The sequence below is a fragment of the Xiphophorus maculatus genome, chromosome 19, assembly GCF_002775205.1.
Source record: "Xiphophorus maculatus strain JP 163 A chromosome 19, X_maculatus-5.0-male, whole genome shotgun sequence".
Taxonomy (NCBI): Eukaryota; Metazoa; Chordata; class Actinopteri; order Cyprinodontiformes; family Poeciliidae; genus Xiphophorus; species Xiphophorus maculatus.
The window spans coordinates 4,752,265-4,822,652 of record NC_036461.1 but is presented as its reverse complement, the minus strand read 5'-3'; the positions used below and the strand labels follow the sequence as shown (position 1 = coordinate 4,822,652).

Here is a 70,388-nt window from a genome sequence, read left to right as displayed (position 1 = left end):
TACCAGAGTTTAAAAAATATATTTCTAAAAGAATATCAGATCAACTATCAGTTTTCACAGCAGAAGTGGGGGCAGTTATATTAAGCTTACAGTGGGTGGAGGAGGTTCGACCAGACAGGGTGGTGGTATGCACAGATTCCAAAGCAGTTTTCGAAAGTATTCAGGGAGAAGGAAAAAAATAGGAATGATTTAGCATTAGAAATTCAGCACAGTCTATTTAGGTTATATAGGGGTGGCATTGATATTTGGTTTTGTTGGGTACCAGCACACGAAGGTGTAAACGGCAATAAAAAGGCAGATAAATTAGCAAAAAGGGCTTCAGAGGGGGCAATAACGATTACAATTCCATTTGGGAAAGGGAAATAACTTAAGAGTAAAGAAATGGAAAAATGGAAGAAAAAGGTGGAATGAAGAAAGGAAGAAGATCATATAAAATACAAGAGTAGGTACTAATTAGAAATATTAATGAGAGAAACAGAAGGGAAGAAATAATAATGATTAGATTAGAAGTAGGTCATACCTATTTAAATGACCTTCTATATTTAATAGGGAGGAAAAATAATGATAAATGTGAAAGATGTGGAGAGAAAGAAAATGTAGAACACGTATTAATGAATTGTAAGACATATGAACCTGAAAGGAAGAAATTGAGAAGAATGGTTGGAAGGACAGGTCAAGAATGGACTTTTAAATTAATATTGGGAAATGAAGGAAACATAATGGATATTTACAGATTAAGGAAAACATTATTTATTTATCTTCAGAATACAAAATTAAAAATAGAATTTGATACATGTAAAGTAATGCTGCTACACACTCGTGTACAGTAGGTGGCGGTATGCACCTTAAAGTTGCTTGCGATCCGCCATAATGGAAAAAAAAAAATCCCCCGCTCTCAGTTGAACTTTTGTAACTGTAGAAGCAATTTTCACGTCCGTTACTGCGCTTAAGACAGAGCTTAGTCTTCTCTTACTGCACTAACCTAGTTTTCACCTCGGATGAGCGCCGATAAGTTGTCTTTTTAGCCGCTTAACCTCACGGCCAGCTTAGCTAGGTTGGTGACGTCAACTTAACAAGCCTTCTTGTGTTGGCTAACGGTCAACCGTCCCCAGGTCTGCTGGTATTGCTCAGCAACCAGAATTATATGACTTACTTTACTGTCCTTCCTTTTCAAATAGCGACACTTCGCTCTTCTCTAATTAATGGCGTTTTGTTGTTCTGCTTTTGACCAAAAAAGGTCTGCGTTAACTCCCGCTCTCCATAAACTCAACCGACGCTCGGACTTCCGGTTATGAAGGAAAAGCGGAGAGACGGGTTTCTGCCGTGTGTGCCGAATATTACAGTGTTTGCAGTGATTATTCTGTTCACTGTAAGAGAAAACTCATCAGAGATCGTCTGACTGTTGCTGTTGGAGAAATATTCAACATCACCCATTAGGAGAAAAAGGAAAAAAGATCGACCATCAAGCTAAGAAAACCCGAGATCACAGAGGCGTTGGCGGTTGGGAACCGTTGGCTGCTAACGGTCTCACCTTACTGCGAGGAAAAGGACAACTTAGCAGTCAAAATAAGTTGTTTCTGAGTTGGGTGTTTGGACATGGCAATAAGAGACGGCAGGATTCTGGTTTGAAAGCAGTGTCGGATGTTAATTCGGTGATTGTTGCTATAATTGTCAGCGACGAGCGGCTGGGGGGAATTCCGAAAAGAACCAACCGTTAAACGTTGTATGAAAGTGAGGACGCTTTAGAGCGGTTACCCAGACAAAGCAAAAATAAAAGAAACAGTAATTTATTGCATGAGATACAGACGAGACGGAGAGAAGTAAAAAAACCAATAGTTGAGACTGAAAGAGAGAGAAAAACAGGCGGAGTGAAAGAAAAACCCAGGTGGGGAGCCAGTAAAATGGCTTTTTAAAACGTCTCTATTTAAACTGGACTTCAGCCTAGTATGAACAACTTCTGTGAAGCCAAAATATACAGACTTTCACAAACCTTATGCAACTGAGAAGCCATAAAGTTTATTAAACAGCAAACAAACAAAAAAAAAAAACACTTTCAACAGGATACTCTCACTCTGCGGAGTAAACTAGCTTGCAAAGAAAAGATGAGCGAGAAAAGAATAAAAGAAGAAAATAAGTGGAAGACCAAGACACCAGTCACTCCTCAGAACAAGATGCATGAAGCTGAGTGAAGCTGACAACCCACCCACGTCAAAAAAGTCAGCAAATAGTCCGAGTGGTTAGTGCTTCGTTTGTGCCGTTAAAATTTTCGTTTGTGCAGCTTTGGTTTCTGAAATATTAAAAATGATTTTTTAGGTCATCCAGAGTTCACCATCCCCCCCATCTTGCTCAAAAACAAACCAAAGTGGGCTACTTCGTTAGTGCTTCGTTTGTGCCGTTAAAACTGTCGTTCGTGCACTTTTCCCTTATGAGATATTTAAAGTTATAATTTTGGCCGATGATGTCACCATCCCCCAATCTTGCTCCAGAACAAACCAAAGTGGGCTACTTCGTTAGTGCTTCGTTTGTGCCGTTAAAACTGTCGTTTGAGCAGCTTTCCCTTATGAAAATTATAACTAAAGTTATAATTTTGGCTGATGTCACCATCCCCCGATCTTGCTCCAGAACAAGCCAAAGTGGGCTACTGCTCAGTTTGTGCCGCTTTCCCTTATGAGATATTACATCATTTTCTTTCAGACGACAACTGACTTCACCTAAATTGATGACTGTGGCCTGCGCTGGACCTGTGAGCTACATAACCACAAAGTATGTTAATTGGGCAAGTTAAATTCTGCAGATTTTCAGCTGTTGTACAATGTGTACCTTCTTTTGTTTTGAACTTCAATAAAGATTTAGAACAATAAGAAATTTGTCTCATTTCAATAAATGTTTTTAGATAGTAATATTTTCTCACCAATATAACTCTCTCTACAATAATTGAATCCTGTCAATACAGCACATGCGGCCGTAACGTAATGTGTATAAATTATATGACAGTTCAACTGCGCTTTGGTTTCGGACGTGGTTTGAACAATTATATTCACATTGTTGATGGAACTGATGGTGTCCTGTTAAAATAAAACAAATGGATGGGTCTTGTAACTGTTTGAACTACACTGAAATGTTGTGTAGATGTGGCCTCTGTCTCTTCCTCTGCAGGGTGTTCAGGCTAAAAGATTCCCCAGGGGCCTGAGCACCTTATAAAGGTTCCGGAAGAGACCAATGCAGATGGAAGAGGGGAAGTGATAGAACTATGCATTTTAGAAATTTAATGATTGGATTTATATTTATAGAAAGATATTTTTAGAAATGAAATGGCTGCTTAAAAATTAAGAGCATTTGTTAATATCGTGTTGAAGATTTGGTTGTTTTGTCAAGATTGCTTGAGTATATGCATTTTGTCCTACCCCATTTCTTGGTGGGGTTGTTAATTGGAGCAGCCAGGAACTATACAAACCTGCATGTTGGCCACATTGCAGGTTGGTAGGTGTGGTTGCTGCTGAGACCCATGGCCATTGTAAGCAGGATTGTCTAAATGTTAAATGTTGGAGAATAAACACCCGGTTGGTCTGCACCATTTCTCTGCCTCAAGACTCCTCTGTAAACCAGCTTCTAAGGGCCATTCTAACAAACCTCAATTGCATAAAAACACCAAAACCAAGACTTACTGTCATGTTTAGTTCCAGTTTTCTAACCCACATGCAGAACACCACAGGAGAGCAGGAATTAGTTAAGAGGATGTTTATTAATACAATAAGGCAAGAGAGGTCAGGTGAGAATAATCCCTGGGGCAGGTTCAGAAGTCGTCGGTACACTGAAGGACAGTAAAGGGAGATGGTGAGTTTGTGGCTGTTGGAGATGAGAGCAACAAAAAATGTTGAAGACTGATCTTACTTGTAATGATGGAACATTCCTTTGGGGAGAGAGTTGACCGAGGGCTCGGGATTATGAATCCTTTGTGTGGGTCTAGAAGGTGAACCGGGTTCCAGAGAGTGGCTCAATCAGAGAGGTTCCGTGTGGAAATGTAGAGGCTGCGGTGGAGGGCGGACAGGTAAGTTCAGGCGTGGAGGAAGACAGAGGAGCAGTCCGACTGCCAGCTGGAGAGTCCAGGAGCAGTTTGTGATCAAACGGAGGAGGAAAAGGTGGGACTCGGGCAACCAGTGAGTAATAATCCACGGCGTCACGAGGAGGGGAAATCCAGAAAGCCAGAACGAGGTCTTCTCGAGGAGAATACTTGGCATCATGAGGAAAAACCTGAGAACAGGGAAGCATCAAGAGTGATCACAAAGAGTTCTTCTCGGATAAAGCTCAGAGTACACTCAGGCAATGAAGTGCAGACCGTCAGCTCCTCTTAAGGCTCACTATGATTGGATGATGAAACACAGGTGTGCTTGAACCACAGAAAACAGCCTCTGGTGCCATCTGGTGGATGAAGGGAGGAGCCACAGACCAACAGAGAGAACAGAAAAAATCCACAAAAGGGAACAAAAACCCCGGTTCCCAACAGTACCTCCCCAGCCCCCACCCCAACGGTCGCCACCTGGCGGCCGAGACAAACAAGAAGGGAGCGAAGAACGATAATCCTCAATCAGAGAAGCGTCAAGAATAAAAAAACCTGGGACCCATGAGTGATCCTCCGGACCGTGGCCCTCCCAGTCGACGAGATACTGCCAGCCGACAGCAGTCTACGATCCAGCGGACAGTGTAGGCAGGATGCCCATCCACGTCTTGGGCGAACCCAGGACCTTCTTGCTGCAAGGCAACAGTGCTACCAAATGCGCCACTGTCCAGGACATGGGCTGATGAGCAGATGTGAGTGGAGGGAGTGGAAGCAGACTGAGAAGGGATAGAGAAAGTGGCAAAGGAAAGGGGGGAAGATTACACAAGGAGAAATAACAAAAATACAAACACAAAGGAGTAAGTAGACTAAAGGAACCTAATGAGAACAAAGGAAAATAACTAGAAACAAGAAATAAACATAATTAGAAACACCCATGAAGAATGTGGAAAACAAGGCAAAATTACATTGATTTAAACGGAATATCATGGGAGGACAACCAAACCTTCTGGCCAGGAGTGTAGGTGGGAGCCTGGGTCCGTCTCCGGTCAGCGAGGCGCTTGTTCTGGGTGGAGGTGTTATTGAGGGCATCGATGATGGTTTTCCAGATGTTCTTGCAGCGGCAATGTGATGTTGTACAGATGTGACAGCAATGTTGTTCTCATGAGAGGAGAGCAATTGTGGCTGGTAACCTAGAGAGACTTCGAAAGGAGAGAAACCAGTGGCTGCAGAGATATGACTATTGTGAGTGTATTCAACCCATGGGAGGAAACGGCTTCAATCAGAGGGATTGGAGGAGGTAAAACAGTGGAGAACAAAAAAAAGCAAAACAAAGACAAACTGGAGAAACAGGAAGAGCACAAGGATGTCGGCAGCAGAGTAGAAACCTTGGTGGATGCTGGCAGCAGAACGGGAACCAGGAGGCCAATGGGACCCGCAACAAAGCCCTGGAAGTTAGCCCGGAGACCAACGAGACGCACTATGAAGCCTTGGAGGTCAACCGGGAGACCAACGGGACTCGCTATGAAGCCCCGGAGGTAGGCCTGGAGACCGACAAGACTCGCTACAAAGGCCTGGAGGTCAGCCAGGAGACCAACGGAATTGGCTATGAAGCCCTGGAGGCCAGAACAGGAGACCGACAGGACTCAATACGAAGCCCTGGAGGTCAGCCCGGAGACCAACAGGACTCGCTGCGAAGCCCTGGAAGTCAGCCTAGGAGACCAACAAGACTCAATACTAAGCCCTGGAGGTCAGCCCGGAGACCGACAGGACTCTCTACGAAGCCCTTGAGGTCACCTGCAGACCAACGGGACTTGCTATGAAGCCCTGGAGGCCACCGATAATCAACCATGAAGCTTGGAGCCGTCATGACACTTCTTTCTTTAGAAGTACCGTATTTCAATCCAAAACCTGAGAGTGCTTGTTAGGTACATTTTGAGAAGTATATTCCAGGTGCCTCTGATCAGACGTCTGAATACAGTCAGCTGATTCTGTGGCTGGTCTGAAACCAACTGGTTGTCTTTGTGCTTTTCCTGTTCAGATTGCTGCTGGTTCTGCTCTTCCATTCTGTCCCTCAGCCATTTGTTCAGCTGTTCCACTTCAAGCTGCAGGTTACTGTTTTCCTGCTCTAAGGTGGTGTTCTTCTGCTCCAGAGCGCTGTTGCCTTGCCTTCAGAGCGCTGTTCACCTGCTTCAGAGAACTGTTCAGCTGCTTCAGAGCGCTGTTTACCTGTTCCAGAGCGCTGTTGTCCTGCTCCAGGGCGCTGTTGTCCTGCTCCAGAGCGCTGTTTCCCTGCTCTAGGGTGGCATTTTTCAGCTCCAAAGTTTTGTTTTTCTGCTCCAAGAGGGTTATTCTCTGCTCCAGGACGGTGTTTTCCTCTTCCAGAGTGGTTTTTTCGTTGTCCAGTGCGGCCTTTTCATCCTCCAGGGCAGTGTTTTTCACCTCCAGAGTAGTGAGGGCTAGCAGATGGGTGTTTTTTTTCCTGCTCCTGTTGCCTTCTTCTCAAATTCAGGGTGTGATCCAGGTCTCTGTTTTCCTGCTCATGATCAGAGTTTTGCTGTTCCAAACGGTTTATTCTTCACTCCAGGACGCGATTTACCCGCGCTGAATGAGAGAGTCTCTCCCTCTGAGTGTTGTTTCCCTCTCCTAATGCGGATATTATCTGCCTCTGCTCGTTGTTTTCCTGGTCTATAGAGGAAATTATCCGCTCCAGCGTGTTGATTTGAGTGGCGGTTTCCTCCTCCGAGATGGTTTTTTGCTGTTTTAAAATGCCGTTTTCCTGATGTAGTGCGGTGTTTTTCTGCTCCAGTGCAGTGATTTCCCCTTTCAATGTATCTTTTTCCTCTTCCAAGGCAGAGGAAATCACAGCACTCCAGTGCAGTTTTTTCCTGTTTCAATGTGTTATCATCTTTTAAAGTTCTGTTTACATCAAACAGTTTTTTTAATTCCTCGTCTTCCTCAAGTGCAGCTTTTTCTGCATCCATTACTTTGATCTTCAGCTCCTCATTTGCGTTAATCAGCGACTGTTTCTCAATCGACAGCATGTTGTCTTCATCCAAGATGCTATCGAGGTTCTCTGTCTCTCTAGCCACGGTCTGTGGTATTTCTTCATTCGAAGAATCAGAAGATGAAGAATTGTTGAGCTGATTCACCTTTGATCTTCTTTGTCTGAACAAAGTCTGCCCCATGTTTTCCTTTATTTGCTTGTTAATATTTTCCTTTTAATCTTGAAAAGCTTTAGTTTCCAAACTCTTGTTAGGAGACAATCCTATTTGCTTTCTCTCTCTCTTCTGCAATGGTTCTGACTGAAGAACTCAAGAGTGTGATGCTGCACAAGAAGCACTCTAGCTCTTTGTGACATCAATATGGGTGATGTCCCGCCACAATTTAGCTGACCTTAACAAATCTTGTGTTTGAGTTTCGTAATTATTGTTACACTAAATGTTTATATGTGTGTAATAGGCGTTACTGTCAGACATACAGAAATGCGGATCGCGTCCCGTTACGAAAAGGATGACAATCCTACTGTGTTCTTCGCCCATTAAAATTGTAGAAACTATATCAAATACAAGTATATGTACAGTTTGGTAGGTAACTGGTATTTTGGATGATGTTGTGATGACAACAAATTTCTTAATTAATTCATAAATGAAGTCACCTGAACAATACAGTAGCTGAACAGAATGGGGTTGTGGTTATAATTAATGTCGGAAGTGTTCACAGCCCCTCTTTGAAGCATACAAGGCAGCCATATTAGCTTACTACATTAGCGGTAGCATCTCCTGAAAAATTACACTTTACTAAGACTGCCTGTCTCAGTCTCACCTAAGACAACATACAAACAACCCAGAAAGTCGCCACCCATCAGTTCTCTTTAAAGATTCTAGACTTCGCGCAAGTGGTATTTCTTTTTTTAATAAAACAGGGGAAATTGGGTGAGGGGCAGCGGGGACGGGCTGGGGGGGCTAGGAGGTAGCTAGAAGTAATCTGCCAGCACTACATGGTGTAAGATTAACAACGGCCCAAAACCGTGTTTTAAATCAAGATTTAAGATAATGTATCAAACTTCATGCGCAAAATAAAATATACTACAGAAATATGAAAGAATTAAACTCACCGTTGGGTTTGCCTTCGCCTCCATGGTCGCCAGCCTGGGTGATGCTGCTATTTCTTCAATATGACGGTTGCGTCACGTGATTAGCTGGGAGCTGGAATCTGACATCCATTGCTAATGTCTGTGACCTGAAGTAACCAGTGACCTCGCCATTTTTACAGAGAATTTTTAGACGATGAATTTGAGACAGCGAATTTGAGCAAGTTGAATTAGAGGACACTGAAAATATTGCATTTGAATGTTGAAAAGTTGAATATTTTTATATGCCGAATTTTTTAACACTGAAAATTTAAACTGAAAAAAATAGTTTAAACTCGGTGGCAGGACAGTACGCTCATGCATGTGTTCATACGGCTGGTCAGTGTGGGTCGGACGTCCTGGACCTCTGGACGCTCATGCAGAAAGATGGACAAGTGAGTGCAATCTTGGACATAATTAACATGCAGTACATATTTCCACATTGTCTCATTAGAGTCACAAACGATTAATGGTTTATTGGATTAAAATGAGCTGCAATCAATTATCTAATAGCCTCAGCATAGACCTTCTTTTAGTGTTTTAGTTTGGCCGCCACCCAGCAGAGGGCAGCACTGGTCATCCCTAAGAGGAGCCAGTTGATACAGAAACAAAGATGGTGGGGCCATACCACAACCGGAAAGAGAAACAGTCCAAATGAAACCTTTACATGGTTCTGATTTGAAATTGATCTCAAATTTTCTACAAAAAAAATATAGAAACTTTTGAGTTTGAAAAGTTTAACATTTTCTAGAAAAAATCAGAAATTATCTAGAAAAGACGTGGACATTTAAGATGCAATTTTTTCCTATCAAATGTATTTGACTTTTAAATTAGAAATGTCCTAGTTTTTCTTTAGAAAATTTTATATTTAATTAAATATAAATTAGTTTTTCTACAAAAGAAAGAAAAATTAAACATTTCAAACTCAAACATCTAAAAGAAAGTTCCTGAAAATCTATGAGGTTAATCTAAAAATGTCTGAATTCTTTTGGTGAAAAATTACTCTTGTCTACTGTTTGTAATACAAAGTTGTAAAAGTCAATGCTTAACATGTACAATAAAGATATTTTTTCTTACTAAGATGTCATTCATACAAGCCAAAATGCTCAAATGTAGAAAAGAGACTACACACAGTATTTAATGCAAAATGTTTTATTTATTTTTACACACAATAAAATGTTGTACAGCGTTACGATGCGACACAGCAGGTAACTGTAACGAGTCTGCACCAAACAGATGAATGTGCAGAGCTCACATTGGCACCAGTTTATAAAACCAAACTGAGAAGATCTGAGTACAAGCAGCGCTCAGCAGGAAACTCATGAAGGAATGAGAAAAAAGGTTATTTTTACCAACTTAAAGCAAAAACGCCACAAGATCAGTGAAAAACTTGCTGTTTCTGATATACATGTAAAAGGCTCAAATACACAACCTCAGAAAAGCGACTGTGTGCAAAACTTAAATTCTCCAGTGTTTAAAAAGTGCTTTTATTAAAGAACAAACCTCAATAAGACCAACAATATAGCATCCCCCATTCAGAGTGACTGATATGTAACATGATACACTGAAATAACGTGATAAAAGAGGATCTAGCCTAATAATACAAAGAAAAGGTTTGATTTTCTTTGGAGATGTTTAATCGCATCTTTATGCATAAAGATACGTTGGGAAGATTAGGTGAGGGTTTGCAACCAAATGTTAAAAGTATTACCTAAATTTTGTTTAATGCAAAAAAATAACAAATTCACATTTTGTAATATTACAACTACAAACTTTAGTGTATTTTATTGGGATTTTATGTAATCGATAAGTTTTATGAATCTGAAAGGTGTGGCATGCATTTATATTCAGAAACATGCCCAACAGCATTTCACATCGTGGGACAGAACTTTCTGCCTGTTCTTTGGAAAGTAGCTAAAGATCAGTCAGGTGTGACAAAGTTTATTTTAAGGACTTTTTTACTAGACTGCTACATTTTCCATCAACTTGTGTCTTCTTGTTTTTATGTTTGTGTTTTTGTGAAGCACTTTGACTGCAAAAAGAAAATCTTACCAAGTATTTTTAGTCTGGTGAAAACATCTTCATACACTTGAAATCAGACAAAACTGAGTGTGACTTTTCCAGAACATACAGCAGCTTGTTTTAGGTTAACTCTTTCACAATTATCACTGGCTGAACACACATGGATACAACACTTTTTCTATTATTCAAATTATTTTTATAAAACTTCACAATGATGCATCCTTTAGTGTTGGTTTGTCATATAAAAACCCAGTAAAACATATCGAAGCTTGTGGTTTTGATGGGACGAAATGTGTAAAGGTTTAGAGACAGGTTGTCCAAAATCTGGTCCTTAATCTACGGAAAAGGAAAAGGGCCACTGAAAAAACATAAAACCAAACAAAAAGAAGAATTCTGACTTTTGATCTCACAATTCCAACTATTTTAGATTAGCATTCTGATTTCACATATTCTGACTTTTGATCTCTTCACATTAAAGTCAGAATTCCTTTTATTCGCCCAGCGGCCATAATGCTCTTCCGTTTTAATCCCTCAAAATACAGCAGATCTTAAAAAGGCACAGAAAAGGAACCCACAGCTTCAAAGAAGTGGTTCCGTTCAACAAATCTAACCTACATGATTCTATGTGTTTTTTTGAGGTTTTCTAAATCAAGATGGCGGCGGCGCCGTTATTCTCTCAGCACTCTGTCTCCTTACTTTCGAGGCGCTCCTGCCTCTGGAGGCGCCGCCGCTCCTTCGCTGATGGGTTCTGCTCGGTCAGATCCTCGTAGGAGGATTTCATAGCCGACGAGGAGACTCCTGCGGTTGTGAAATCGCGCGGCCGCGCCTCCTCGGCCAGGTGAGAGTCGTTGCTGGTGTCCTCCGGGATGGTGGCCATCCGCAGGTCCGCGGCGCTGCCCTGGCTGGCGGCGCAGCTCGGGCCGGGGCCCTGGGTACTGCTGGCTGCGGCCGGGGCCGGCGGCCGGACCTGGGTCGGCGGCTGTGGGAGCTGGAAGAAGGGGGCGGTCCGGCCGGCGGAGGAGGAGGAGGGAGGCTGATGATGCTTGACGATGCGCACAGACGTTGACTCGAGGTTGCTCAGCATGTCTTGAGTCTGCAGAGTGAAAACAAAAAGGTGAGGATAAAAGTTCACCAGGAGTCTCTGCTGTAGACTGAGGTGGGGTCCATTCCTTGTTTACTCCATTCTGTTCAGATAACTTTCCTGAACTCCAAACTTTATAGCAAATATGAGTTCATGATCATAATCCTTATGTTTTAACCTCATATTAAGGTTGGAACGAGTAAAGCAAACCTTTCTGCTTATGGACATTTTGAGTTGACAAACGTACGATGATGTGGAAAGTATTTGCTCCATGCACATTATTTCTGATTTAACTACTTGTCACACTTAAAATTTTCAATCTATTTTCAATTAAAAATGTATTTCTCTCCCTTCTTAGGGTGTTTTCACCTATGGACTCGGTTCGATTTAGTACAAAAGTTGCAATATTTGTTACATTTTTAGCTGGTGAGCTTTCACACTGAACTGTATCAAATGATCTTAACTAATTAGAAACCTGTTCCCCTCCTCGCCTGGGGGGGCGCTGCACCATGAACTACATAAGGAAACAACTCAAACACCTTCGAAGACCACAATTCCTTCTTGAAATGTAAACAAAGATGAAGTGGCGTCAGATTTTAGCTGTTGTAGGATTTCTCTTTTGTCTTAAAAAAAACGTCACTCCAGCTACTTGTATTTACCCAGAATGCTCTGGGTTGTAGTCCGCTTCCTGCTTTTGGAGCGGTGCCCTTTGAATGCGATTTAACAATCAGGAAAGTTTTGAAACCGCCAAAAAAAAGCATAAACTTAATGCCAAAAACCATCTAGGTGTTTTTAGAAGCAGCTGAGACCCAAATGGAAGATTAAAAACAAACAAAAAGTAGTTTTTATAATAGGTCCCAATTAAAAGCTAATTGAGATGCCATGGCAACAAGCCCATTAAAGCATCCAACATGGTGGAATTAAAAATAATCCTACAAAGACACTCAACCAGATTTTAAGTTCGGTTCAGTTTGGGTTGTACTGCACTTTTCCAACATTAGTAAATACGAAAGAAAATTAAAAACTGAATTTGTCTTATTTTCTCTGTTATTAAATCTGAAACATGTAAGTGTGACAGGAAAGTAAAAGCAGAAGAAATCTACAAGGGAGCAAATACTTTGTGTTGCTGTGGGTTCTATTGGGTATTTAGATCCAGAAAACATCTGAACCAAATAGAGTCACTGTAAACATCATGAACTGATCAAAATGTCAACAAAAAGAAAGGCTACAGAGGAATGTTGCCTCAGTCTTGACACTGATCTAATCAAGCCTAAAATCAGACAACAAATCCATAAAAATAAAGTCTCAAATAAAAAAAACTGTATGTTTTCTTGTAGCTTTAACAGAACCAGATGCAAACTTAAATTGGTGACACACTCCACCTGATAGCACAAAAAGACAACATGTTTCAGTCTTTGCTCTCAGAATACTCCAAAAACCAGTCTTGCTTCCTTGAAGTAATTCCTGATCAGATCAGCCTTTGCCTACGTGTCGGACGAGTGGGGTTCGATCCGTCAGATCAGTGATTACGTCAAAGAGAACGTGAGTCCAGGAGTATCCCGAACCGGGGCCACTGACCATGCACTCAATGGCAACACATGGCAACACCAGGCAGTGGCACAGAGTCACTCACCTGCAGCAGGAGCTTTATTACAAACCTCCACCATCTGCTGCAGCGGCGGGGCAGAGAGTGATGGACAGGTCATTCAGAAAGCCCGGCATTATCTGACCCAGGTTCCAACTACCTCAGTCACTCTCTTTTTAGACAGCGGGGGGGGGGTTATTTCCAACATTTTGACACTTTAAATGAGCAATAACAAAATAAAAATTTATATTTTTTAATTATCTAAGCTGTTAACCAGTTCTAAGGCGGTTAGTTTGGATTTGTAGTGACAAAAAACAACTTTATTAAGTGTTTAGGCTGACTTTACACCAAATTAAAACCCTCTTTTTTGTTTTTATTTATTTTTCTGTCATTTTCTCTTTTTGGTACCAGTATATAAATTTTTTTCTTATACAGTAGTCTGTTACATAAATTTTATACTCTTGTGTATGATTTCTGTACGTTCTACTTTGCAAAAACGTAATAAACATATATTTTAAAAAAAGTTGAATTATAGAAATGAGATCTAATTCATTTAAATGCTCCTATAATTCTTTATTTAAGTCTTTTTCAGTCAGAGGAACACTGGAACATGTGGGAGGTTTCTGTTAATCTACCATCAGTTTCAGCCTTGCTGTGAATAATTTTATCAACAATCCCCAGCATGCAGACTTGTCCATGCAGGTTTTCTTTACAGCTAAACACACTATCCTGCACTATCATTTTAATTTGTTAACATGCGCAACTGTTAATCATTTCTTATAATTTGTTTTAAATGATATGTCATGTGTATCAACCTGCCCAGGAAGTAAAGATAAAAGTTAACCTTTGAGGCTAAATCTGGCATATTTACCTTGTTGTTTTAATGTATTCATGTTTATTAATATGCACTGTCCCTTTAAATATATTCAAATTCAGAATGAATATACTTCTCAATCATAATAAAAAACCACAATAATCTGCCTACATGCAAGAATTGTACAAAAACATTGCCAAAAACCTGGGAAGAGCGTCGTAATTTGGTGTTAATCTGGTGTGAAAGGGGCCCAACTATTAAAAGCTCACAAAATCCACTCATATTTTTTAGCTTCTTCAAATAAACAAATTAAAAGCAAAACTTTAAAGAACTGATTTCTCAACAGGCGCATGCACTCTTTCCTTGCTTAGTAAAGAAGTCGGGGTTTGAAAAGGCATTTTTGACTTTGATTAGTTTAGTTAGTGTGGCAACAAGGCGAGTGCACAAGAATGCAAACAATCATTAAAAAGATAAGGAGCTTACGCTGGGAGCAAAGTAAATCTTTGCGCTTTCTTCAAACTGCTGATCAAGCCGTTTGTCCTTCAGAGAGAAACAAAAAACAAGGTGAGACAAACGGTGATTTCAATGGCTGGAACAAAGGATTCACATTTAATTCAGATTAAAAGTTTCTTACCACACAGTGAACCAGGATGCTGAGAGGAATCCAGAAAACGAGGGAAAACACGATGACTGACCCCACGATGTTATCAGCCAAGAACTTCCCTGATTGTATGGATAAAAACAAAAGGATAGTTAAAATACTCAACGACGTAAAACTTGATTAACTCGCTAGTGGAAATATTGTCATTGTGATCTTATGACCGGCTTACCAAACGTGTTGATGTCCAGCTTGTCAATGAAATCCCACAATCTCTCTATTACATCCTGCACCTGCTTCATGCATTTGCCCTGATTGATCAAAGAACGAAATCAGTTAAATAAAGATAAAGCTAATCTGATATTAAAATAATTTTTCCTTTAGGACATGTTGGAAAAACAAAAACAAAGAAGATGAAGAGATTTTCAACAAAATCAGTAGGACTAAAACGATTAATCAGATTAATCATGATTAATCATGACAGCTGTATGGACATGATTAATCACAATCACACACAATTAAGCATGATTAATCACAATTAATCAATTATAGAAATAATGTGTCAACTAATTTAGTAATAATTTAATTACGCTTAACCGCGATTAATCATGATTAATCACGATAAAATGATTACTAAATCAGTTGATGAATATTTCAGTAATTGATTAATTGTGCCTGATTATGCAAAAATGATTAATCACAATTAATCATGTATATTTCAATAATGATTAATCAATTATTGAAAAAATCATCAACTAATTTAGTAATAGCTTAATCAAAATAAAACGTGATTAGTCACAATTACTCGTGTGATTATGCAAAAACAATTAATTAAATTATTTTTTGCTTCAGGATATGATAGAAAAACTAAACAAAAAAGTTAATTGATTAATCAATTATTGAAGTAATCGTCAACTAATTTAGTAATGGTTTAATCGCTAACTGGAGCATACAGACTATAAAAAAATCTATTAGCTGAAAGAACAACATAGCCAGAGCAGTACTTAAACCAAAACTGCACAAAAATATATACGTTTCAAATTTAAGATTTAAAAAAATATATTTATCTGTAAATATATTGTATCCAGAAGTCCTTAAGCAGCAGTTTCAGCTTCACCTGGTTCAAATTCTGTAGAAAAAATCTCCTAAGCGCCTTTTGCTATTCAATTATTAAATGTTTAACTCAAAAAACAATCAATAGATCAGCACTATACAGCTGTTAGAAGTATATTTTATTTTTTTGCTGCACATAAATCTTTGCTGAAAACGATCATGAAATGCAACATTATTGCATATTGTGTAAAACAATTTTATTTTCTTATTTAAAAAGGAATTTCATTATTTGTTTATTTGCTTTTTTCTAATATTGTATAAAAATATTGGCAGCTAATAATCTATTTTATCTGATTAATTGTAAGAATAATCAGTAAATTAATTTATTACTAAAACAAAAGTTAGTTGCAGCCCTACAGATGAGCATAAGACTTGTCCAAGCAGCTAGCTAACATGCAGATTTTCCCACTCACGTTCCCGTCACAGAATCCCACAGTGCAGGGTTTGCCTTTGCGAAGGAAAAGGAAAGTGCCATTCTGCTGCGTGAACGGCGAGCAGATCCCGTCTTTCTTGCAGCACACCTTGCAGGAATCACTCGTCTCTGCAAGAGAAAAACATCCAAAAAAGATCATTTAAACTTTCTCAGCACAACAAACACAACAAAAACAATCACAGTGAAGAGTTTAGCCTCATCAAAGCTTAAAAACTACAGAGGAGCGACAAATAATTAATATAAATAAGTAAACAAATGGATTGTCCATAACGAACACCATGTTCAAGCATAAGGGTGTCCATATGTGCACTTGGCACCAGGACACCCTAGGCCGCAGTTCGATGATCGACTTTGTCATCGTTTCATCGGATCTGCGGCCGTATGTCTTGGACACTCGGGTGAAGAGAGGTGCGGAGCTGTCCACTGACCACTACCTGGTGGTGAGTTGGCTCCGGTGGTGGGGGCGTAAGCCGGTCAGACCTGGCAGGCCCAAACGTGTTGTGAGGGTCTGCTGGGAACGTCTGGCGGAATCCCCTGTGAGACGGAGCTTTAACTCCCATCTCCGGCAAAACTTCGAACACGTCCCGGGGGAGGTGGGGGACATGGAGTCTGAGTGGACCGTGTTCCGTGCCTCCATTGTCGAGGCGGCCGATCGGAGCTGTGGCCGCAAGGTTGTCGGTGCCTGTCGCGGCGGCAACCCTCGAACCCGCTGGTGGACACCTTCGGTGAGGGATGCCGTCAGGCTGAAGAAGGAGTCCTATCGGGCCTTTTTGGCCTGTGGGACTCCGGAAGCAGCTGATGGGTACCGGCGGGCGAAGCGGCATGCGGCTCGGGCGGTTGCTGAGGCAAAAACTCGGGCGTGGGAGGAGTTTGGAGAGGCCATGGAGAAAGACTTCCGTACGGCTTCGAGGCGATTCTGGTCCACCATCCGGCGTCTCAGGGGGGGGAAGCGGTGCAGCACCAACACTGTTTATAGTGGGGATGGTGTGCTGCTGACCTCTACTCGGGACGTTGTGGGCCGGTGGGCAGAGTACTTCGAAGACCTCCTCAATCCCACCAACATGCCTTCCACTGAGGAAGCAGAGCCTGGGGACTCTGGGTTGGGCTCTCCAATCTCTGGGGACGAGGTCACCGAGGTGGTTAAAAAGCTCCTCGGTGGCAGGGCCCCGGGGGTGGATGAGATCCGCCCGGAGTTCCTTAAGGCTCTGGATGTTGTGGGGTTGTGTTGGTTGACGCGACTCTGCAATGTCGCATGGACATCGGGGGCAGTTCCCCTGGATTGGCAGACTGGGGTGGTGGTCCCCCTGTTCAAAAAGGGGGACCGGAGGGTGTGCTCCAATTATAGAGGGGTCACACTCTTAAGCCTCCCTGGCAAGGTCTATTCAGGGGTCCTGGAGAGGAGGGTCCGTCGGATAGTCGAACCTCGGATTCAGGAAGAGCAGTGTGGTTTTCGCCCTGGTCGTGGAACACTGGACCAGCTCTACACCCTCGGCAGGGTCCTGGAGGGTGCATGGGAGTTCGCCCAACCAGTCTACATGTGTTTTGTGGACTTGGAGAAGGCGTTCGACCGTGTCCCTCGGGGAGCCCTGTGGGGGGTTCTCCGGGAGTATGGGGTACCGGGCCCTTTGATACGGGCTGTCAGGTCCCTGTATGACCGGTGTCAGAGTCTGGTCCGCATTGCCGGCAGTAAGTCGGACTCGTTTCCGGTGAGAGTTGGACTCCGCCAGGGCTGCCCTTTGTCACCGATTCTGTTCATCACTTTCATGGACAGAATTTCTAGGCGCAGCCAAGGTGTTGAGGGGATCCGATTTGGTGGCCTTAGGATCTCATCTCTGCTTTTCGCAGACGATGTGGTCCTTTTGGCTTCATCAGATCGTGATCTGCAGCTCTCGCTGGAGCGGTTCGCAGCCGAGTGTGAAGCGGCCGGGATGGGGATCAGTGCCTCCAAATCCGAGGCCATGGTCTTGAGCCGGAAAAGGGTAGAGTGCCTTCTCCGGGTCAGGGGGGGTGTCCTGCCCCAAGTGGAGGAGTTTAAGTATCTCGGGATCTTGTTCACGAATGGGGGAAGAAGGGAGCGGGAGATCGACAGGCGGATTGGCGCAGCGTCTGCTGCCAAGCGGGCGCTGTACCGGTCCGTCGTGGTGAAGAGAGAACTGAGCCAAAAAGCGAAGCTCTCGATTTACCGGTCGATCTACGTTCCCACCCTCATCTATGGTCATGAGCTTTGGGTCATGACCGAAAGAACGAGATCGCGGATACAAGCGGCCGAAATGGGTTTTCTCCGTAGGGTGGCTGGGCTCTCCCTTAGAGATAGGGTGAGAAGCTCAGTCATCCGGGAGGGACTCAGAGTAGAGCCGCTGCTCCTTCACATCGAGAGGAGCCAGTTGAGGTGGCTCGGGCATCTGGTCAGGATGCCTCCTGGACGCCTCCCTGGTGAGGTGTTCCGGGCACGTCCCACCGGGAGGAGGCCCCGGGGAAGACCCAGGACACGCTGGAGGGACTATGTCTCTCGGCTGGCCTGGGAACGCCTCGGGATTCCCCCGGAGGAGCTAGAAGAAGTGGCTGGGGAGAGGGAAGTCTGGGCCTCCCTTCTGAAGCTGCTACCCCCGCGACCCGACCTCGGATAAGCGGAAGAAGATGGATGGATGGATGGATGGAAGTAAACAAATAAACAAGCAAGCAGATGCAAATATGTTAATCTAAATATAACCTCTAAATGAGAGCAGAGAAAATTTGATTTAAGTTACTCAGACTTGGGTATAATGACTATTAATGAAGAATTAATTATTAATAATAATGGTACAGTAACATTTAACTCACATTTTTAGCCACCGTGTTTTTACTGAACTCAAATCAAACATTTACCGTTGCAGGCGCATGACTGTAGTTTCTGCTCCGCCTCGCAAAACGGGTTGCACTCTCCGTTGCGACAGCGGCCTTTGTCCACACACACCGTGTTGTCAGGAGCATTTTCAGGCGGCGGACAATCGCTGCTGTTACCTGTGAAAAGAAGGAAATGGTTAATAAACATAATTTTACACAAAATATTGTACCACAGCTGGGATGTGAATGCTGCAGTTCCACGGTGAGACCAGCAGGAGGCGATCACCTGTGCAGAAAGACATCCCTTTACAGGTGGCACTGATGGGCTCCTGGCACTTTGTTCTTGCTGCCTCATACCGGCATTTCCTGCAGCAGGGGCTGTTTCTGTCGCTGTGGAGACACAAAGTTTATCCCACTGCCACAGGCTCTTCTGAAGATTAAACTTTTATGATAACTTACCTGCAAATAGCACCAGGTTTGAACTTGCAATCTGGAGTGCAACAGCTGTCATTGATGAGATGTAGGAGCCCAGGATCACAGTCTTCTCCTTCCTCCACTCTGGAGTTCCCACAAACTTTACTGTTCCTCTCCTTGAAGCATTTCGAAGCCTTCAGGCTCAACGTCTTTGCCACCGAGTCTCTGCTGCATCTGGAGAAACGCTTAGGGGAAGGAAGAGACAACAAGTCAAATTTAGAGCTACAATTTAATGTATTATTTGTGCAAATATAGTAAAGCGGTTATTAAATTGACAAAAACAATTTATGTTTAAACAATTTTCTGACATTCCCCTGTAATTTTGCTACATTTCCTGTTGATGTTTATGCTCAGGGACTGATTTAAAAAACATTAGGTCTAAACTTAAAGCTGCAGTATGTAACTTTTACAAAAATATGTTTTTTCATATTTATTAAAACTGTCACCATGTTGTGACAGGCTGGAATGAGACAGATAATCTGTGAAAAGAATTACAAATAAATCGAGCTCCTCCACCTCTTCCTGGTGCTACTATTGCAGTCTGGGAAAATGCACAGCTCCCGGTCAAAAACAACCAACCAGAGCCAGGAGGCGGGGCTTAGCGCTCTCAATCAACATTCTGTACTCTTTGTGAACTAATGATTAAAATTTGTTAAATCAAATTGATTTTTGTTGCTCTCTATTAGTATTTTTTTAATTACTGATGTTAATTATGGAGTGGCTCAGATTGTCAAATGCCACAAACTCAACTTATAGAATAATTCTTATCTCCACCCATGGCTTGAACTCTGCTTTGGGTTTGTTTCAAAAAGAGGCAGGCCCCACAAAAGAGAGAAGCCGCTCTTAAACTAACAAAAATAGAGAAGGTTGCTCTCGTTCTTCATCATTATGCCACTTTCACCAAAAATCAGCCCATACGTTTAATTAAAACCTTTGAAAAATGTGCCACCCTGCTAAAACGTTTGATAATTTCTACCACTGTTTCCATCCGTCCATTAACGTCTCTGCAACAGTTCAGGCACGTCCTGACTTGAAACTGATACATCAGAGTCTCCACAGGCTAATCCAGTCTTTCGTCTTTCTTGAAACGTTTCAGGAAAAAACACTGAAGAATTCGAAGTCGATACCAAAACCCTCAGCTTGTGCAGGGTTATCAGATAGCAGGCGACCGTAAGGAAACGTGATTCTGCCTGCAAAGTGCTGTGGAGGCCAATAGTGGAGGAGGCTGTTAACATTTCTATGTGTCATATTTCACAGGAACAAACACGACTCAGCAGTCTAGCTTTTTGAAACGTTTTGAAAGAAATTTAAACCAGTGAAATGGACTCGGACACGCAGTGGCTAGCAGAAGTGTTTATACTCCTACAACTTTTTCACAACACAATAGGATTTAAAATAAAAGTGGAGCCCATTTATGAGGATACAGATGTATTCAGTCTCTGAGTTGATAGCTTGTGGGATTACAGAGCTGTGATGTACCTTGTTGTTGTCATGATCTCCGCTGACAGCTATGGGGTACATGACAAACTTGCCGCCTTTCTCGTCGCTGGGAGCGCAGTCGTTGTTGTCGGGGTCGTGTTCTGCTCCGAAGTTATGGCCCAGCTCATGAGTGGTCACCAGGTCCGCTTCCTGCAGAGCAATCAGGCCATCAGTGGAGGAAAACATGTGGTTAAAAATGAAATAAATGAAAATGCGGCTTCTTTTTGTTAATTAGAAAATTTACACTGAAAAAACACATTATTTTACCAAGTATTTTCTTTAGCTTTAGTGCAAATATATTAGTACACTTGAAATAAGAGAAAACTAACTTAGAAGTAACATTTTAGCAATAGAAGAGTTTGTTTTAAATAAATAATTCTTTAATTCGGATGAAAAAATTATAGTTTTCCTGGTAGATTATTTAACTTATTACACTACATTTTTTCGATGTTATAAGTAAAACAATCTACCAGTGGAATAAGTACTTTTTCCGTCAATGTTAAGGAATTACTGACTGAAAACAAGCTCTTATATTTTGCTGAAGTTACTTGTGGGTTAGTTTTGCCTTATTTCAGGTGTACGTAGATATTTGCACTAGAACCTAGACGAAAACAAAAAAAACTTTCCGCAGCCCCAAAAAATTTTAAATTTCAAATGATAGAAGTTTAAAACAAACAAAAAAAAAGTCAGCAGAAAAGCATAACAGACCTTTGTGAGAATAGTTTTGCCATAGTTCTTGGTGCTGGTCAGGCCTGTGTTGAGGTAACTGGGCTTCTTGGCGGTGTGAGACGGGTAGTAAGCTAAAAGCGTAACAAAAACCAAAGAAATGTCTCAGGATCAACACCAACTTTGTCACTCAAGATGTAAATGTGAAACAGAACCGACTTGCCTTCTGAGCAGATGCCACCGAGGGGATGAGCTCTGGGAGGGGCGACGTAGGCCAGGCCCAGCGTCCCCTTGTCGAAATCCTGGTAGGTGAACAGGTGAGCCAGACACACTTTGGAGGCGGCATCGGCGATATCTGAGCTGAATTGCTGTTGGACGCAAAGATAGTGAATCATAAGAGGAAGACATTCCAGTTTTATAATCATTTTTTGAAATGTCCCTCCATAGTCAATTGTTTTCTATCAATTATAGCAATAATCAGTTAACTGGATAAATAAAAATGGCCACATTCTGCAGACTTTTCATTTAGCTACAGCTTATTTCATACAATATTAGAAATACACAAAAAAATGCAAATAAATGATTGAATTTCTTTTTAAAAAATAATAAAATAGGCATTTTGTTGCTTTGCATTTCTTTAGTGTTAGCTTGATCATTTGTAGCAAAAGATGCATCTGCTGCTAAAAAATGCTTCCAACTAAAAATCAACGTGAAAATGTAAGCTCTTTCTGCTCAATTTATCAATACAGCGAATGGCTAATGTGCAGATAATTTTTTTTGATTTACAAAAAATTTACAAAAAATTTGATTTCCTATCTTAAAATGATTTTTTTTGTACCATTTTGGATTAATTACTGCTCCGACTTTGTTGTTCTTTCAGCAAATAATCTTTTTTGAGTCTGTTTAGTTCAGTTAATGATTAATCACCTACTAAATTAGTTGACAATTATTTCAATAATCGATTAATCTGATTAATTCAATAATCACAATTAAAGTTTTTTAGATTTCACATTTTAAATGCGATCCAAAGTTATCGATATATGTCGATGGAGCGCGTTTGGTTCCCACCTCCAGAAGCTTCTTCACGTCCCAGACATCCTGGTCCTTCACAGGGCTGTTCTTCATGTTATAATGGACCCATCCAGAACCGGCGTTGTGGGGCGGCTGCGTTGGATCTTTATTAATGATGATCTGGCAACACAAACCAAACAAGTAAGAACAACTTAGAAAATGTAGCGCACAGTTATATTCAGGTAATCTTATTGGAGTTTGTTTAAGTCACCATTATTTAGATGAATTACACACAGTGTTTGCTTTTATTTCTGTTAATTTGGATGATTTTCTTCTTTCAGCAGATGAAAAAAATACATTTACCATTAGAATATTACATCAGATGCCAAAATAAAAACTGTTCTACATTTATAAATTAATTAATTAAAAATAACTAATTGGCTATAAGGTCTACTGTAATTGAACATTTTTAAATGTAAAATATAACTGGCTGACAAACATTATTTTTGTTACACATTAAATTTCTTTTATCAGGCTTTCGATAGTTAAATTCTCAATTATATTCCTGTTTGTTTTGACTAAGTGTAATTAATTTTGATTGGTGCTAAATAACATCCTGGCTGCATTAAATGTGTAATGAAACTTTAATAAGGAGAAAATTATTTGTGAATCAGAACAATCTTTAAAAGATTAGACTTTTTATGAGGACAGATGCAGTCATAGCTAACAAACACATAATTCAGGATTACTAATCAGAACCGATGCCATAAATCCTTCTCTCTAAAATGTTTCTTCCATCACATCATCCAGTGGATTCCCAGAAATAACCTACCAGAGAACTATGGCAACACAGAAAACAAGATTAAAACGGACAAAGAATCCATTCATTCAGTGACATATTCTGGGTTAGACTGCGGTTCTTCACATCTACGAGTCAGAATACAAAAAAGACAATTCTACTATGAGAACGCGCCAGACTTACAGTAACAAAACAGAGTTTCTATTCATTCACAGAGCAAATTAATCTGCCCCTCAGGGGTGCATTAAAAGCTCAGAGCTCCTCCTGAAATTGCTGTTCACACACTAAACAGCCTTTTAATTCTGAGCCGGGTTTCCGGGAGTGATGCTGCATAAAACGAAGATATTATGCAGCTGAGACAACAAGTGTTTAAAGCGACAGTGCTGCACGGTGGAAAAAAAAAACAACTGAGCTGCATACCTGCTGGATCTGGACTCCGTAGCCTGTAAACTCCTTATTCCAGGTTGTGTTTCTATAAATGTCATCAACTCGATCCATCAGCTCAATCTGGGACACAAAAATAACAAAACGCACTGATCAGGACATAAATCATTCCCTCCAGGATGTTGAAACATGTTTTTTTTTTTGGGGGGGGGGGAGATTGTTGCCACCTAAAATTACAGATTTTTCAAAAATCTTACAAAAAAGTCAAAATTGCTGCACATATTGTTCCCCCCAAAAGAAGATATTTCATGTAGAAATTAGTGCCATCAATTGACTAAAAAAGGTAAATCAGATTAATCACGATTAATGCCTAACTTTGTTAGCTTGAAATATAAAAATGCACGAGGTTGTGCAGGTTCTTTCCTTGAGCAACTCCGTCCTTCTGCTGCACTCCAACCAATGAAAATGCAAGCAATTATCAGATTTTCTTTTTTGTAGCAGAAAGCAGGTAATTAGAATAACTGAGGGAAATATAATCCACTAGACATGCTTACAAATAGAAGCAAATTTGTTCAGGATACAACTACCATAAAAATCTATATTTTATTTTCTAGTTCTTGGCTGCTCCGCCCCTTTCTGATGTCGCCCTGGGCAACAGTCCACATCAAAAACCGCCACTATACAATGCACGCCTTCGAAAAATGGCTTACTCTCTCAAACCAAACACGTTGGAAGATGACCAGTTTTCCAGGAAGCCATTTTGTTTTTAAACGTTAATTTAAGTTAATAAAGATACAAATTACAAAAAAAAGAAAAGAAAATTGAGATTGTAGCTTCCTGGAGGGACTGATAAATACCAAATATAATGTTTTCCTGCAGATTAGGGGAAATAAAAAGCAGAATAATTGAGGATGTCCCACCAGGTAGTTGACGGTGGTGCTTTCTTGGCCGCGGCCCATGTGTTCGAAGAAGCGGTAATCTGCTACCAGCAGCAGCGGGCAGGTGTTCTTCCTGTGGTCGTGATCTTCTCGTTTCACTCTGTGCTGGTGCTCTGCAAGAAAAAGCAGGGAGGACAGTCAGAAGCTTCCATCAGAGTGGCTGTGATACAGACTGCTACAGTCAAAAGCCATCCGCATATACAACAAAGAAGAAGAAAAACTCTGATGGACTGTAATAAATTAGGTATTTTTACTGCAAAACCACAAAATATTACCAAATATTTTCAGTCTAGTTTCTAGTGCAGATATTTTAGTCCACTTGAAATAAGACAAAAATAACTTTAAAAAGAACTGTTGAGCAAATTTAAAGCCTTGTTGTAAGTAATTAATTTCTCAGTATCGATAAAAAAGAAGATAAAGTCACTTATAACATAAGAAAAATGTCTTGTTATAAATGAAATTGAACAAATTCTAATTAAATTCAAAAATAATTTATTAATCCCAAAAAAAATTAAACAAGTAGGTCTTTATCAACATTAGCGAATTATTTACTTAAATCAAGCCTCTATATCTTGCTAAAAAGTTATTTGTAAGTTAATTTTATTTTATTTCAAGTGCACTAAGATATTTTCACTAGAAACTAGACCAAAATTAGGTAGTAAGATACTGTGTTTTTACAGTGTATGAATTGAATAAATAGGCTCACATAACAATAAAATGACTTTAAATATGTGAAAATAGTGTTACACAAGAAAAACACTTCTTGTGTTTCATGCTCATAAACACAAACCGTCACATTATCATCAAGTAATGTGACAACCAACAGATTTATTAAAATCATCAGATAAAATAACAACTTGGTCACATTTAGCCAACCTTATTCTGCATTGAAGCTTTTGTTTTAAATAGAAAAATGCTTTGAGGCGCAACGAAAGCTCCTCGAACAGCAGAGGAACAAAAGGACTCCATTCTGAGCGTTACATCACACACCTGCCTCCACATTATTCAGACGAGTGGGAGCGACCAGCTCCGGCCTCCGCAGCCAGCGAGCTGTGGGAGACCAGAGCTAACTCACTCTGCGGCGTCCTTATGAATCTTAATGCTTCCTCCACACGAACCCTCACCTCAGCTCAGCTCCTCTGTGGGCGATTTTCTACCAGATTACAGTGGATTGGTTTACATCTCCTCTGATACATAAACACACTGTCATGTGATCCTTACATAATAACTACTCCTCTGAAGCAGAAGCGTACCACTTCTTACTGGAACCTTTAAACAAAACGTGAATATTTTGTTGGACCGCCTTTAGCTTTGATTACAGCATTCCTTTCAATCAGCTTCTGCAATGTAACAAGATTTATTTCCATCGTCTGTTGCATTAAGTTTTCACAAAGATCTTTTGTGATGATGGTGACTTATATCAAGACATTTTTCCATGCTATAAGTGGCACTTTTTTATTTATATTTAAGAATTATTGACTTAAAACAAGCTGCAGAATAAGAAATCTTGCAAGACTATAAGCTACAGTGATAAATTATAATATTGTTGCTTTGAGACTATTTTCAAGTAATACATTGGTAATGAAAGAATAATGCAAGAAAACATTCTCAAAGATCAATAAACTTTAAATTAGGGATGCACTGATTTACTTTTTCACTTCCAATACCAACACCGATAATAAGATTTATTATCGGCCGATACGATCCAATACAGAAAAACATTGCTGAATTGACTTAAAACACTTTTTTTGTAAACACAGACATAAATGTACTGAATTACAAATTTATCTGACAACTCTGCACCAGGACGTCACGCTTAAATCCACCAATAACTTCACAAGCTTGATCAAACATGTAAAAACAGCTTTAATTTGTTGAGTCAGTGCGATTAGGAGTAAAACAGCCAATGAAAAACAAATAATGAAGAAACTGAAACTGACAAACATGTAAAATAAACTGCAACTTCTTTCAAATGGTTCAGAAAGTGTAATTATGAATTTTAAACATAATGTAAAATAAATAATGAAGGACTCAGAAAACAACGTATAGAATTAGACTGAGTAGATCTGCCTTTATGGATTAGGCACGTTGTCACTGATACCCGATCTAGAATTTTGATCAATATCGGGACCGATACAGATATTAATATTGGATCTCTATGTTAAATCCTAATAAACATTTAACACATAAACTGGAAGGAACTTAAATATGTAAAATAAATAAACAGAAACAAATACAATTTGTTAAAAATAGAAAAGAAATAAAATGAATTACAAAGTCTCTGCAAATAAATTTGTTCTTAAAAAGGGTTTAATTGAGACCAAAGCGCCAGAGAAAAGAGAGAAATGATAAATCATGCAAATGGAAATTATTGATCTCATTTTATTTGATCATGTAATTAATTTATTTGTTGCGTATTGTGACAGGCCTAATCTTGATGAAAGAAATTACCTGTAAGTTACACTTGAAACAAGGCTAAACTAAGATATTTGCACAATAAACTAGTCAAAAATACTTGGTAAGATTTGGTGTTTTTTGCAGTGAACTGTCATAATTCTTCAATTTGATTTTACCAAAACTCTAGATGATTCCTGAAGACGATGGTTCCCTAGTTTCAATCAAAGTTTTTCATAACTGGTTGGACAATTCTTAAAAGTTGATTTTATTTATTTATTTGAAATGTTTTTATTCGTAAGATGTCATCTTCCAGAAATAGAAGAACTTTTTAGAGAATTAGTAAATAGACAGTTTAATACATTTAATTTTAATAATTAAACTCTGAATTCCTAATCGCATAGTACGTTAGACTGCTGCTAAATGAATCTTAATCTGATAAATATACAGTAATCTACTTCCACTTAAAGCTGAAATTAAATCATTTCGTCCTTTAGAAAGATTTTAAACAGATTATTAGGCTGATTTATTTATGGATGTTCTCATAGTTTACCGCATTTCATCTCTTTTCACGGATTACTCGCTAACATGAGCAGCTTTAATCCATAATCTGATCAAACTGGACAGCAGAACTCACCGTTTTCGAGAACCAGACGTTTGTGTTCTCCCTGTCTCCTGGCAGAATGAGGTAAAAGGTCGTCAGCCTCTGCATGGATGTAGCCACAAACTTCAGGAGAAGCAATCCGGCTCAGGTTCTTGATGTCCTGCGACCGGTAGACCAGTAATCTGCCGTCAACTGGGGAATTTGTGAACCTCCAAAGGGGCTGCAAAGGACAAAAAAGGAAAATAAATGAATTAGAGATGTTCTCACTGCTAAAAGAAAAAGTAAATATACCAAATTCTCATCTTGTGTCTTCAAATAAATGTCAACAAATGACTGCAGACTTGAAATAATCAACATATTTATCTAAAAATGTCATTTAAAGCTACTAAGACTATAATGCACCACATTTATAAAATGTAAGGCTATTGTTCAGGCTTATTGCCTTATAGACTTTAAATAAATGTATCTTTAATAATCTCACTGAAAACATATATTTAAAAATCCACTGCTTCTGCAGTTAATGTTTGTAACCAATTTTTAGAAATAGCACAAGCCTTTGTTTCTTCATTTCATTTCATAAGGTTGGACCAGACAGAGAAAAGTCTCGAGACCAACATTAAGGTTTCAAATGAAAATTTTTGAATTAACAAATATTTTAAATATTTGTTTTCATGGGTGTGACTTGCTATTTTGTTCTACTATTAATCATTTCCTGTAATTTGCTGTAAATTATATGTTGTTACTTATTTTTCTTTATTTTTTTACCATCAACCTGGCTAGTAGGTTGATGGTGACTACAGATGAAAATTAATTAATAAAAGTTGAAACATTTCATACCTCTACGTTGTATTCTGCTTCATCCATCAGGATATGAGCAGAAAACTCGTCTCCGTCAATGTGTGCCTGCACATGTGAGTTTTCCTCTCCTGGAAAGCAAATCGTGAATCTGAAATACCTCATGGACTATTTTAGTTTTAAATTAACTGTCGGGAATTAATCTGGGCAATTCTGCACGCAGGGAAAGTACGTTTTAATTAACAGCATCTCCATCAACTCACCAACAACATGCCCAGTGAAATAGTTCTGAAGCGAGACGTTGTATTTCTGCTCCTCCCCGTTTTTATCAACGAACACGGCTTTAAAGTCGTCAGTAAAGAGGTCAGTGTTTGTGGTCAAGTAAAGCTTGAAATTTCTGAAGATAATAATGAAAAAGACAAAAAAGACTGTAGTAAGTTTAGTGTATGTGAGATTAAAGATACAGTCTCAAAATACTGTCCTTAAAACTTAAAAACCTGAAGAGTTTTTCTCTTGCCATTGCCATAGTGAAAGAGAAATAGAACAAAATAAATATATGAGGCCTCAAATGTTTATTCAAATGCACCATGACTTATATGACATGTTAACTGTTGTTAAGTTTCCCCTCAAATCTACATAACTTCCTTTAGAAACTGACAAAGTTTCTTCAGGTGGATGAAAAGACACAAAGAAAGTAATCAGAATTCAGTACGGTTTTATATAAAGAAAAAAACTATTTTTCTTTGCTTTGCAAAACAAATTTAGCAGTTGCAAAAATCCCAGGCAGTCAGAATCAGAAAAGGAGTGCCACCCACCACTTCCACTAAAACTGTAACTTTAAAATTAAATATTTAAAAGGACATTTAATAGTGAATAACTATAACTATTCATTATAGTTGATTAAACTATAATTATTTTTGTGCAACTTTGATGGCACAGGCCATTTCCTAAAAGAACAACACATTCAGAGCAGTAATTAAGCCAAAACTGCACAAAATATAAAAATATTTTTGCATTTAAGATAAAAAAAACACACATTTGTCTGTAAATATGTTCAACCCCAAACCCCTCAAGTTGCAGATTTACCTTTACATAGTTCAAAACCTGATTTAAAAAATCTTTTATTAAGCAGCTATTAATCCAAAAAATAATCAACAGATTATAAAATAGTATTGGTTTTTGCTGCAGATGCATCCTGTGCTACAAATAATCAAGCGTTCACTAAAGTAATGTTGTTATTGCATTTTAGGCAATATAATGTTTAGTAAGTGGTTAAATGAAAAAGCTACAGAATGTGCTAATCTTTTTTTATCCGAATGATGTCAGAATAACTAATTACTAAAATAACCTTTAGCTGCAAACCTAATTCAAACTGAGGAACTTAACTCACCCACAATTTCCCACTTTTTAAACCATTTACTACAGATGCATCCTTTGCTACAAATAATCAAACGTTTCAGGTACTTTCTACCAGCAGAAATGAGTTTGGGTTTATTTAGAAATCATTTTAATGCTACTTCATGTGGAATAGTTAGACCCTTCAAAACTAAAGGCACCGACTACAAATAAGCGCGGAACATTTCTGCTGATCTGACAGAGGACAGGTGTTGGTGTGAGGGAGTCCATCCTGTACCTCTGCAGGGCTCTGAAGCTAACCAGGCGCTCCAGGTTGGACTGGGTGTGGACATCCCTCTTTCTCACAGAGTGCAGCTGGAAGCCTGACACAGACAGCACCTCGTAGTCCGACAGCATGGAGTCCAGAGTTTCTGGAATGTGTTAACAGAAAACAGCTGCTATGAAATAAATAGCGAGAGTATCACAGAGCTCCCGGGTCTGACCACAGAAAGATTGATTTAATATCTAAAACACATCTCAGAACTCGGCATTAAAGATAGTAAAATTATGTTTTACCTGTGTTTGATAACTGACAAACACAGATACCATTAAAATACCATTAAAACCGTGGTTTGAAATTAGCTAACGGTAGCTAAAGCCACTGCTATATTTACCAAACTCCCGCTCATTTTCGTGATTATCCTCCGAGGTAATCCTTGATGTTACTACACCGTTCACCCAAAAACAAGCAAAAGAGACTACTAACACAACGTTCATCATATTGAAGCAGCTATGTCACATTTACGAGTCGAAACTGGTTCTGTTTGAGTGTGAGGATAGCAGAGGAGCTATCCGGAAGTGCTCTCAGTGGAAAACATCCGCCCGAAAGAAATGGGATCGCTCGTTCACGGTTCGCCGGACAGTGAAGCGGCGGGAGATCACGCGCAGCGGCAGGGAGGAGTTTGGTCACGGAAATAAGATTGACGATTGAGATTGATGGCTAATGAAAACTAAAAAAGAGAGAGAGAATAAACTCTTGTATCATGTTATATAATTAGGTTTTCTATGAAATTTCTTTTTTAAACTGAGCTACTTTGAATAACGTCTAAACAATATCCATATTTATGGAGATACACCTGATATGAACTCAAATCGTCTTTAAATAGTTCTAAATCCAAAATAATATTAAAAACATTCAGACACTCATGGATAACGGCTTTTGGATACCTAACACTGAAACATCAACAGCCACTAAAGCAAGTATAGATATTTTTCTGTCTTTATTTTTTACAATTTTTATTTTTATTTTTTAAACAAAATACAGGAACCTTTCCTTGGGCTGCCATCTTATCGTGGTGGAGGGGTTTGAGTCCCCCAATGATCCTAGGAGCTATGCTGTCTGGGGCTTTATGCCCCTGGTACGGTCACCCAAGGCAGACAGGTCCTAGGTGAGGGACCAGACAAAGCGCAGCCTGAAGACCCTGATGATGAGAAACAACTTTGGACTTCGTGTTCCCTCCACCAAACGTGGGTCACCGGGGCCCCACTCTGGAGCCAGGCCTGGAGAGGGGGCACGATGGCGAGCGCCTGGTGGCCGGGCTTTTACCATGGAGCCTGGCCGGGCTCAGCCCGAAAAGGAAACATGGGTCCCCCCTCCCATGGGCCCACCACCTGTGAAAGGGGCCAAAGGGGTCGGGTGCATTGTGAGATGGGTGGCGGCCAAGGGAGGGGGCTCTGGCGGTCCGATCCTCATTTGCAGAAGCTGGCTCTTGGGACGTGAAATGTCACCTCTCTGGTGGGGAAGGAGCCAGAGCTAGTGTGTGAGGTTGAGAGGTTCTGGCTAGAAATAGTCGGTCTTACCTCGACGCACGGCTCTGGTTCTGGAACCAGCCTCCTTGAGAGGGGCTGGACATACTTCCACTCTGGAATTGCCCACCGTGAGAGGCATCAGGCAGGAGTGGGCATACTTGTTGCTCCCCATCTCGGCGCCAGGTAGCCTCCCTCCGCCTACGGGAGGGGGGACGGGTCCTGACTGTCGTTTGTGCTTACGGGCCGAACGACAGTTCAGATTACCCACCCTTAGGATCTCATCTCTGCTTTTTGTGGATGATGTGGTTCTATTGGCTTCATCAGGCCGTGATCTGCAGCTCTCGCTGGAGCGGTTCGCAGCCGAGTGTGAAGCGGCCGGGATGAGGATCAGTACCTCCAAATCCGAGGCCATGGTCTTGAGCCGGAAAAGGGTAGAGTAGCCTACCTTCTCCGGGTCAGAGGGGGTGTCCTGCCCCAAGTGGAGGAGTTCAAGTATCTTGGGATCTTGTTCATGAATGAGGGAAGAAGGGAGCGGGAGATCGACAGGCGGATTGGTGCAGCGTCTGCCGTCAAGCGGGCGCTGTACCGGTCCGTCGTGGTGAAGAGAGAGCTGAGCCAAAAAGCAAAGCTCTCGATTTACCGGCCGATCTACGTTCCCACCCTCATCTATGGTCATGAGCTTTGGGTCATGACCGAAAGAACGAGATCGCGGATACAAGCGGCCGAAATGGGTTTTCTCCGTAGGGTGGCTGGGCTCTCCCTTAGAGATAGGGTGAGAAGCTCAGTCATCCGGGAGGGACTCAGAGTAGAGCCGCTGCTCCTTCACGTCGAGAGGAGCCAGTTGAGGCTCGGGCATCTGGTCAGGATGCCTCCTGGACGCCTCCCTGGGGAGGTGTTCCGGGCACGTCCCACCGGGAGGAGGCCCCGGGGAAGACCCAGGACACGCTGGAGGGACTATGTCTCTCAGCTTGCCTGGGAACGCCTCGGGATTCCCCCGGAGGAGCTGGAACACCCCGACCCTGGATAAAACGGAAGAAAATGGATGGATGGATGGAAAATACAGAAATGATGGCTCCTTCAACCGCCTCTTAAATGTCAGTCTGACTGGATGGTTAGAAAGCTGCAGAGACACCGGAGTCAGGGATTTGATCCTTTCCCCATTATGATTAATGGAAGAAATGGTTTGAATTTCCTCCCTTATTTCTACTCTGTGGTTCAGCTCTGCAGCCATGAAGCATATTTTTCCAACTCCTTGTTGCCATGGTGACACATCATGACAACCATCCAAAAAAACAAAAGAAAGAGCAAAAATACTTTCAGCTGCACAGCATCTGAAACCAAATGGTAATATTCGACAAAAAAACCAATGTCTTAACTAAAATATATGAGCAAGTCTACAAAAGCTTGTTTTTTAATATATATGTATATAAAATAAAATAATTAAAAGTGTAGCCCGAATATTCTGTCTCTGCAGTTTATTTAGGACATAAAACCAAAATGAATTCCATCTTAAAAGTCCTTTAATGCTGCAATAAAATATGTAAATAAAAAAAAATAAAGCAGTGATGTTTTGTGCTTTTAAATAAAAGACAAATCCTAAATCCAAAAGTATAAATGAAGAACGAACATTGACGTGGCTTATAAAATGTTTTATTCATGTTAACATAGTGGATGCATCAGGATTCAACAGTTCCATGAGGCGTTCAAGGACTACCAACTGAATTCATTAGAAAACAAAAAAGTGGTCCAAATCTCAACAGAAAAAACCCCGAAACAAAACAAAACATGGTACATCACCAAACAGACCAACAAATCTCACTTCTGTAGAGTGGCTAAAAATAAATTTGACCCATTACAGTGTAAAATTTCAAGAGAAGTGAAGGAATGGCTTCTCTCCACTGACAAACTAATCGGCATCAATAAGTTCACCCTAAACAGACGACAGTGAACGCATCACTGGGATCAGAGCTGGCAGGGAGTGAACGTTCAAACCACTGGGCAGTACTTGGCTGTGTTCGAACATCTTCAGCCAGCAAGTGAAAGTGCACCGGCTTTTCCCTGAAGAATAAAAAATTACATTTAGTTCAAATTAAACCCAGAGCAAAAGTAACAGTACCACGTAATCTGGTAGAAAAACTGCAAAACGATGCAATGAGATGATCAGGTTTTCAACTTTCCAGGGGTCGGGGTCTCGTAAATCAGATTCCTATTTACTTTTTCTACAGCTGAACCTGCACAAGATGGGAAGAAGGCCGAGAGAAAAACTACAGGAATGGAAGGAAGTCTCCAAATCTGATCTGTTGAAAGACTTTATTCTGGTTGTTTAAGATTATTTTTCAGCAATGGAATGTAGCAGTGGAGTGTTATGGAGCATATAATGAGGAAAGTTGATTTATTCATAAACTTTTTTTTAAAATCATTTCTGTCGTTTTCCCAACAGATGGGGCATGCATGCTCTAGTTCTCCGTCTCGCCGGCTTCTCCTTCTCCAGCGTTGCCCTCCTCCGGAGCGTTATCAGATGTCCATAGCTGTGGAGATGCAAAGAATATCTGATCAAAAAACTAAACAGAACAGAAAGTGTTTCATTTTTGAATTTTCAAATGCAATCGTGTGTTTTCAGGATTTTAGGGGTTGTTGAACTGCAAAAACACAAAATCTTACCAGGTATATTAGGTCTAGTTTCTTAGTACACTTGAAATGAGAAAATTAACTTATTTGAAATAGGAAAACTAATTTATAAGTAACTTTTCAGCTTTATAAGAGCTTGTTTAAAGCTAATAATTTCTTAATGTTGATGTAAAAGTACAAATTCCACTGGGAAAACAAGTAAAATTGTTAAAATTAAACAAATCTGCCAGTTGAACTATTACTTTAAAAAAAAAATCAATATTAAGGAATTATTGACTTAAAACAAGCTCATATATTTTGCTAAAAAGTTACCTGTTGGTAACAAAAGTTAGTTTTGTTGAAATAAGTCGAGTTTTGTCTTAGTATGTAGAGGAAATATAACTGCAGTAGAAACTAGACCAAACATACTTGGTAAGATTTGGTGGTACTGCAGTGTGTTGTTATAGACAACCCACCAAAGGTCTTCCAGTAAACAGTTTTCTAACCAGTGTTGACTGACAAATAACAGTGAATTGAAGCACAGGGAAATAAAAAGATGGAAGTGAAACCGGAAGGAAAACTTCACATGTGACTTTAATACAAAGCCGATACTGCTGTATGTTACTTATTTAACCAATAAGTCCCAAATAACTGAAAATAAACTGGAATATCATTAAAAAGTTAATGTCAGTCCATTCAAAAGGTGAAACTCCTAATTTAGATTCTCTACTCATTAAAGCGTTATCTTTATTAATTTTTATAATGATGGCCACAAAATGGTAATTGTTAAATACATTTCTGTATCCAATCATATTGATGGAAGGTTTAGTGGAAGGAAAAAAAATCTAGCACACAGACATATCCAGGATATAATACAACTCTATGCCTTGAGCTGAGTATTATTATAATTTTTTAAATCAATGTCCCAAAGTTTGGGAAGGCTCATAACCCAAGTTACTTCAGGTGCAGTGTGAAGTTTTCACAATCAGAAAAAAAAAAGTTTGAAATGTTTATTTATTTATTTTTTCAGTGGAATAATCCTCTTCCGTAGGGTTATCTTGGGATGTCTCCAAATTAACAGATAAAACACTTGGAACATGGCTTTCTAAAATATTATTTTCCATTTTTACTGGAATTATTTATTGAGATGCACCTGGTTAAGACACCTGTGTCGGCATATTAGGGTCACTGCACATAGTCAAATTTGGCTTTTCAAAAACACAGAAACTTCTGTTTTTTTCTAGAATTTTTTTAGATTAATCTCAAAATTTCTAAGTTTCAACAAGCAAATTTTCAACTTTTCAAACTGAGAAATTTCTGCATTTTTCTAGAATTTCTTTTTAAAATTAATCTCAAGATTCCTTTGTTTCTACCAGCAAAAGTTCGACTCTCCAAACTCAGAAATTTTCATGTTTTTTCTAGAAAGTGTTTTGAGATTAATCTCAAAATTACTAAGTTTCCACAAGCCCAATTTCCTACTTTTCAAACTCAGAAATTTTCTTTTCTTTTTCTAAAAATTCTCTACAATTAATCTCAGAATTACTACATTTCCACAAGCAAATTTTCAACTTTTCAAACTCAGAATTTTCCTTGTTTTTTCAAAAAATTTCTGAGATTAATCTCTAAATTTCCATATTTTTTGGCCGTTCTAGACACCTCATTGTAATTAAACTGTAGGACAGCAGTTCATTTGAAAGCAGAGCTTACTGTCAGGTTGTCTCTGAGCAGCTGCATGATGAGGGTGCTGTCCTTGTAGGACTCTTCATGAAGCTGGTCCAGCTCTGCAATAGCATCATCAAACGCCTGCAAAAGAAAAGATGGTTGTTCAAGAGTTTCCATTTGACGTAGCGGAGAGACGGCGGCGTTCGGGAAGCGTGCCGACCTTCTTGGCCAGCTCGCAGGCCTTATCTGGGGAGTTCAGGATCTCGTAGAAGAAGACGGAGAAGTTGAGGGCCAGTCCCAGGCGGATGGGGTGTGTGGGCTCCATCTCAGTCTTGCTGATGTCAAACGCAGACTGGTACGCTTGCTGTGAGTTTTCAATAGTTTCTAAAACAAACCAAAAAGATTAAAAACATTAACTGTTTTGTAACTTTGCAAATAACATTTTAGAAGCAGATTAAAATAAAATGGATTACTGAAATTAAAGAAATTTTGTGGTCTTACTCGATTTGTTGTCTCCAGAGGCAACTTCTGCCAGGTATCTGTAGTAGTCTCCCTTCATCTTTAGGTAGAAGACTTTGCTCTCTGGGTTTTTGGAGTTGGTGATTAAATAATTATCCAGCAGTTTCTGCAAGAAAGATAGAAATATTTTAATATCAAATTGTACAGCAGTAATACTGGGAGCCAACTAATTTTAATAAAATTATACAAACGCTATAGATTAGCATCACTTAATCGTGCTATTTTTGCACATCGTCACTAAAATAGATGACAAAAACGAAGTTATGATGTGGAACAAAGCTTTGCAGTAAAGATTAAACCGCTGGCTTGAGCAGACTTATACGATTTATATTCTTTAGAAAACAAAAGGAGGGGAAAAAGGCAAGAAAAATAAAAATTGTTTTACTGATTTAAACCTAGAAAATGCTCAAATTCAATAATATTTCAGACTGTGTAGGAATACAGAGCAAGTTTTAGAAAACTGTCAAATTGAAAGTATTTGTAGGAATATTTTATTCCATTTTTACCTGCTTAACAATAAATTAACACATAATATTTCAACAAATCAAGCAATCTGTAAATAATTATTGATGCAAAACATAAAAAGGGTTTTGCAGGTTTGAAATTTAAAAATAAAAAACTGAATAAATAAAATGCCCTAAATGTTGATCAACTTTGTCTAGATTTGGTTTCATTTGCATTTTCAGCAACAAGACCAGGATTTGGTTAATTTCTTATTTATTTAGCTTAACATACAGTTGAACCCAACTGTGTTTTTCAGTAAAGGTCCTATTTAACATTCAATTCAAATAAAAGCAACTTTATGGCACATTTTAGGAAGACTCTGATTTGGCTTTATCGTGTTTTTAAATTGCATCATGTTACATCTTTTTGTGTGTGAATCTCATCTGTCAAATCAAATTCATGTCTATGTTGAATTGTGAAACTCAAACTCTAAACTTGCCAGGGAAATCCGACGATTGGGTACTACAGAAAAAATGCAGAATCTGCAAAAATAAAAACTGTACTGCAGCTTTAAGAGACGCCTCGACAGCAGCTAATGTAAATCTAAAGGCTTTAAATAGCAAAATATGCTGTTTTGGTACAAAATCGCAAATCACATGAGGAGTAAATCACTTCCTGAAATTACATCATTTATGCAAGCGTTTCCTTGAACATGCAGAATCAGCTAATCAGTGAAACTGTATCTAACACAGAGGTTAAATAACTTCAACAAAAGAGAAAAATCAGTCGAGTTGGGCAGATCAAACAGCTGAGATACAAAATATAACAGAGTAAATTTTATCCTTTTTTTTTGCAGTTTTAGAAGTGTGAAATTGTCTAAAAATGAATTTTCAAGCATTGATGAGAACAAAGAGGTAGAGTTTATATAAATCAAGAACATTTCAGTTTAACTGTGCAGTTACTAAAAACCTTTTCAACACCAACTTAACAGTAGATTTGTTATTAGGACAGCTGCAGCATGGCGTGAGCGCGACATGCAACCCTACACATATAACTCATGTTAATGTCCTGGTATGTTTGGCATGCAGCTGTGCATGTGAAGAAAGCGAGGCTGCATTGCGGAGCAGTTTGATGCTGTTGCTTCACAGCAGGAAGGTTTTTGGTTCAAATCCAAGTCAGAGCGTTTCTGGGAGTTTAGATGTCACGACCAATCAAGCGTAGGGACTCTCCAGGTTTCACAATAATCCAAATTCCCCTCAAACTTTGTTAATTGGCCACTGTGTTGTTTCTATTTATGACTCTACACAGTTCCACCCTGAACATTTGGTCCCTTTATTGGTATGGTTCAATTTTAGAAAGGTTAGGGTCAAATAATACAAAAATAAAAACGCAACATGCTGGTTTTTTATAATATAGTGTGAACATAATTGCCGGTTTCTTGCTTTTGAATGTACAAAACTAAATAGTGCTGCCAAGAAATGAATATAAAGGCCATGCATTTAAATTTTGATGAACTGAAGACTTTTTAAGGATGATTGGATTTATCACGCAATCATAAATCTTAATTTTTGTAAGCATCTTTAACTGAATTAAGGAATTTTAAACAGAAGATTTTTACATAAAAACAGAATTACTGTCACTCACCTTTATTTTCTCACTCTCCTTGTGTATCAAAATACTAAATAAATCACTTAGAAAATACAACTGTAATAATCAATAGGCTGCATTATGTTAGCAGGAAAAATTTAGTTTTGTTGTGCATTTCTTCTGGATCCAGGTGACTTTACAATGACTAGGTTTGAATGTTTACGCTTTATAATAGCACTAATTTACTCATAAAAAATTTAATAGAAATTAAGTTTGAAGCAGTGGTGGGAAGTAACTTAAGTACAATTTTCGTGTATCTGTACTTTACTTAAGTAGATTTAATAATGGATACTTTCTACTTTTACTCCACTACATTTAACAGTAAGTATCTGTACTTTCTACTTCACTACATTTCTATATAGCGTTTCGTTACTCGTTACATCCAAGACGCATTTCAGTTTTTTGATTTGTTCGTTAGTTTGAAAGTATCCAATGGCGAGAGCAGAATCAGTCCGCTGAACCAATCCAAAGCGGGAAATAACCATTAGGCCCTCCCTCAAGAAGAGCAGCACAGTATGCAGGACCTGCAGAATCATTAACTCCCAGAATGGAGTCCAAGGATAGTCATCCTCCAGAAGACCTGCCCCACCCATGGCCTTATTTAAAACATTTCTTTGAAATAACTGGGTCAAAAAACGCTTCCTGGAGATTCCAATGCCGCCTTTGCCTTCCCCGAAAGCATGAAATTCTATCTTTCAAAAATTCACCATCAAATTTGAAAAAACATATTGAGGTAAGTTAAGTTGCTAAACGCTATCGATGTTAAATTAATTTGTGTTAGTGAAGTTTTATGTAATCTTAGCAAGCTTTTTGTTGAACTCGACTGCAGTAAATAAATACGATTACTGTATATTGTTATAAGCTAGCATGAACTTGCAAGTAACAGCATTGCTCATTAAAATGGTACATTACTGATTTATTAAAACTAAATACGATAGGTACACTTAATGACATTATATAAGCCGTTAGGTATTATGGTCGGCAAGTACTTTTACTTTTAATACTTAAGTAGTTTTAAAAGCTTGTACTTTCTTACTTTTACTTAAGTAAAATAATAATGTGGTACTTTGACTTTTACTTGAGTAAATTTTTGTCTGTGTATTTGTACTTTTACTTAAGTACATTGTATGAGTACTTTCTCCACCACTGGTTTGAAGCTGATGCAGATAATTCCATAATTAGAGATCAAGTTATAGTTACCTAAAACTAATGAAAACTGAAACAGAGAAAACATTTCTGTTTAATAACTGGAACTATTTTGTGAGTTTGTAAAATTAACGAAAACATTGAGAAAGTTGGGAGAAAACACCAGTCAGTTGGTTGGTTTCGAAAACAGTATTACCAAATCGACACATGTATAATCAAAATACTGTGACATTTTTGAATTATCCACCTAAAAATGAAACAAAAAAACCCTAAAACTACTGCTACAACCAATAAAAACTAAACAATACTAAACAAACAAATAAAAACTAGCAAACACACTCTGAAAACTAAATCTAACTGAATTAGTTACAAAAGAAGTCAATAAAACTACATTATAATGAAAAATGAAATGATCATAACCCTGATAGAGACCAAAGCACCTCTGCAACATCTGGCAGCAGGAAATCAACACAGACGGGGGAGAACCAGCAGTTTCTCCAACATATCCTCTTCTTCTAAACACACACACACACACACACACACACACACACACACACACACACACACACACACACACACACACACACACACACACACACACACACACACACACACACACACACACAGGATGAGCTGAGTCACAGGCAGCATTCAACATTTTCAGGTGTTGCTTGACGATGGCTGGACCAAACAGCTTTTCTTTGTTTTCCCAAAATCCAGATTATCCTCATCATACAGATACGTTTCCGCGCAGATTTACTCAGACTGAGACTCGGCAGGCAGAGGTGAGTAAAGTACTCAAAAATTGTACTCAAGTAAGAGTAGCACTACTTCAACATATTTTTACTCAGGTAAAAGTAAAAAGTAGCCATCCAAGAAATTACTCAAAGGGAAAAAAGGTATTTGGTAAAAAGTCTAATCATGTGCTGAGTAACTGATCAAATTATCAATCATTTCATATTTAAAAATTATATAATCAGACAGACCAAAATATAAACTTAGATGGACATTTTGGTATTTTAAGGATCAAGCGTTTAAGTAACAAAATCAGGCGAAAGAAAATGTCTCCAAATCAGTTTTCAATGGAAAATTTATAAAACTTTAACCAAAATTGCAGGTGTGTGTCTGGTGAATTTTTCAGTTAAAACATGTTTATTTTTCATTCAGTGGGAAGAAAATCCTGAAATTTTACTCAAGTAAAAGTAAAAAGTAACCAATAAATTACTCAAAGAAAGAGTAAAAAAGTATTTTGTAAAAAGTCTAATCAAGCACTGAGTAACTGATCAAATTATCAATCATTTCATATTTATAAATTACCTAATCAGATTAACCAAAATATAACGTTAAGTGGAAATTTTGGCATTTTAAGGACCAAAATGATAATTCATACAAGTAACAAATGAGAATAAAAAATTCTTTCAAACAATTTTTATGAAATTTAACAAAAACTGCAGGTGTGTGTCTGGTGAATTTGTAGTTAAAACATGTTTGTTTTTCATCCAGTGGGTAGAAACCCCACAAATTTCAGTCAAGTAAGAGTAGAAATACTTTTACTCAAATAAAAGTAAAAAGTACAGCGTAGCAAAAATACTCCTAAAAGTTTTTTCCCCCCCAAAAAAGTTACTTACTAGAGTAACCCAACTCTGACAGCAGGAATAATATAAAGTTTTAAAATCCAGCCAGAAGTGAAAATGCATCATCTGGTGATCCATTAAAGCTAAATCTTGAAATGAAGGTTTCGGGAGGGCGTTGCATTGGTGCGACGTATGAAACTGCTCTGACTCATTTCTAGATGCGAATTCTTGCAATGGGGCAACCACAGGAGGCTTCTGTCTGCCAGATGGGGCCCCGAGTGTCTTACACTTCCTGTGTGTGTGTGTGTGTGTGTGTGTGTGTGTGTGTGTGTGTGTGTGTGTGTGTGTGTGTGTGTGTGTGTGTGTGTGTGTGTGTGTGTGTGTGCTCAATTCACTCTCAGTCTATTCAGACACACCTTGCTGACTCGGTTCCACAACCTATTGTCAGTTCACACCCAAAAAAAAAAAAAAAAAAAAAAAAGAGGTTCATTGTTCTAAATCCAGATTCCCAACAGGCAGGAACGGGAGAGGGGAGGACTCTGTAGTGCTTCCTTATCCGGCCCGGATTCACACACTTTATTTATACAACAGGGGAAAGGTCACAGGAAACACACTCCATACTATTTAACTTTAAAAACAGGACTGCATTACTCAGATGGTAATTGTTTATGGTTTTCAGAAGGACACAAAAAATGAGCTACAGGTTAATCGATATAGGTTGTATGTTTAGCCCAACAAAAATAAAGAAATTACAAGATTATGTTTTAAAGCAAATGCTTTTCTAGAGCTGAGTGTAGCTCTGTACTTTCATTGAGATTTTTTTCTTTTTCAAAACTTTCTGGGGGCAAAACTGCTATTTGTTTTTGGACAACTGTGATTTTTGGCAATATTTTTCATACTTTCATACATTTTTATGATGCGTAACTATAGCAACACAGTGGTTTACAACAGGGAGCAGCTGATTAAAACTGGAGAATTGATTTCATTTTACCTTGGAATAAATACAAGTATTTTTTGAATTTGAACCTTTAAAAGATTTTAATAAAAATTCACCAAAAAACAGTGGGTTAGCTTTGGTTACTGCCTCTTTAAACTGAAAACTTTGGGAGTATTTAGCAATTAGTCCGATTTCGGCCAATATTTTTACATCTTATGATACAAAGAAGAGTCATATTTTACTGTGAGAATAAGGGAAGTAGATAAACCGGCCTTTTCTGATTCATCTTCATCTGATGAACTTCTGTTCTAAATACGTATAATATTACATATCTGATGACTCTTATAGCGCTCACATGCTTAGTGTACTGATTAAGTTCAGCATTTGTTCAGTAGAGATTAGCATTTCTAAAGTATATTCTTCTCCTCTTTACCATTTTATTCTAATTTATATGCAATCATGTACTCAGGGGTATCTATAATAAACTGTATGTATAAAGTACAAGTTGATCTCCGTTGATTTTAATATAATCAATAGGTTATTTACAAAATTCAAAGAACATTAACTCTGATATACATATATATTTTATGTTTCAAGTCTATTTATGCTGATTTAGTCTGATGAAAACCCAAAATACAATTTCTAAAAGTTTTGTATATTGTCTAGATCTAGATTTATAGAAGCTACAGATGTCTGCTCTCTTCTCCATGCTGGCGCAAACAATATCATTCAATTCAAATTCAAAACTAGTTTATTGATCTCAAAGGAAAATTGGGTGGTGTAAGTTATTTTATTCTAGATTTTTCAAAAAAATTGGTGATGCTGACAGCTGTATTCAAGAAGGATCTCCTGTAGCAGTCAGTATTACAGTTAATCTGAAGAAGCCTCTGACTTTAGAAACTCTGTTGTTGCCCAGAAAATAATATGGAGAACCACATTTCTTTGTCCATTAGACTTATTTAAATTTTCTGATATACTTAAAGCTGAAGAATGTAACTTTTACTTAATTTTTTTTTTACATATTTATTAAAACTGTCACCATTTTGTGACGGTTTGAGACAGATAATCTGTGAAAAGATACATCTCCTCCACCTCATTCCTGCACTGCTAATGCCGTCTAGAGAAATGCACCACTCCCAATCAAAAACAACCAATCACAGCCAGGAGGAGGGTCTTAGCGCTGTCAATCAACTTTAGTGTACTAGCTGTTCAATATACTATGTTTAAAGTTTTGAATATATCTCTATGTTTAATGAAACTCTTTTCTGCTATCATTGGTGGCCATGCTAACTAGCCTAGCATTCACAGCAGGCTCTCCTTTCAGGAAGAAATGAGCCAGTGCACATGAGGTTGATTGACAGCGCTAAGACCCGCCTCCTAGCTCTGACAGGTTTGTTTCTAGTGAGCACTTAGGAGCGCTGGGAGAAAGCAGAGGAGCTTGATTTTTTCACAGATCATCTGTCACATACCAGACTGTCAAGACATAGTGACAGTTTCTATAAATATGCAAAAAAAAAAACAATATATATATATATATATATATATATTTTTTTTTTTTAAGTTATACTGTAGCTTTAAGGTTAGACTTCCATTAGCGGAAACTGTAAAATATAAAGGTTTTAGACCTAACTGTGTTTAAAGAAAATACAGATTTTATTCCCCTTACTAAATTACTAATATAAATGTACGTTTGAAATCTAGCAAGACCCTATATAAAGGACTTTCAAGACAGGTGGGTAAGCAGCACATACCAAAACATTGTTGCAAATGTCTTCCAGCTCCTTCTCCACCTTTTCCCGGTACTCCTTGACCATCTGCTGCTTCTTCTCGCTGCCATCGGTCTTCAGGCCGATGCTGGACATCACCCTCCAGGCGGACCGCCGCGCCCCGACCACGTTTTTGTAGGCGACAGAGAGCAGGTTCCTTTCCTCGTTTGACAGCTCCCCTCCCATCTCCGTCACCTCCCTCATGCAGTCTGCCATGTCGTCATAGCGCTCAGCCTGCTCCGCCAGCTTGGCCTTCTGGATCAGATCCGTCCTGTCCATTATTTTATGTTCCGTTGGGTTCTCTGCGATGAAGAAATCCCGGTGTCGCTGACAGTCAGTGGCGGTGGACGAGGGATTATTCTACACAAGCTGTAAATGAAATTTAATCATCTTAAAGAGTGATCTTTTTTTTTTTTTTTTTAAAAAAGAATGATGTTATGTAAAATTAAAACGCATATCTATTATGTAAAGGGCATAAATCAATGATAAATAAACAAATCCATTTGGTTTAGCTTCACTTTAATCATAATCACCGCAATAAAATATTAGATTATTCATCTGTATATAAAGAAGGTGCCTGCTGACAGCATCAGATCTATAAGCAGCAGCTAAATCTGTCTGCGGCGGCGGCGGCTAACGTTAGCTCCATCAGCCACTCCTTTCCTTTTTCAATTTCATGTCAGCTGCTCGTTAATTAAATCTCTGAACAGACCAATACTTTATTAGCTCCACGGTAAGTTAATAAATGTGAATAAAACATATAAAACGCGTTGTTTCTCACCGAATCGAGTCCAAATTCGCTCCCCGAACTGATCCGAGCTGAGGGATTGGTCAAACAAGCACAAAACCGTAGTAGCCGAAAAAAACCCCAGCCCCGGACTGATTGTGCTAAAAAAGAAGGAGGCTCATCTGGATTCTGATCCTCCAATCAGAAAGCGGGGTTTGGTTCGATTGACAGAGGCAGTTGTTGATTTGAGCCAATCGTGCTTTAGCGCGGGGGAAGTAGGCGGGTCTTGGTTTGTAGGCGGAATCATGACCAGAGCATAGATATTGAAGACCAGACAGTGCTTTGGCTTCGTTGCGCCGTAGGAAGCGTCCGCCATGTTGTGAGTGGTAAAGTTCTCAACGCAAACCTTCAAGTCTTCCTGGGAATTTTGGGATACAGTAAACAATGAACTTACTTACCTTTCCGCTAGAGACATGTGGCATGTTTTTGGAGTTTTTTTAGGGGGGGGGGGGGGGGGGGTTGCGCTTTAAACATTGATATCTTCATAAAGAAAGTGCAGCAGTGCTTGATAACGGCCAGATGCTGAAAGTTTCATTGATAAAAGCAGTGGGCCATTCACTTTTTGCACTTCTTTTGAAATTAAACCGTTTGTTTATTTGTTGGTCCTGGATACGGTTTGATATGGACCAAACATTAAAAGAAATTCAAGTTGTCTGCATTATATATTTCTGTCATTAGGGTTCCGTGTGGTTTTTTAGAATTGCAAGATATTAAAGAGCACACAAACATGAGCTACATGTCCCTTTAAATCATTTTTAATAAACTCAAAACAGTAGACATGGTGTACATGGTGTTGGTTTAAACTGAAAATAGTGGGAATTCTTAGCGATACAAACCAGTCAAGGGAAAATTAGCTCAGTTCCAGTCTCTGGCCAATATTTATACATCTTATGATCTCAAGAAGAGCCATATTTAATTTTACATAGAGAACACTGGAGGTCCATAAACTTTTCCTGGCTAATCCCCTGATGCTTTTTTGAGTGTAAAAAATGTTTAATGTTATATACCTGATTACTCTTATTGTAGGAACAAGCTTAGTATGCTGATTAAGTGCAGGACATGTTATTTACCGGTAAAGATTGGGCTTTATGAAGCAAATTGTGCTCCTCCGTACCATTTGGTCCATCTATGAAGGTGACGGCCTGAGACAAATTGAATATCTGCAAATAATAAGACTTCAAACACAAAACCGTGTGTTTAGAGTGAATTTAAATGACCTTTAAAAACATTTAAACACTTAATTCAGTTACAGTTGGTAATTTGTCAAGGTAAGTAAAATAAAATATAATAACAATAAAAATATCAGCGAATTAGACCATGACTTCTGATGGGAATTGCTTATTAGATCAAAGCTACTTTTTGAAAACAACCTTTATAACTACAAGTTTTTTATTAGTCTTATGTAATATTCTAATTTTACATGTATTTTATTAACTGTAAGCACAAAAATAATAATAATTTGGAAATATCAGCATGTATAAAATGAATGCATAGAAAGTGTTTAAGTAGTGAATTGCATTACTGTAATAAATTAACGTTGCAAGCAATGTTCTTTCTAATATAGGGAATATGGCTCCATACTGACGGTCATGCGACGTCCCGTACTGCGGCGTCTATTTTCCAAATGTCTATGAACCTCAATTCTGCAGAAAACGAGGACCGCGGGGTTTCTTCCAATCAGAGCGACGTATGGAGACGTCATCGTATTGCCATGGTGAGTCTGTCTATGGCAAGCCGTAAATTTAACATAATTGAACATAAATTCGGTTTATCCGTAATTATCCGTAATTACAGTCTTGATACCTAAAGATGCATTTTGACTAGACAAAACGACATTTTGACTGTCCGGAATGGTAATGTAAGATATCTGCGCTTATATTCTGACTAGTAAGAACAATAATTCGAGATATCTTCAATAACATTTTGACGAGTCAAAATTCCTTTCAAGATATCTCAAATGACGTCACCGGATTCGTCATTGGAAGGGTCACACATCCGTAATTACAATTTAAGATATCTTGAACGTAATTATGACTAGTCAAAATTACATTTTTAGATATCTGAATAAACAATTGCGTGGAAGCCCCTTTGTGCTGTCCAAACAGTTGTCTGCAGAATTTTATATTTCCTGCACAAAATTGACAGTAAATGCCACAATGTAGAAAGAGGTCGGCAATGTTTGGAGAACGCAAAACTTCATGGACTTTAAAACTGCTTCAGTAATCTGTAAAGAATTTCCTGTTTATTCATTTCCGACAAACCGAATGCACTGAAAAACAGCTCTGAACAGCTAAAATTGCTTTTGTCAAACCATTTTCAACATGAAAGTGGCGCATTTTCAAACATCTTTTTTCTAGTTTTCCTTGTTTTATTAAACTTTCAAATTGCCACGTAAGTCAGGGACGTTTTGACTATACAGAATACATATTCAAGATATGTCATTCTGACTAGTCAGAATGCTAATTTAAGATATCTTAAAAGAAAAAAAGCTTAAAAGAAATTTTAACTAGTCAAAATTACAATTCAAGATATCTTTAATTTAGTTTTGTCTAGTCATTATTTGCTTTTAACATATCTATAATTTAGATTTCACTAGTCAAAACTACATATCTCCTATTCAAAAATACATTCAAGATATTTTGAATTATGGAGTCATTAGAGACATTTTATTAGAATTGTGACTAGTCAAAACTAAAATCGAGATATCTTGAATTTGCTTCATGACTAGTCATAATTTAATTGTAGATATCTGAAATGTGTATTTCAGATATTGACTAATTCATTGTAGATATTTTGAATTGAAGTCTCCAACTCAATGGTAAATCTGACGTAATTTCGACTAGTCAGAATGTAATTAGATATATCTCAAATAGGTATTTTGTCTAGTCAAAATATAATTAGAGATATCTTAAATCAGTAAAATGTCTAGTCATAAAACAATTCGAGATATCTGGAATGTGGGCGGTAAAACCGAATTTATGTTAAATCGGCTTGCCATACTCTTCCCTGCTCAACCACGCTGTAAAAAATGACACGTCAACGCCTCCTCCATATTAAGAGTGGAGCGTTGAGAAACCTGTGCCAGAAATAAAGGCTTCCCGCATAAAAGAAACACTGAAGTAACGTACAAAACATTTCAAGTAGCTTAGATGTTTGTTTGTTTTTTACTAACACACACAAAAATGTTTATAACGCAACTGTACTTAAAATGATCGCTGCAGATGTCTCTGGATCTTCCAGTGGTACTGGTAGCTTTGGCTAAACATGATGAACAACCAACTGTTTTTAAAAAAAGATATTTTTACAAATAGTTTAGCTATTCCACAGTAAAATGGCATGACAAGTACCAGTAATACTTGTTGACATCTATTTTTCTTGTAATTATGTTCAAAAATATTATTTTTCTACATAATGTCCCACTTATTGAAGTAAAACACATCGACCCCTTTTGGCTAAAGAGAAATGGAAATATTATGGTGCTTCAGTTGAAAATAACACATTTCCTAATACTATAGGTGATATTTTAAATATATGATATACGTTGTCTTTTTTTTAAAATGTCAAATTAATTTTTATTTAGCTGAACTAAGAACAAAAATGGCTCATTTGACTATAAAGGTTGCAGACCCCTGAGTTAGAACTAGATAGAATAAAACTACAATTTCATTGAAACACATACGTAACTATAAAAAGTAAAACCAGAGAAAGTCTTAACCAGTGAACATCCTCCTCCAGTATTGGATGTTTTGTTTTGTCAGCATATCTGCCAACTCTGAGTGTCTTGTTGTCAGACATTAAATTTGTATAAATATGTGTACAGTATGACATGAATACGTAACACAGTACAGCAGAAGTTTTCCCACTTTGTTATTTTGTTCTTTATCTTCTCCTCTTATGCAATGTGATGTAACAGTATGATGTACAATTCTATATTCTTTGGTTGGTAAAACTAATAAAACTGTTTTAAAAAAATCAGAGAAACTGATATTTGGTCTATATGAAAATATTGCTGTTTGTTGGTAACAAACCTATAAGTTCTTGTGTTTACACTGGAACACATCACCTCTGAAGGCAACTGGTTGAACTCTGTTTTGTCTTGGGGTTGTCAGAGTAAATGGGCTTAATTCAAAACCACACCACACTTTTCAGATCTTAATTTGTAAAAAAAAAAAATTTTTTGGAAAGCCAAGCGTTTGCAACGGGAACGACCTGATGCCTCTCTGCCTCCCTCTTGTGGCGTTCCTGTGTAACGCGCCTGTCCTACGTATTGAACGAGCCTCTCTGACGTCACTTCCCTCGCGCGGGATTATGCTAAAACTGCTGCTATCCAGCTGACAGGCGAGAACAATCCCGAACCCCAAAACAGCTTTTCGGTGCCAGCAGGGAACCCGGAGCTGTTCGGGAGTTTCTGATCGATCTTCTCGATGAAGCTCGGCTCCATTGCTCCTCGATGAAGGAGGCAGCTACCTGTTGACATCGCAGCAGATCGGATGTTTGTTGTTAGCAGAGTCCGCGGCTAGACTTTTACTGCTTTTTGTTTATTTTATTATTTTTTTTCGGGGGTTTTTTTTGGCGGAGGTTTTCCTCTGGTATGCGCCTAACCCTCCATGCTCGGCCCGCCCTCTGCCTTCAGGAGCCATGAAGCTGCAGTGCGATGTGGAGGTGGTGAACCGGATGCTCCCGTCATTCGGGATGAAAAGTAGGGGAAAGGGCGTGAGAGCGGTGGTCTCCATCGGGAAGCATTTGGACAAGTCGAGTCAGCGCAGTAACATCTACATGATGATCTGCACGGCCAAAGACAGAACTGGGTCAAAATATAAGGTCAGTGAGTTGTTCCTTTCGCAGGGTACAGAGTGTTCTGACTGTCCTCTGATTCCAACTGCTAAAACTTTCCAGCATTTTTGTATCCCATCACGGAAAATTTCAAATATTCTTCAGTTGGAATCAGGTTGTGTTTATCACAATCTGACATGAAATGACAAAACATTTCCTGTTTTAAGTCGGTCAGTAAAAAAATAAATGAATCTGTATGTACGTGTTTGCATTTACCGTATCGTTTTATTATCGTGATACATTTCTTATAAGGATTGTGATTTATTATTGTCAGGATAAATTCCAATTGAGGTTCAAGATTCCCCAAAGCTGTCTGTGTTGTCCAGATTATTACATTTACTGTTTTCTCCACTGTTTGTGCAATGAGAGTATCAATAAATATCAATAAATGTGCAGTTACTGTTTTAAAGTCACACTTCTTTTTGCCAAAGTCTGCCAATTACTTTAACTTTAAAGCTTTTTGTATCCATTGGAAGGTTGTTTTCTTTCCTAATGGAAAAATGTTGCATATTCTGCAATTGAAATCAAATATTTGCATATCTTGCATTTTAAAAAAAGAGTTTATTCACCACAATCTGACGTTAAACACAACAAAACTTCCTGTTTTAAGTCAGATAAGACTATCAAACCTATTTGTATATAGTTGTGGGCAGTTGTGGTTTATTACTGTTATCTGTTTTGTTGGACACATTTTTACTGTTCTTGACGTGTGCAGATCAAAATCATTTCAAGGTCCACTAATTGTCCCTGAGCCACACATTTTACAACCTTGATTAATTATCAATATTCCAAATTCTATAACTAGGATTTAAATGTTATAATCTTTATCTATGGCTTCATAAACCCCCGGGCTGATGATTGAAATGGGCGAAACATGTCTTAATTTGTTTGTTGACGTAAGTTCAACACCTGACTGGTCTTGTTCAAGGAGTGATTCACTGTTGATGTAATTATGACGCTTTGCTCTGTTGTCTGTCATACGAATGTTTTGCAATTTCTCTTTCAGCTGAGAGACAACATAGAGAAGTTCTTCACTTGGTTTGTGGAGGAGGGCAAAGCAACTGTGAGGCTAAAGGAACCAGCTGTTGATGTTTGTCTGAGTAAGGTATGACACTAACAGTTTGAGGAAGAAAGTGTTTCTTGTGGCAATCTTTTTTTTTTTTTACCCTGGAATAAGGCTTTTCTATTTTCTATGCATCATAACGACTGTCCAAAAGTAAAAAAAGAAAGGGCAAAACTTCTTTCTATGTGCAGAGCATCCAAAAGTAGAGGGAATAAGTGTCCAAACAGTGTCCAGCATAAAAAGTCTTCAAAAAGAACAAATCAGATAAATAATCAGTATTAAAAATTGGCTTCCGGTGAGAGAAAGATGCACCAATCATGGGCCAGAGGAGTGGACCTCCTTTCCCCTAATCGACTCTCAAGCTAAAATGTCTCACTTTTATTCAAACCATTAAAAGTATCAAAGTAAAATTTGCTGCCATTTTCGGTCTGTAAACACATCAACCAACAGCATTTCATCCAAACCTTGTTTTTGAGTTTAGCAAATGGGGATTAATCCTTAATGTTCTGCTAAATTCAGAACTCTTGCAAGGAACCTGATGGACGGACATTTTTCTTTTTGTATGGATAATAGTCCTGGTAAAGAATAAACTCCAATCGAGGTTAGGCCTCAGAGAAAAATGGAAAACTAACCTGTAATATCCAGACCATAGTGCAGTTTTTCCTTCATGTATTTTTGGAGGCTTCTGTGCTTAATTACTTTACTATGACAGTGTAATGGGGCCATTTACAGTAGATAGAAAAAAAGGATTGCACCTCTGCTAGAAAATCTCTGAAATTTTCTGGAAAAACAAAAGCATTTCTGAGTTTAAAAAGTCAAACATTTGTGAGAAAAAAACTCTAAATATTCTAGATTATCTCAAATTTTCTAGAAAATTTGTAGAAAAACGTGAAAATTCCAGAGTTTCAAAAGTTACAAAAGATTAATCTTACAATTTTAGTTTTTTCTCACAAAATATAAAGGTTACTTTTCAAACTCAGAAATTTCCTTGTTTTTTTTTCCCCCAAAACATTTTTGAGATTAATCTAAAAATATCTGAGCTTTTTGGTGAAAATTTAGTCTTTTTTTTTCCTATCTACAATCGCCATCATACTTTACTCAGTAAAAATGTTAAGACTGATCTTCTGCTATATGTTCCCTACTTTATTCCCAGCAGTATGGAGCTAATACGGTTCATTTTAAAAGAATTGTGTCAGGATATTACTGTCCAACAAAATCAGGCCACTTACTTTAAGGAATTCGGTCAAACACAACCAACATCACAAGAATACATCCGTCTGCTTTATGCGTCATCTGGCCCATATCCTGACACACCTGTATCTCGTTCATATTTTATTTCAGGCCGATGCAAACAGTTTGAAGAACTTCCTGTCAGCAGCGCGTTTGGCCGACCGAGGGAGCGACACGAGCAGCCTTCCTCTGTCCACGCTCACTCCGGTTCGAGCCAGAGATGTGGAGCAGCCGAAGAAGAAGCTCTCAGTCATGTCCAAGAAGGATTACCCGCTCACCTCCAACTTCCCATATTCTCTGGAGCAGCTGCAGGTGTCCTACTGCAAACTGTCCCGGGTGGACATGCGCATGCTGTCCCTCAAAGGTGCATCTGTCATTTGTTACTTGAAGCTCATTTTTGTTTGAAATCATTTTCATTGCAGCCCACACCAAGATCACAAATACCCACTAACTTACTGGTTTTGGACAAACTTCTTAATTAAAAGATTTAAGATTTCTCTGTATTCAGTGATACCGTCTTAAAATTAAAAGATATTCAACATCTTTTCAGATGGATGTTCGATATTATACAAATACCTAAATGCGTAAATTCGGAAAGTATTATTTATAGTTGAAACCAGGATTTAAAGATAATAAAAAGACATCAATATTTTTTTTCTCACTATCTGAAGTTAGAATTACTAAAATTTATACTATTTGTTAAATGACAGAAAACTTTGCAAGATCATCTTTTATTTAATTTTTTGAATATCTGTTTACCCGAATGGCAAAATAACTTATTGATCTGTGTATTGAAATGAAGGTTAATTTACTTTGAATTTTAATGAAATAATTATTTTTTGTTAAATTAGTGTTTTGTTCTCACACCGGTCATCTGTATAGTGTGAGAGAAATTTTTCAACACATAAAATTTTGTTATATTTAATTTTTCTTGCTGTTGAATGTAGAATACTATCACAAGATGTGACCAATAACACTAATAAATGATGCTGTATAATAGCAAATTGAAGTTGTAATTTTTTAGTACTTTTGTATCTTTTTTTTTTATCTTCAAGCAATGGTGTTGGAAAAATTACTGTGAAAATGCTTGAAAAGAGCATGAACTTTACTGTATGGTCTTAATGAAACGCATATTAAATACCTGCTTAAATGTTGTTTTCAAAAAGTACTTTTAATCTGACAAACAGGCTTCATCTGAACCCATATTCTAATTTACTGAATATGACTTTAGCTCTCCGCAGGCTGGATCTGAGCAACAACCACATCAAGAAGCTCCCGGCCACCATCGGCGACCTCGGCTGCCTCTCTGAACTCATCCTACACAACAACCACCTGGAGGCCTTTAGCGAAGCCCTGTGCTTGTCCACGCTGCAGCAGACCCTCCAGGTGCTGGACCTCAGCCAGAACCGGCTGCAGTCCCTCCCCTCCCGGTTCTGCCAGCTCAGAGAACTGATGAACCTCAAGCTGGACGACAATAAACTCGCGGGTTTGCCGCTCCAAATCGGCCGACTCTCGAAGCTGAGGTTCCTGTCCGCTGCTCACAACCAGCTGACGGTTCTGCCCGCAGACTTCTTTAAGCTGAGTCTGGAGAACTTGGATCTGTTTGGGAATCCGTTTGTCCAGCCCAACCCTTTGGACCACACCATGCAACTCGCCTTCCCCCTTCCACTACAGGAGATCGCGTCCAGAGCTGTAGCTGATCTCAGGTTAGGTTATAACTCTGTTACTTTGATAGATCTTCCATCTCTGTTGTTCCTAAGTTGTTGGACCTAAGTGCAGCATTTAACACTGTTGACCATGATATACCATGGTGTTCATTCATCCTTAAAAAATCTTAAATTCATGTATCCAAACTTAATGGGGATCTATTATACAAAATTCACATTTTTATACTTCCGCTTGGGTCTCATCTGCTTCTAAAAAACCCCCCCCAAAAAAACACCTTGCTGTTATTTTGGCAATAAGTTTGTTTTTTAGTGTCTAGTAAATTAGCTGTTTCCAAAAAAAGGAATTTAATGTCACAAATGAGCATCACTGCCCATCAGCTAGCAACCCCGGCAGAGCCCGGCCCGTTACCTAGCAACCCAAACGGAACTCCAACACAATTAGTCTTCTGGTTTTACCGCCGTTTGCGCTCATTACAGGAGCTACGTACTTCTCAGTGCAATTCTGGTAAAAACGCTGTTAAAGGGTTAACAGAGGAGCCATGTTGTGATGGCTTCATGAAGGTGAAGTTTTAGAAAGAGCAGGAGTTTTTAAAGAGACAGAGTTCCAATTTCAAGACATAAAATTTCTTTTAAGTCACATTTTACATTTATAGCATTTTTAAACTAACTGAAGGCAGGGGTGGAAATTAGCACCCGCCACTGGCCAAATGTATGAAGTGGCCTGTAAATTGGAGCAACGCACTCGCTATTATGGCGGGTTGACAATTTGAACAGAAAAAAAAAAGCTGCATTCAGTTTCAACTTCTGTCCAGGGAAGGAGTTGGTGACTGGACTACAGACTGATGCACATACTGTATATGGGACGGATCTAGACTGTCATAATTTAACAAAAAATATACAGTATATCAAATCTAATTTTTACTGACCGCGGCAGCCCATTGATTGATTTCACTGACGGACATTGGGCTTATCCAATGAAATCCCTCAGTCCTCTTTGACCCTCCTTGCTGTTAGTAATTACTACAAGTGAACTTATTGCACTACACCTTTGTTAAGGTGTCCATGCTTTATGTTAAATTAGTTTGTGTACATACATATGTATGGTAAACTTATTGTCAGTAAATTGATTTTCATAGAGTTAAGAATAAATTATGTATTTTATGTCATTTGCTTGTACTGGTGGGATTTGTAATTGAAAGAAAGAGAAACAGTGGCTGGTGAAATTTTTTCTCCACAAGCCACAGTAGAGGTCCAAACTATTTGTTTTCCACTTGGACCCGCTTCCAGCTGGCACTCACCGAGAGCATCTGTAATCAGAACTGTGAATATAATAATAATAATAATAATAATAATAGAGGAAGTGGGTTGCGGTCTAAGAGAGAACTTCAAATGGTAATGTAGTTACTTTATTTCACTTTAAAATGATACTATGCGGCTGGAAAACACATAATACCATCCCTTAAAATCATGGCTCATCATTATTGTATTATTTTTTTATGGTGTAAAGCACTTTAAACTGCCTTATTGCTGAGATTTGCTATACAAACAAACTTGACTCGACCCGCTCTTTGATTCCTCTCCCAGAATCCCGTACGGTCCTCACCTCATCCCGGCCCACTTGTGTGGAGAACTCGAAGCGGCCAAGATGTGCGAGTGCAGGCGCATCTGCGTCAGCTTCCACATCAAGACGGCAGTGAGCATGAACCTGCACCAAGTGTCTCACACGGTCGTGTTGGTGGACGACATGGGCGGCACGGACGCGCCGGTGCAGCAGCACTTCTGCTCCCTCTCCTGCTACTCCGAGTTTTTAGACGGCTGTCTTCAGCGAGGCCTGAGATGAGAAACGACACCTTAAGTGGTCAAAAACATTACAAAACGCTGCAAAAGACCTTGTTACATTGTTTTAGAGAATATATGGAGGCAGCTGGGCTAGTTAGAACCTAGAATCTTCCTGACGATTTCTTTAGATTACTTTTTTTGTTTGTTTTAACAGCGCTTTATTCAGCTGGTTTTACACCTACATGCTCGGTTTTATTAGAGTCGTGTTGACTATTAAAAACAATGCATTTCTACTGCACTGCTGTGAAAATCTGAAACTTCATCCTTTTCTCCTTCTCATATATCAGACTTCAGGTTCCTCTACTGACCTACATCTACGAGACGGGGGAATAAAGAAATAAGCACAGCACATCAGGGTCCAACAAGGAGGCCATTATTAAAGCTGCATTCGTCAGGCTTTTCCTGATTGATTTTTTTAAACATTTTTTAGGTCAATTAGACATAAAGGAGGAAAACAAATGTTCTGCAGTTTTTTTTTTTTTACCTTTTACTGGTTTTTACCAAACCCAAAAAGTGCCTCAAACTTCATGCTGTTGGTTTATGTTGTGAAGACTGAAAAATGGTTGAATTTGTTCGCTTTGATCCATTTAATAATTAGATGAAAGTTTCATATTTTTCCATATTTGACCTGGCCAACAAGGGGAAATTGGTCACTTCCAGTATTTGGATGATTTGTTGGTGCATCTCTAGTGATTCAGCTTTTAAAGTCCGTGAGTTTTTATAAGTGCATAAATAATAAAAGTATTCATTGTTTAAAGTGTGTGCCTTATTCTATAACATGTTAATTATGTGGGAATAGAAATGTAAAGTTTTATGATAGATAAACCATTAAGTCACTCAGTGGTTTCTAAAGTTTGTCCCATAAAGTTGCATTATATAAATTATTTTCAGCTTTTTATGCTTTTCTCCTGCACTTTTTGTCTAATAGTAGAAGATGAATACATTGGCTAAAAATATATTCACTCTCTTGGATAATTTTCTATTTTATTAATTTTATAAATCATTCATGATCAACAAAATCTGGGTTTTAGGTCTCTTTTTTTTACTGCAAAAATTAATAAATATCCAAACATTTAAGAAATAGACATTTAAATATACATTTATAACAAGATAATATTTTTTTACGTATCCTCTCCAACAGAATTGTTTGAGTGTCAAGGTGCGGTCCAAAAGCATTACAGCTTTTCCCATGATGCTCCACTTGATGCATATGAAACTTTATTAGAAATTGCTTTTGGTTTATTTCAAATGTAATAAACACAGATGGACAAAGAAGAATAGATGTTAGGAAAAAAATTGAAAAAAGCATAGAACACAAATCCACACCCTGGAAGACTGAATCTGCACCTGCAGAAAGAGAAAAATCCCAAGAAACCAAAACTAACAATCTACATGTATAACAATTAAGACGTCACTAAAACGTTGCATCTAGTGGTAACTGCATCCCAACTTAGAGTGTATCTGAAAAACATCTGTATCTAAACATCAGTGTGTTTATCTGGTTTATCTTTTTCTTGGGGCAACTTCTGGAACATCTGGAGATTATTGTGTGGCAAACGAATCCTCATAAAATCAGGGACATTGCAGACAACCCTGCGCATCTTCTTCGTGAGACTAACACCAAAGTCAGAAGCTCCTTCAGAACCGCTGAAATACTGACCTCTACAGGAGATCCTGTGTAAAAAAAAAAAAATTCTTAACATAATTTACATTTAATTTGCCTCTCTCATTCAAAAAGTATTTTTTATTTAAATTAAATATCTAATTTTGATCAAGGATCCTTTCAGGTCTAATTTGATCAGGATCAGCTGTTAGGACAGATACAAACAGGAATATGACGTGATGTAAAGTTTTTAAATAACTGTCACTTTATCTGCATGGTAGCAGTGACTTGTTCCAAGCTTGAACTTCTTTGGTGAATAAGAAATAATTTTGTACAGAAAAAATGTGCAAGTTAGGATTTTTGATACTGTATGTTCCAGTTGTTTTTATGATTGTGTAATTATTATTCACAGAATAACAACATTTAGAATTGACATATTCAGACACAGTTTTCTTATGAATATTTATTATTAAATTGGTATTAGTTTATTAACTTTGGGAGAAAACTATTAAAATCTCACAGTACAATTGCATATCTTTGAAAACATCTACAGTATAATAGGAAATAAAAAACAACGTTAAACATCATCATTCTTTTTAAAAACACAGCTTACACAGCTTTAACACAGCTTTACGAGATGGACTTATCAGTCCAGCTCGTAAATAAGTTTGTTGTGGAAATTGAAACCTGCAGTCGTGGAGTGATCAGTGATCAGCGTCTCTTTTCCATCAGCACCGATCTCCCTCAGTGGCCAGGCTGCTGCGTCTGCTGCTGGCTTGTTGTTTTGCTCCAATGTTTGGAGAACGTGATGTGCTGGCAGGTCATCTTCATCTGTTTCTCTTCCTTTCTCTGCTGCGTCTGTGGCAAACACCTGGCAGGACTCCATTTTCTCCCCTGAAATAATGACTCTGCTCTGGCTTTGAGCGGTTGGTGGAACTTCAGGAGAAATCTGGGGCTCCTCAATGGGTGGAAGTTGCTGGAGTGAAGCCTCTTCTCCAGTCTGATGCATAAAAAAGAAGAGGAGAAACAAAGTTGACGTTACTTTTTGTTGCTCCTACTTGACTTTACATAAATGGAGTCCTGATATAATTTTGTAAATATGTCTTTTTTTGAGTTCTTTTGAGTGTGTAAACTTTATAGACTCTCTTGCAAATTAATTGCCCCAAATTATTTAAATTTTATTCAAATAGTGCCAGGTTGTAGCGGATTTCCCTCTTAATAAAGGAAATCGTTATTTGAAAACTACACTTTGTATATTTGATGATCAAAAACAATCTGCAAGAGTGCAAGTACATTTTTCACAGTACTACATATGTTTAGTGGCCTGGTTAATTGCTAGCTAATAACAATGTATATTTCTGAATTTTGTAAAAGTGATGAGATAATAATAGCTGCCTGACATGCCTGCACTGTTTTTGTTGCAGTAGTTTTCCTATGCCAGGTGGCCATATTGGTTTTTAAAGACAGAATTGGTGACACTTATTCATGTTTTCCAACTTTATTTAACTTACTTTTTCCAACTTAAACTTCATACTTCAACCAAAAACGCAGCATCTACTACAAACCAACGGAAAACTTTCTGACAGTGCTTTAAAATGCCAGTGTGGCACAACGTTTGAGAATTGTTGACCAAAGATGGTTCCTACCTGCATATTTTCCTGTGCATTTTTTGCCTCCTGGAGTTCTGAAGTTGCTGTTTTAGACGTAGACTCTAGACTTGAGGTCAGTTTAGCTTCTTTTTCCTCTTCTGAGGAGCTAATCTGTTCATCAGACATTAAAGCATCCGGGTTTTCCGTTACAGGAGAGGCAGCTGAAGTTTCTCGTGAATAAACTTCTGGATTGTCTCCTTTCTGATAGTAATATTTATCCAGAGATGATCCTTCCTCAGAATCTTGGTTCTGGTTTTCATTCATCGTCATTAGTCCACCTTCCTCATCATTCTCTTCCTTGCTCATTTGTAATCTTTGTTGCTGTTTGTCCAAATCCCAGTTTGGGAGCTCTGTTTCTGGCTTCTCTTCCTCTTTTTCATGCTTTCTTTTTATTTCCTGACACTTTTCCTCTTCTCCTCCACTCTTCTGTTCTTCAACACCATTTTCGATCTGATTTCTTTCTTTCTGTTCATCTCTATGAACCTCTTGCTCGGTCTTTTCACAAATCCCTTTCTCTTCTTCAACCTCATCTTCTCCTTGAAGATCGCTCACCAAAGGACAAGATCCAACAGATTGATGAAGAGATTCATCAGGTGGACGGACCGGCAGGGTGATGGTGAGCTGTCCTGTGTATTTGTTGAACTTGGCTTCTCCTTGGTCTTCATCCACAGGGTAGGCTAAAGGCAGACGTAGCCTGTAGGCAGGTTGTTTGGACTCAAGCATCAGAGTTTTCTCCATTACTTCAAGGTTTGTGTCTCTAGCTGACTTCAGAAGAGGCAGGTCAATAGTAATCACAATTTCCTTAGGCCTGGGGCTCTGGACGGAGTCTCTAGAACATCTGAAGTCCTGTAAATCAACCTTAGATCGATATTTTACAGTGTATTCTGGCTTTTCTGGCTCCTGGTTGTTCTGTGATTGGATTTGTTGCTGAACATCTCTGCTGTTTGTTAATGTAAGTGACTCTTCAGACTTCGTCCGTGGCTCAGGAACCTCTAACAATGGCAGGGGAGAGTTGAGATTCTCGGCACTGAATCCAGGTATGGGTCTTCGGATGATACATGTCTGAGGGGTACCTTTGTATTTCGTCTTCATTTCTCTCACGCTGTTTTTGTCTAGCTTGACTTTATATGCTTTTTGAACTCCATCAATTGCTGTGTCATTCACCATATCCATGAATGGTTTGTTTTTAGAGGCCATGTGCAGCGTGTCAGGATGGAAAATCACATCATATATCATGAATGTGTTGCCTTTAGGGTCTTTCTCTGTCCTCCCAGGATAAAGACTGTAAGGCAGAGTCCAATACTGCCCCCTGCGGCCATCATCTGACACTCCAATCTTTACTTCAGGTTTTTGGATTTTATCATTGGTACATATGTTGATGAAGCATTTCTGTTTTCCAGCTCCGCTCGTTCTGATCACCCTGAACGGTGTCGGCTGGATGAAATCCACCTTGTTTCCTCTCTGCTGCTCCAACTGTCGGATTTCCTCTTCGTACTTTTTCCTGTTTTCAGGTTCAGATAGCTCTTGGACGTATTCGCAGAACATCTCCCTAAATTTACAGTCTTTAAAGGCTTTGGTAAATCTGCCCATCTCCTCCGACGACAAGTTTAGCTCTTCGAGTTTATCGCTGATGTCCATTTTGAATATTTCGAGAAACAGACTAGTTGGAATAAACTTTAAATGTTCTGAAAAATTACCTCAGCTTAAACACACCAACTGACACAATCTATGAAAGCGGGTTGCTGTCGTTTCAGGCCCAGTAGAAGTCCTTAGAAAACGGGCGTTAGTGTTGTTGATGTCACCATGGTAACACGGAGTCGAAGGGAGGGCAAAGAACGTCCGGGTCGTACGTCAACGTCGCCGCCATATTGTACGAGGCATTTTTAGTTGAAGCAGGTCTTAAAAGCTACACTAACCAGTTCTTTAAGTGCGTTTATTCAGCTCAAATAAACAGTTAATCAAAAGTTTAAGCCTTAGAAAAAAATGAAATAAATGTGTCCATTAATTACGGAAGAGGTTTAGGGCCACTGAGGGGAAAAAAGTGTTTTTCCTGTCGTTTAATCAAATTAATAACAGTAAATACCAAATTTACTGTAATGGTTGGTTATTTATTAATTAATTAATTTATTTTTTTAAAATTAATTTTCATCAATCACGTCTTACATTTTCTTCCGATAGTGGCTACAGTGATGACTTGCTCAGAGCAGCAGGTGTCGCTGTGGATCACACTTCTTGTGGCATTCGGCCAGTAAGTAAGTCGGTCAGTGAGGCAGGTGGGCGGGGTTGCAGGGAAGAGCGCTGATTGGTCGCGCCCCCAGCAGTCCATATTTCCCAGGGTGTGATTGGAGGAAGATGCCGTTAACGTTTGTGGTTCGACTGCTGATAAATGTGCGTTAGAAACACGGAAACAAAGGAAGATCTGACGTTTATCTGAAGCCATCCTAGTTTTATTGTATCTTATCTCTGCTGGGACCCTGGGAACGTTTGTTTGGTGTGTTTTTAACTTTCTTTTTGCATCATTTTAGCTGTGTTTATTCAAACGGAATCAAATTTGACCAGCTTGTGTATTTAGTTTAAATGTATCTATCTTTTTTTTTTTTCAAACTCTTACAATCTGCCTTTTAAAATGAATTGAGTAGTCTGTGTTCCTTACTTTTTGTTCTTTTCATTACAAAAACACTTAAAATGACTTTTTTTGATCAGAATCAATGCTGAATGTCTAAAGGTCCAGAAAAATAAAATGTTCTTTTCCTTGAAACATCAAACTGGTGTTACGGGATTAAAAAGTCACACATTGCTTATAATAGCATTCATAAAAAATGTGAAAAAAACCTATCAATACTTAATAATTATAAAGTCTCATGAAAGGATAGTGTAGTTTGTGTGTCTAAAATGTGAAAAAATGTCTCGATTTAATAAAGCTTGAGTCTTTTAAACTCAAATAGCAGCTTCATCCCCTTCTTTCCTCCAGCCTGAACCAAAAAGTCCCAAAAGATTGGTTAATAAAAAGCAAACTTCTCGTCAGTCTGTTCTGACTCAACCATTCTGGCCCGGAGATAATCAGGAGAACACAATGTTCCCGACAGAACTGCTTGCAGAGCTTTTACAACACACTCGCACAGAAATCAGTTTAGGCCAACAGGAAGCTACCCACGGGGTAGTAAGCTCATTTGGAAGAACATGAGTGAGGCTCAGCTGACCAAAAAAGGCCGTGGTAAAGAAGGAGGCAGCGTGACACACAGAGGATGTGGGCTGACACCACTCAGTCTGTTTCTGAATCATTCGGCTGGAAAACGCTGCTGACTACGCCTCGTTTCCACTCAGAAATAACACAAAAATAAAGCTCATTTAAGTGTTTTTTTTTTATTACAAACATGATATTAAATAATATGAAAAGTCAGGTGGGCAGATATATTTGACGTAGAGTCAAAGTATTCGTGATTAGCTTTCAAATGTACACTTTTTGTCATGTTTTACCCCTCAAATAAGACAAAAAAATGCATTTTATACTCAATATATTCACACTGACATCAGTATTACGACAAAGATAATGTCTTGTAGGAGAGGTGGACAAAATGAAACGTCAACAACTGAGTCAATACAAAAGCTTTGGCAAGGATGCATACAAATGATCAATAATAAAAAAAGTAAACTAAGTATCTTTTAGAGAAAATCCATGTACAAAATGAGCAGTAGAGAAGGAAGAGTCCAGTGCATGTTCAGTCTTTTATAGGTAAAACGCAAGCAGCCATGTTTGCTGCTCACTTTGACCCTCTGGTGTCTCAGGAGTGAGAAAGGTCCATGCATATTATTTTAGGTAAATTGATTTTCTTATCAGAAACCAGTAATAATTTTAAAAAGTACTTTAAAATATATTCAATTGAAATAAAGCCATTTTTTCTGATTTTGTAGTCAAAAACTATCTGAAAGAAACATTTTTCTCATATTCTGACACGATTCACCCTGTGACATCACTGCCCATATATGGTAAGGGTTGAGTATTTTAGAGTACGTGCCTCATCCTGTGACATCAATGCCCATATATGGTACGGGTCAGCCTGTTGAAGTAGGCTGATATATGTCTTACACATATGCATGTAATCCTGTTTCTCTGGATTAGCAATTTTGGTGAGATGTGGAACTAAATATCTGTGGGGAGAAATAATGCTAACTTGTAACAAATTTGAGCACAAAAAAAACTTAACTCCATGTAGATTACTTTTGCGATTTGGCCTCAAACCACTTCCTATCCCACTAATGCCAGTTGATGCATGTTTCACACATACTGAGGATCTTACTAGAAGCACTTTTCTGCCACCTAGTGGTCAGAGCTATGCCTAATTAGGCCAGTACCTTCTGGACTAGGATATAAAAATGGGTCAAGTGATTTTTTTGAAATCTTACACATGAAAGTATATCAAACTAATTGGTCAACTCGCCTGTTTTTGACCTCAAAAAGGCAGAATGGCTCATGATTCAATTTAATACTTTGAAATCAAAATATTACTTGGTTTTCATTACTTGTTTCCAATGAGAGCATCTACATACCAAAGTATACACAGACTGAGAAAGATCGCATTTGTTCAGTGTCTACTTGGAGCTGGCAGGTACTAGCATGCTCAGCATGCCAATGGCAGCTTTAGAGGGAGGAGTTTTGTCTGCAGCCATTTTGCTCAGATTGCGAACATCCGCCTGCCAGGAGGGGATCTTCTTTGTGGTCATGTGACGGCGAGCATGTTTGGTCAGGTGGTCGCTGCGCATGAATCGCCGATCGCACACCGGACAGACGAATTTCTTCTCGCCGGTGTGCGTGCGCCGATGTCGGGACAGCTCATCGGAGCGGGCAAACCTCTTATCACACCCGTCCCAGCTGCAGCTGAATGGTTTCTCACCTTCGGGAGGGAAACAGAAGGACAGTCGGGAAAAACAAATGAGTCACAATGTTGTCATCAAAACTCAACACGTCGATTCTAATATAGGGCAATGAACTCAATCTTGGTTCTTTATGAAATACCCCGACACACAAGCTATGTTTCCATGAACAATAAAGTTGTGCAAATTGGAATTATACAAATAAACTTGCTTAATGGAAATAAGGCAATTAAAAAAAATAAATCCTGTTTTTAAATAATAAAAAAAAGTTTTAGCATTAGAGTTTGGTAGTGTTTTAGCTGTATCGAAAACAAAAGGAGACACTTTTACTACTGGCGGATAAGATGAAGAAGACAACAGGATGATGGCCTGGTATATTTTTAAACAACTTATAGGGGGAACAAACTTATTCACGTGTTATATCAATTGCGTTTCTTATTTAATGGAAAAACCATAATTGAGAAATTGTGTTTTTTTGACTTTGCTGGAATATCAACAAAGTTTTGCGCACATTTGTAATGGAAACGCAGCTTATGTCAGCCACCAATCAAGAAAGGGCCTCACCTGTGTGCGTCCGTAAATGAGCCTTGAGGTGTGAGCTCTTGAAGTAAGTTTTTCTGCAACCTGTAAAGCTGCAGATATAGTTTCTCCTGCGAGAAAAGTCTATTTTTGTGGCTGCCATGTTGCTGCAGGGCCCAGCCGGCATGTACAAGGGGGCTGGGGCTAGAGGTAGCAGTTTGGTGTTGCCCAGGGTCATGACAGTCTGTTGGCCCTGAGGGGCCTGGGGGACCGAGGAATGAGGGAGGACCAACATTACCGTGGCCTGTGGCACTGCTGAGCCCACAATAAGGGGCTGCTGGAGGGAGGGGCTGTTGGCCGAAGTGGGGTGGGGGAGGATGGGTGTTGTGGCAGTCCGAATTCCAGTACCGGAGGTCTGACCTGGACTGGGGATGAACGCTGAGATTATTCCCGATTGGCTGCAGATGGGAAACATCTGGCAGATGATTTGTGGACTGGTCACTGAAGTAGGAGAGAGGATGGCTGGGGGGCCTGTGGGTGGGTTTTGTGGTTGGGTGTTGACTGTGGAGGTGGAGACAATGTCCAAGGAAGGTTTAGAGGGACTGAGAGGGTGCTGTGTTGTTGCTGCTGCAGGAGGAGACTGAGGTGTGTTTGTGATGCATTCCTGTTGCTGCTGCATGCACACTATTGTTCCTGTTGCAGTCACTGTGCTCGCAGTTTTCTGTGAAATGGAGGTGACTGGAATGTGGCGCTGCTGGCACAGGTCTGTGTCCGCAGTGTGCCTGATGACGCTGGTCGCCATGGCTCTGCAGGGGTGCGGCGGAGCAGGCAGGGACAGGGTCCTTTCAGGAGTGTGGGCCAGGTTGGGTTGATGGAGCGCAGGTCCAGAGAATGCCGTGGACACGGTGGGTGTCGGGGAAGACTGGACCGTGCCGCTTGAAGAGGTCTCAACAAAGCTGGGGCTGTGGGGAGGTGTCATGCACTGGAAAGAAATGAGGAAGGATAATGCTATAAAAACACTTCACAGAAACATAATACAATTGGTTTCGCTGGACTATCAGACAAAGATAGAAAAACTAAAGGTGTTTAGAGTTTGAAGACCCTATTTAAGCTAATGCCACACCAATTAAAGGAGACTATTTTGATTTTTATTCTTTTTAACCACTCAGACGTGGACTCACTGGGTCATTTTCTTGGTGCTTAACCCAAATTCGGATGAGAATTTATAGTTTCACAGTCATGAAGCAACAAAACAGCCCAATACAACATACTGCCAATACCATGTGGTGCATCCAGAGTATGCATGATGATTTTCCAAACAACAGATCTAGTTTTCACCTTCCACCTGGCATTGCACAGAATATTTTCCCAAAAAAGAAGTTTTCTGCAAAAACGTAAGAGAGCCTTTGTGTTCTTAGAACTCTCCCATGGGTTTAATTTAGTTATTAAATCATGAGTACTACCCTGGATGTGTCGTAATTTTGGTAGGCCGACCACTTCTGGGAGGGTTCACCACTGCACAGTATTTTTTTCCATCACCATCATTAACTGGAGTCCCAAAATGTGGAAAGAACAGAGATTTTGTAGCCAATTTACTGCTGTCAGGCAGGTCCAATGTAAGTGTTTCTAGAGTTTTTACTTCGTGAAGATTTTCCCTGGATGGCTTGAAAATAGGACTGTGCATTTATTGTATTGTTTCTCATTTATTGTGATACATTTTTATTATGATAAGAATGTAGATTTATGGTTTTTGCAATAAATTCCAATTAATGATGTTGTTTTAAAAAAAACTAAACTATTGTCAGTTTCTCTACTGCTTGTTAAATGCGAGTATCAATGAATACCAATACATTTGAAAAGTGCAAATCACACTTTTTTGTCTTAAAGAAGAGTATTACAAATGGGAATGTCTTTCAACAGCAGTAATTGTGTTTGTGGGTCTTTGATTGCCATACAATTACCTCAAAAAGAAGTTATAAATAGTTCTTACTGTCACTTTTATCAATATCAAAATAGTACCACAAAATATTGCAATAAAACTTTAAGTCCATATTGCCCACCCCTATTTTAAGTTTTTTTTCTTGAACTTCATAAATAAAATATGTTTGTAAAGTGTTTCTTGTACTTTTTCAAGTTGCTTAGGCATGACGAAAACCAAAAATCAAGGAGCTTTGTACTTTTTTGCAACACTATCACATAAAATATCCAGGTGCATAACTGATGTAACTGAACTGTGATTTTATGGGTTTGCATCGCACTGTTTGACCAGCTCTTACCAGAGAGGAGAGGGACACAAAGTCCCTTGGGGACTCCTGGAGCTCCAGTGGCAGGAGGGAGTCGCAGGAATCAGAAGCCGGAGTGAGGGGCCGGGGCTTGCAGGTGTTCAGCTTGTTGCCGCCGCCGCCGCCGCCACCGAGGAACACAGGTTGACCCCAGGAGCTCATACACACCAGAGCTTCAGCCGCCTCCAGATCGGTGTACTCCAAAGCAGAAGAACAGCTGCTGGTTCCACTGGAGACAGATTGTTCGCTGTCGTGCCTTCTTCTCTTCAGGCACGGCCCACACTGATCCATATGTACAGACTAGGAGGAACAAAGAAACAAAGCTGTGTTTTTAACCCACTAATATGCTATGGTGGTTGAGTTATGACTGACTAAAGGAAACTGAGTCTTGTACTTTAAAATAGAGCAGCTGTATCTGCTCAGTGTGGCTGAATTTCCCGGGGCCAAACTGAATGATGCTACCACTGTGGGAGAGAGGGGGGTTGTTGGTGACTACACCCTAACCCTGCATGCACTCCCTCTGGATTGAAGCCAGGACGCCTCCCCTTCCCAAATATAGACCCAACAGTGACGTGCTGCCAGATCAGCCATGTGAAATCCCCATAAAGCGGTTCGCATCAGGAAGTAGTGTTGGCAGTGAAACAACTTTGTCTTATCATTTATCATAAAACACTAATTATCTTACTGAGTCACCAACCACTTTGATCAGACTGCCTTCTGGTTGTTTTTTTTATTTTTATTTTTTAAATTCATGAAATAATACATTTTGTATTAAAGACTGAAAAAAAGTTTCTTAAATAAATACATATTTCAACTATGATCAGTATAAAAATATATAATTAAAAACTTTGACAATGTGTGTAAATTAGCTCCTGACAATGGTTTAATAGCAGGGAGTAAGCAAGAGAACATTATGTGACTGTTTGGAAAACAAAATAAACTAAGATTTTTAAAATGATCTCACCTCCTGTAAGTCCATGTCATTAATATTTCCTGACGCCTCTGAAGCAAACAGAGAAAAAATGTCCCGTTAATTTTGTTGATGCCAGTGTGGAACAAAGGGAGCTTCAGCCTGGTCCAGGATGGACTTCAGATCGTCTCTCTTTTTTCCTCTCAGCTGAGCCGTGTGTGTAAAACATGGGCAGGGACAGAAAAACAAAACTCACAACACGTACTCAAGGGTGGCAACACTCAGCCAATCGCCGCACAGCGAGTGCGGCGCGCTGACCAATGGGAGAGCGGAGGGCGCGTGAGCAGTGCGTGCTCGCTGGACGGTTGGAGGAAATAGGGTGCGTGGCCGTTGGTGGGCGTGGCCACAGAGTCAGCAGTGTCAGGGTGAACCCAGTGAACTGGCAGTCGCTGAAGTGGGCGAAAGGTCGGCCCGGTCTATGCTGCGTTTGAGGACAGTTGGAATAAATCTGGAAATGAATTGGTTTCATTCTCAGGCGAAGTTTATTAATTTAGCTGAACTATTTTCAGAGCTGTGAACAAGTATTTGCACCCTTAATGATTTTTCACTCTGTAAAGGTGAAAAACAAATTTTGCTTTCAGTCTAACATTACCTGACTAACTTAGGATATAGGTTTTGAAATAATGATTTTATTTCAAAAGGAAGATATGGATAAGGAATGAGGAAAATAAATGATCCAAACCAACCTAAAGTTTATTTGGCCACTAGCTGCCAATATGTCCTTAGGGATTTTGTCAAAATTGACAACAGATAAATAAATAACTAAATGACAAAATAAACGAGTACATAAATAAATAAGAAAATGTAAAAAATACATGCAATTTGTTTAAATAAATATTTTAAACACCTATAACTTGAACATGACTTTCTCTTGTTACCAAACGATCTATTGAAAGTGTTGTTATGAAAGAGCTTCTTGAACTTTCAAATTGCCCTTGAACGCAACACTGACAGCAAGCAAAGCGCGGGTTTCTGTCACGTTTTGATGTTTGTGCAGCTCTGTAACAGCGAAAAGCAGGAAATCAGCTGGTTTGCAGTTAATTGCACCACCACATATGAGATATTGTTGAAGCATGTACGTTACAAACTGTACAAGTCTTAATATTTTACATTGTTTTTAATTTCTGTTAGAATAAAAATGGGATACATATGTTGAGGGTTTGAGACGACACACATCTTTTGTTTTGTGCAGAAAACATAAAAACATAATTAATGTTTTGTTTCTCGTTTCTGTCATAATTTTAATAATTTCTTGTCATAATTTTTCTTTCTTTTAATCATTTCTTTAGTGTAAATCCTTTGTCTGTCCTGTTCTTATAGTGTAAGTATAGCTCAATCATGGGTACATATACAAATATGGCATCACATACTATTATTCATATATATGTTTTTCTCTATTGATTATTTCAATACAAAATCCCACAATATTACAATATATGCATGATATATTGATACTAAAGGCGGTATCGGGCAATATTAGTCATTTTTTTAAACATGTAGGTATCAGTCCAACAAAGAAATAGCAGACAAATATTTAAAATATAATATATACAATATTGGTAAATATCGTTTATCGGCCATAACAGCATCGGATATCGACATCAACCCCAAATTTTCCAAATACAAACAATACTAACTTATTTGAAAATTAGGAAGATATTGTAATTTTTTAAGGATGCTCAGGGAACATATTAAACCTGGCTTGTACCAGTTCATTGAGGACTATTAATGTATTGTAATTTGTATCAGTAGAGTTATTTTTCTGCAGTGGAGAGGGCACCAACACTGGCTCCAGGAGCCAAAAGCCTGTAAATCAGGCCCTGGTCATGTGTTCCTTAAAATGCCAAACTGGTGGAAAATGAATCATTGTACATCCAAAATGAACTCTTCATGTGTAACTAAAGAAAATAACGTCTGTATCTGAACGTAACAAAGAGCTCAACAACCCTTGTGTGGACTTTATGAGCGCAGACTTGTGCTGTTTTTGTTATTTTTCAGAGAGAAACCCGATTGCTTCTCGTGTCCGTTTTGTTGTTGACCTGTTGTTTTGTTAGCAGCTTGCCTGCAACAAAAAAGGGGAGTTCAGTGGGTGTGTTTTCCCAGCTCTGGCAGCGCCGGGATACGAAGGAAGGCCATACCCAGGTATGACTCACATAAGCATGACCTCAGTTAGCATTGAGGACGGTTTCAGTGCCAGCTGTTAGTGAGCAGTTGAGGGAGGAGCTACGGGGAAAACCAGTTAGCTCAGAGGAATGACAAGAAGTTGGGACTGAGTACAGCAGTCTGTTTGTCATATAAGTGGGGCAGGCCATTTAGACGAGCCGGGGAATCTGGAGGAAAGGTTACACCGGCCCTAATGTGGGCCTCTGCGTGGACACCTCCCCCATCTGGTCCACACCCCCAGTTCAGGAACTCCAGGACCTAGAAAAGGCTCAGTGGGACGTGAGTGGTTAAATATATCAGAGTCCAGACAGACAAACAGTGACCATAAAGGCACAAATGTCCAGCATCACATTTCACTTGTTCCAACAGGATCAATACATGGACTTTATCTGATACCTTTCTCACAGATTATCAGGCACATTTTAAGATAAAATGTAATGGGTTTACAATTTTAAAATGAAGAGTCATCATGGTCATTATTGTCCATCATATTGTTCTTTTTATTTTGTTCTTACTGCCTAACCTTATTCTATATCAGTGTTTTTTCACAGATATTAAACATAAAGTGTTGAAAGTATATAAGATGATTGAGAAAGCAGCCTCTGTTACAATTAAGGTGAAAGGTCATGAAAAGCTTGTGTACATACTTCTTTTGATTTGGGTTACAGCTCTGGTCAGAAGTTTCCACCCACTTATCATGGTCAGATTTGTAATAATTTTAGCTTTTTAATTTTACATCTAAACTATTCTGCTTCCAGGATTTAATTATTACCCAACATGAAACTTTATGGATTTTGGAAAGTGAACAAGTTTGGATTTATTTCAGTTTTTTAAATTAACAGGCTCTATATAGAGAACATACACCCATACTAGTATTTGGTTCAATCTTTTTCAGCAAGTTGCACCATGACTGCACTGTTTTTGTAGCCATCAACAACCTCCTGGCATCTTTCTGTCTGGATATTAGGCCCCTGTTTGTCACAGAATCATTGAAATTGGTTGATTTGCCTTTCACAAATTTAACTTTTATGCACAATCCTTCAATTTTTAACTGCATTTGATGTCTGGACTTTCCAAAGACCTAATATTCACTTTTATTAATATATTTATTCCAACACCAATTTAGATGTGCCTTCTAGGAACAACCATACAGCTGTTAAATTGAGGTAACGTTGAAGAATTAGAATTTTTTATTGTTTAATCCACCTGAAATGCACCTTTAAAAACATTTTTGTTCTTCTCTATTTGTGTAATAGTCCCACTGAC

At 38.9% G+C, this 70,388-nt stretch overlaps 5 protein-coding genes and 1 long non-coding RNA gene across 7 annotated transcripts; 1 reads left to right on the top strand and 5 right to left on the bottom strand.

Annotated features, from left to right (window-relative positions):
- Window positions 1-3,737: 3,737 nt before the first annotated feature.
- Window positions 3,738-4,484, bottom strand: LOC111612293. Its single transcript, XR_002754526.1, has 3 exons — window positions 4,337-4,484; window positions 3,892-4,251; window positions 3,738-3,811 (listed from the first exon to the last, which is right to left on the bottom strand). It is a non-coding gene; the product is annotated as an uncharacterized LOC111612293 (long non-coding RNA).
- A 4,838-nt stretch (window positions 4,485-9,322) lies between these two features.
- LOC102222153 (disintegrin and metalloproteinase domain-containing protein 17-like) lies at window positions 9,323-30,433 on the bottom strand. Of its 2 annotated transcripts, XM_023352981.1 has the most exons (20): window positions 30,209-30,433; window positions 29,833-29,965; window positions 28,463-28,596; window positions 28,242-28,330; window positions 27,438-27,624; window positions 24,389-24,519; window positions 23,505-23,591; window positions 22,343-22,465; window positions 21,498-21,642; window positions 21,317-21,408; window positions 20,609-20,758; window positions 19,115-19,314; window positions 18,942-19,045; window positions 18,698-18,832; window positions 15,813-15,940; window positions 14,519-14,597; window positions 14,323-14,411; window positions 14,172-14,228; window positions 12,923-12,959; window positions 9,323-11,301 (listed from the first exon to the last, which is right to left on the bottom strand). In XM_023352981.1, the coding sequence occupies exons 1-20, from the start codon at window positions 30,312-30,314 to the stop codon at window positions 10,901-10,903; spliced, it is 2,607 nt and encodes an 868-aa protein (XP_023208749.1). In that variant the 5' UTR covers window positions 30,315-30,433; the 3' UTR covers window positions 9,323-10,900. The 2 variants fall into 2 exon arrangements, with proteins under 2 accessions (XP_023208749.1, XP_023208750.1); XM_023352982.1 differs by lacking the exon at window positions 12,923-12,959.
- A 2,538-nt stretch (window positions 30,434-32,971) lies between these two features.
- On the bottom strand, window positions 32,972-44,528 carry LOC102221889 (14-3-3 protein beta/alpha-1-like). The gene is made up of 6 exons (XM_023353138.1): window positions 44,427-44,528; window positions 43,631-44,014; window positions 36,114-36,237; window positions 35,833-35,996; window positions 35,658-35,753; window positions 32,972-33,871 (listed from the first exon to the last, which is right to left on the bottom strand). The coding sequence occupies exons 2-6, from the start codon at window positions 43,922-43,924 to the stop codon at window positions 33,800-33,802; spliced, it is 750 nt and encodes a 249-aa protein (XP_023208906.1). The 5' UTR covers window positions 43,925-44,014; window positions 44,427-44,528; the 3' UTR covers window positions 32,972-33,799.
- Window positions 44,529-48,717: 4,189 nt separating this feature from the next.
- lrr1 (leucine rich repeat protein 1) lies at window positions 48,718-55,821 on the top strand. The gene is made up of 5 exons (XM_005815791.2): window positions 48,718-49,253; window positions 50,272-50,370; window positions 51,670-51,922; window positions 52,790-53,264; window positions 54,810-55,821. The coding sequence occupies exons 1-5, from the start codon at window positions 49,071-49,073 to the stop codon at window positions 55,063-55,065; spliced, it is 1,266 nt and encodes a 421-aa protein (XP_005815848.1). The 5' UTR covers window positions 48,718-49,070; the 3' UTR covers window positions 55,066-55,821.
- A 1,360-nt stretch (window positions 55,822-57,181) lies between these two features.
- On the bottom strand, window positions 57,182-60,080 carry dnaaf2 (dynein axonemal assembly factor 2). The gene is made up of 2 exons (XM_014475220.2): window positions 58,314-60,080; window positions 57,182-57,667 (listed from the first exon to the last, which is right to left on the bottom strand). Exons 1-2 carry the CDS (start codon window positions 59,952-59,954, stop codon window positions 57,314-57,316), a joined length of 1,995 nt encoding a protein of 664 aa, XP_014330706.1. The 5' UTR covers window positions 59,955-60,080; the 3' UTR covers window positions 57,182-57,313.
- Window positions 60,081-61,663: 1,583 nt separating this feature from the next.
- klf11 (Kruppel like factor 11) lies at window positions 61,664-67,120 on the bottom strand. Its single transcript, XM_014475219.2, has 4 exons — window positions 66,954-67,120; window positions 65,984-66,289; window positions 63,753-64,689; window positions 61,664-63,208 (listed from the first exon to the last, which is right to left on the bottom strand). The coding sequence occupies exons 1-4, from the start codon at window positions 66,966-66,968 to the stop codon at window positions 62,907-62,909; spliced, it is 1,560 nt and encodes a 519-aa protein (XP_014330705.1). The 5' UTR covers window positions 66,969-67,120; the 3' UTR covers window positions 61,664-62,906.
- Between the last annotated feature and the right edge of the window lie 3,268 nt (window positions 67,121-70,388).

Excerpts from the sequence above, each read along its gene's own strand:
- LOC102221889 (XM_023353138.1), bottom strand. The coding sequence starts at position 43,924 with ATGGACAGGACGGATCTGATCCAGAAGGCCAAGCTGGCGGAGCAGGCT. Across the intron at positions 36,238-43,630 it reads ACATTTGCAACAATGTTTTG|AAACTGCTGGATAATTATTT; the intron begins GTATGTGCTGCT and ends TCTTTCTTGCAG. Across the intron at positions 35,997-36,113 it reads CTCTGGAGACAACAAATCGA|AAACTATTGAAAACTCACAG; the intron begins GTAAGACCACAA and ends GGTTTGTTTTAG.
- LOC102222153 (XM_023352981.1), bottom strand. The coding sequence starts at position 30,314 with ATGATGAACGTTGTGTTAGTAGTCTCTTTTGCTTGTTTTTGGGTGAAC. Across the intron at positions 19,046-19,114 it reads AAACCTGGTGCTATTTGCAG|CGACAGAAACAGCCCCTGCT; the intron begins GTAAGTTATCAT and ends GTGTCTCCACAG. Across the intron at positions 14,229-14,322 it reads GCATCCTGGTTCACTGTGTG|GACAAACGGCTTGATCAGCA; the intron begins GTAAGAAACTTT and ends TTCTCTCTGAAG.
- klf11 (XM_014475219.2), bottom strand. Across the intron at positions 64,690-65,983 it reads TTGTGTCCCTCTCCTCTCTG|TGCATGACACCTCCCCACAG; the intron begins GTAAGAGCTGGT and ends ATTTCTTTCCAG. Across the intron at positions 63,209-63,752 it reads TCATTTACGGACGCACACAG|GTGAGAAACCATTCAGCTGC; the intron begins GTGAGGCCCTTT and ends TCCCTCCCGAAG.
- dnaaf2 (XM_014475220.2), bottom strand. The coding sequence starts at position 59,954 with ATGGACATCAGCGATAAACTCGAAGAGCTAAACTTGTCGTCGGAGGAG. Across the intron at positions 57,668-58,313 it reads ATGCACAGGAAAATATGCAG|ACTGGAGAAGAGGCTTCACT; the intron begins GTAGGAACCATC and ends TTTATGCATCAG.
- lrr1 (XM_005815791.2), top strand. The coding sequence starts at position 49,071 with ATGAAGCTGCAGTGCGATGTGGAGGTGGTGAACCGGATGCTCCCGTCA. Across the intron at positions 51,923-52,789 it reads GCGCATGCTGTCCCTCAAAG|CTCTCCGCAGGCTGGATCTG; the intron begins GTGCATCTGTCA and ends ATATGACTTTAG. Across the intron at positions 53,265-54,809 it reads AGAGCTGTAGCTGATCTCAG|AATCCCGTACGGTCCTCACC; the intron begins GTTAGGTTATAA and ends TTCCTCTCCCAG.